At 37.6% G+C, this 72,089-nt stretch overlaps 2 protein-coding genes across 3 annotated transcripts; both read left to right on the top strand.

Moving 5' to 3' along the window:
- The first annotated feature begins 18,486 nt into the window (after positions 1 to 18,486).
- LOC127127334 (uncharacterized) lies at positions 18,487 to 55,570 on the top strand. Of its 2 annotated transcripts, none has more exons than XM_051056492.1 (4): positions 18,487 to 18,699; positions 18,918 to 20,558; positions 20,865 to 21,859; positions 54,986 to 55,570. In XM_051056492.1, exons 2-4 carry the CDS (start codon positions 19,077 to 19,079, stop codon positions 55,101 to 55,103), a joined length of 2,595 nt encoding a protein of 864 aa, XP_050912449.1. In that variant the 5' UTR covers positions 18,487 to 18,699; positions 18,918 to 19,076; the 3' UTR covers positions 55,104 to 55,570. The 2 variants fall into 2 exon arrangements, with proteins under 2 accessions (XP_050912449.1, XP_050912448.1); XM_051056491.1 differs by lacking the exon at positions 54,986 to 55,570 and adding an exon at positions 23,352 to 23,878.
- Positions 49,264 to 51,094, top strand: LOC127127335 (pentatricopeptide repeat-containing protein At5g47360). Its single transcript, XM_051056493.1, has one exon. It carries the CDS (start codon positions 49,547 to 49,549, stop codon positions 50,978 to 50,980), a length of 1,434 nt encoding a protein of 477 aa, XP_050912450.1. The 5' UTR covers positions 49,264 to 49,546; the 3' UTR covers positions 50,981 to 51,094.
- Positions 55,571 to 72,089: the final 16,519 nt, after the last annotated feature.

Genomic DNA, 72,089 nt, shown 5'->3' on the forward strand with positions numbered 1-72,089 from the left:
AAGTTGTACATTTTCTTTTGTTTCCACTGCTAACACTGATGTAATTTGGTTATGCAGATGTGGAGGGTTTGATTGCTTGTATAATACTCATGTTTTTATTTGCGCTTTAACATCGGTACTCATCGGATTTGATCTCTTTTCACATCTGTTGTGTTGACGCGACTGATATGTATCAGTTCTATTGGTATCTATAACATTATCTACTGAAATCCGCATGTTTAACAAGCTCTCTCTCCATACTACATGTTCAAATTTCTGAAAAAGACTCGATCAGAGGTTGGATGTCCTTGGGAGGGATTCTATTGTGCATAACAGGTGTGGATTATGAGATATAATTGTAATCATATTTATTTCACTAATTCATTGGTATTACTACACCTATTGAATATGCTGAAAAGAGCTTAAGACATTTTTCTTTTCCTTTCTTTTTGAGTAAAGTATGAATTGATTTCCTTATATTGAGGGGTGTAATTAGCAGTGTAGTTGACTATATGTGATGTGCTAGGATGAAAAATAATTTTGGTGGGAATCCAAAATTTTCCATTTTGAAGCTTGCACAAGTTTAAAAAAATGAAGGTTTGAAAATTGTGTTACAATGATATTTAAATAACATTAATATATAAATAAGAAAATGCTTATAAAATATGTATTATATGGATATAAAGATTAATGTATCAAATCTAAATCTTAATTAAGTAGATTAGATAATAAATAATTATAAATACTTTTCAATTAAGCAGATTAATTCATCAGATTAATTTATCAAATATTCATCCTAATTAAGCAGGTTATTCAATTTTATTATAACTTAAAATTATTTTCGCTAAAATACTTAATTTTATTTATTTCTATTTAAGTTTCATGTATCAATAAATATCAAAATGTAATTAAATTAATAATTTGATAAAATTCAAATATTTTATTAATTAAATTTAAATATTACAATTTTTTATTTTTTTATTTTTAATTGAATAAACGATTTTAACTAATAATTTTTATTTATAGTAATTTTTTGTTACATTTTATGAATATTTGTACATTTTATGTATATTTCAATTTTTTGTTACATTTTATCTAAATGCTTATACATTTTTCAAGAATTTTTTTATAAAATGAACGAGCTAATAGTTTCATTTATTTATTTTTGTCAAATAAACAATTAATAATGCTATTTTTTCAATAATAATTTATATTATTTTAAAATTCATTTATTTATTTTTGTCAAATAAACAATTAATAATGCTATTTTTTCAATAATAATTTATATTATTTTAAAATGACAACTATATTTATAAAATGTTATTTTTACTACTTTCAAAATCATAATCAATAGTCTTAAATTTTAAAATTATGTTACTGTATATTTTATACCATCGAGTCATTATTACAATATTAATAAATTTTATTACACTTTTTATGGAATTAATTATCAATTTATTTTAATATTGATCACTATTTATAATTTAATTACATTCATTTATCTCTCTTTAACAAAAAAATTATAAATATTATTTATAAAATAATAACTATTGTTGCATTAAATTTTAAAACTAAAAACAATAAAACACAATAAGTGTTCTGGTAAAGCAAACTAAGGAAACATAGGGAAGCAACAAATATTCTCTCTTTTATATATATATATATATATATATATATTAGTTAGTTTAATGGTTCTGATTTTTTAGTATTAATTATATGTAAATCACATGTATTTTATATGTACGACATCTTTTGTAAAATAGTACTTTCAAGTTTTCAATTCATTAATGTCAACCATGTTTAATTCCTACTTATGAACCTGTTTTTTAAAATTAATGTCAATTTAATTCGATTTTAATATGTGTTGATAGAATAACCTATTTCTTAAAATTAGAACCAATTTATTAGCCTATTTCTCAAAACTTAAATTAAATTTAAAATTATTATTGTTGGCTTCCAAACTACCTTACTAAAATTAGTCAACATTCTATACAATATATATATATATATATATATATATATATATATATATATATATATATATATATATATATATATATATATATATATATATATAAATAAAAATTATGTTTTTTTCTATGTACAAATATTACTTTTTATTTTTTGCATCATTTATAAAAAATTTGGTTCAATGGTAAATTGTTTTCCGTTTTTACTATTGAGTCAATTTTTTTTATAAATGATGTCAAAAACAAAAAATAATATTTATACACGAAGAAAAATATAATGTTTTATTTTTATTTTAATATTCTATATTTATCACATAAGTTAGATTTTGAAAAGAAAATATTGTATATTTAAATATTTTTATATACGGGAGTAACTTTACAAGTGATTTAAATATTTTTTAAACAATTTCAAAATAAAAATAATATTTAATTATGAAAATAATATATTATTAATTTAAATATTTTTAATTACGAAAATAATTATTATTTTAGAAACAGGGACAATTTTACTACTTATTTAATATTGAATAATAGAAATTTGTTGACTATTGTTTTCAAATATATTAAGAAATATAGGAAGTTTTAAAAAGATTGAGTATATATTTTTAAAAGAAATCTCTCTTATAAAATAATTGTCTTATTTGTAAAAAAAACAAAAGTTTGATTTATCTAATACAAGCTCCAATAGTTTTTATTTTTAATCATATTATTCTTAGTATTGTGGTTTACATTTCATCTTCTACATGTATTAATATTTTAATTTCTATTTATAATTATTCTTAAGTTTATTCTTTTTTCAATTTCCTTTTTTTATGACAGTCTGTAAACAAACGAGCTAAAAATATTATATGTCATTATTTTCAATTACTCATTTTATTTATTTATTTAAAATATTGATGAAGTTATTATGTTAATTAAATAGTTGTTAATGTAAAATTTATTTTACTAATTAAAATTTCAATATCTTTTTTATAATAACATGATAAAATAGACAAAATATTTGTCACTAATAATAATAATAATAAAAGACATCATACAAAAATTTGTCATTGACACTAATAATATACTTTTTACAATCTATTTTAACTTATTTAACTAATAAATTATTAATAATATTTAATTATACTGTATAATTGATTTTAATTCTATTTAATTCTGGTGTATTTATAAGTATTTTAAATATTTTATAAATTATGTATAATCTAAAAATTTGATAAGTGCATATTTACTTTCTATATAAAATAATCAAAGAAAAATTTAATATGTATAATTGATTTTAATGTATTTAATTTTTTTTAAAAATTGATTAGATCTCCAAAAGAAATAGAATTTTGAACTAAATATTTGATTTTTATTACTTATATCAATATAACTTATAATTACAAATACGGAGGTAAATATATTTATTGTTGATCAAAATATTTTTATAAACAGTATTATTATTATAAACTGGAATAACTTTACTATTGATTTAAATATTTTTATAAATATTGTCAAAACAAAAATAATATTTATATACAAAAATATATATATTGTTGGATCAAATATTTCTATATACGGGAACAATTTTACTAATAATTCAAAAAAATTGATAAATAATATCAAAATAAAAATAAGATTTATATACGAGAAAAAATACATTGTTGATTAAAATATTTTTATATACGAAAAAAAATATTATTGTTATAAACAATAACAACTTTACTATTGATCCAAATATTGAATAATAAGAATTTATCCACAATTTTTTTTAAATATGTGAAAAAAATTAAGGGAACTTATTAAGTAAGATTGAGTAGATATTTTAAAATTATATTCTCTCTTATAAAATAATTCAATCATTTGTAAAAAAAACTAAAACGACTGATTTTTTTAATACTATTTCAATAGTTTTTAGTTTTAATCATATTACTTATAATAATGTTGTTTACATTTTATCTTCTATATTCTATATGTATTATTATTTCAATTTAAAATTACTATTATTCTTACGTTTTTCTTTCTTTCAATTTTATATTTTTATGACAGTATCCCGTACATTGTACTTCACCGTCGTCTTTGATTTCGTCTAGTGATTGGAGTGGAGTTTTTTTCGAATAAATTAATTGTTGTTTGTAAAAAAATTATGTCATTGACTTGCTTGTACACCATGTATTTCTTTTAAAATTTATATGATTCAAAAGCGTTAATCTTCAATATTGTATGTTGTCAAATTTATAAGATGGTCCCAACTAAAGATAAAATAAAAGGAATCAATTTTAAATGGTCGGATGATCCTGAGTATGAAAAGATTTTTTGTGAGCTTTGTTTCAAGTTCATTCGAAAGAATGGGCGTGTATCATTTTGTGAACTTTGACATTTTCTAGCAAGGCTTAAGCCTCTGGTTTTGATTTGAAATTAGTTTCAATCTTTTTTAATGTCGGAATTAGTTTGCTTCTGGTTGAAACAAATATGCAATCTATGTTGAATTTATTGATGTTGGTGCTGAATTATTTGCCTTGAATATGATTATTACTAATTAAATATATCTATTTATTAGTAGGTATATCATGGATATTGTTGAAAGAGAAAAGAAGAGAAGAAATTATGCACTTTATTGGAATATAAGATCAAGTGCAATAAGTGCAATTGCTACATATTACTATAAATATATTTATAAAGAACCATGTATGGCTTCACTTCAAAGAGGAAAAGATTAGATGAATGACATATTGAATGGGCACCCTATTCGATGTATGAATTCCTTTAGAATGGATCCAACTTTATTTACACAGTTGTGTGAAGATTTGCAATCAAAATATGGGTTACAACCAAGTAAAAGAATGACACTTGTATATAAGGTGGGCATAGTTATGTATACACTTGTTATGGGTGCTTCTAATAGGGATGTTAGAGAGCGGTTTCAACACTATGGAGAGACCATTAGTAGAGAATTTCATGAGGTTTTAGAAGCAACTAGAGGTACAAGTAGGGGCTACCAAGGCCTAGCACACGATATTTTATCATGAAATTTGGTAAACATAAATAAGTTTGATTTTAATTAAGGGATTAAACTCAAAAATATCACATGACGGATTTGTGCAGAAATTGTATGTTTTGAGAGATTTTAACAATGAACATCAAGAACATCAAATGTAAAAGTAATGCAGTAAAGTCAATAAGAAAAAAAGGAAAAGTTAAAGGAAAATATTAACTTTATAAATGGAACGTAGATCCATACATTAAAAACTCGTTTCTCACTTTCACAGTTGGATACTTTGAGTGTGTAATGTTTAAAATTACAGACCCCTAAAATTATGAACAAACACTGTCTATATACTAGTCCTAACATAACCGTCTACAACATTTAACTCAACAAAACTTGCCACGTCTTTGACTTCATGCAACCTTAGTCTTTGACAGGTCCCCATGTGTCCTTGAATAATTGTATGATCTTATCCAACTTTCTTCGATAAAAACATGATAGCCATATCAACCAAAAACCTCAAATTTCACTAAGTCTTTTAACTTGATCAAGGTCTTCCATGGACTTCTCGACCAGCTTCCCAACCTCCTTCAACAGGGAGTTATCCCTAAAATGTTAGGTGATCTTCTGGTGGAAAATGACCACTTTGACTCTGGGTGAAACTTTGAATTTCCACTATGGCCAGATTCGACCCTGAATGCTTACGCTTATCACCTGTTTCGAAAATATGAGGTAACAAATTGTCCCCCAAAATGTCATTTTTCGACCATACAAATGTCGAAAGGTTGAAATGTGGAATTTTTGAACAATTTTTCGACACTGTTCAGATCACTTCGTCGACGTCATCGTCATCATTGCGCCTTTTCACAAACATCTGCCCAACATGGTTTTTTTGCAGCAAAAACCATCATTGCTCATACTTCATAGGATAGTGGGGAGTTACTTTCATAGCCCACTAACTCTTCCACTTCCTGAAGAGAAACCATCTCCCATTGCCACGCGAATGTCACTTATCGAACGGTTACCCATTTACTCTCCTCTATAAATACTAGCTTCAGCCTTCCATTTCAACTCGTCAAACTTTAAGCATTCACAATCATTATTGTTCTTAGAAACCTTCTTTTCCAAAAACCTTCAAGAAAACAAAATAGCTACTTCCACCACCTCTCCACCAGTCACCGACAATAGCCCACTGACATTCGTGATTCCGGCATTAGAGGAAGAAATGGGGAGAAATTTTGTACCTGAACCACCACTTGCTAAGGAGAAACTATCCATCTAGGCTAAATAGGTACTCATTCCATTCTCCCTTTCTGATAGACTCCTAGCATTTCTAGGTCTGTTTCCCACTGCTAAATCACACCCTGGTGTCATACGGTGAACTGGACTTTTGTGTTTTTGCTTTGGAAAGCAAATGTCGCGGTTAGCAAGAGTCGCCACCGACTTTTCTTTTATCCCATAAGGAAAGGTGGAAAAGAACAGGAAAGACCTTAATTTAGATTTTTAGGTTCGGGAGGTACATTATACAAAGGGAAGGTGTTAGCACCCTTTGTATCCATGGTTATCCATGGGCTCTTAATTGCTTAATCATTTATGTTTTTCTAGTTTGAAAAAGTGTTTGAGAAATGTTTAGAAAATGTTTGGAAAAGGAGAATTTAACTTTGTAATGATTCTTGAATGAATGTATACAAAGTGGTTATCTCGTTTAGTTTTGAAAGTCGTTTAGAAAAATGTAACCCGGCAATGATTCTAGTACGAATGTATACCAAGTGGTGATTTTCTAAAAGATGTTTTGAAAGGTGTGAGGTGTGAAAAGTATTTTAAGTTGTGAATAAGCAATTAAGAGTTATACCTACCCGAGGTCTTTATGGGCATTTCCTATCCTTATGAGGGTAAAACTGTCCTTACTATTGAGAAGTAAGTAGTTTTATCCTTTGGATGTAAAAGGGTCATCGTAGGGTCATCGATTGGTCATTGAAGGCAACAGTTGTGAGGATACCTTAGCATTCGAAGGGACGATCATCATTTAACCGTAGGCTACACCGAAGGGTCATCGAGGGACAAAGGCAACATTCGAGGGACTATGATGATTTAACCGAAGGGTCTTTGCTAAGTGTATCCCCACATTCGCGGGACATGACCATAACACCGTAATCGTAGGGTAACAAAAGAGAGGTCCAAGATCACTTATTAAAAGGCAAAGTTTTACAATTAATTAGATAGCCGTAATCAATTAGGTAATTAGGTCCACATTAAAATCGATTAAATAATTAGGATGAATCTCCACATTAAAATCAATTAGGTAATTTAGGATGAATCTCCACAAGGGTATCCCACAAATAAAGTGGAATACCTAGCCAGCTACTTGTTCCTGGGAATATGTGAACCTTTACAACATTCAGCACACAGGTCAGGATACCAAATCAGGGTGTAATCGAAGATTACACCGCAAAAAGAAACACAGCAGTAAGAATGCCAGGCAAAATAGCGCAAGATTAACATAGAATAGATCAGATAAGCATAAAACAGAACAACCAAAATATTAGCGACTGTCACGTTCGCTTCTGCCTCGCCTAGCGAAGGCCTAGCGAATACTCGCTACACGCTCGCTTAGCGATGTGCTAGCGAGCGGCTGCGGGTTTTGAATTTCAGAACAGTACGACCTCAACCTGCTGCACGCCTTATGGCATCCAATACATAATTACATGGTTCAGCATTCACAATATTCAGGCACACTTAAATTCACAGGCAAAACCTCAAATATGTTTATGAATTCAATTATAATATCACATGCAAATTAAGAACATAAAGCGGTAATAGTAACGCAAACCTGTTTGCAATCGGGTTGCAACCTTGAATTGGCAAGTCGGATTGAGTTGGGCGGAGGTGGCTTTGATGCAAATGAGTTTCCTTCAGGGTTTCCTTTAGGGTTGCTTTGAATCCTCTGAGTTAGCCTTCAGGGTTTTCTGCGTCTTCTCTCTATCTCCCGTCTTTGTTTCGTTTTCGTTCCCCCTTCTGACTGAAGTTGTGGTATTTATAATGCTCTTTTTATGACCTAATGGGCTCAGAATGAAGCCCAGAATTTTCTGATATCCGCAAGCTTCGCTAGGCGAGCGGTAGAGCGAGGGCTTCGCTAGGCGAAGGATTTGCTCGCCTAGCGAGCATGCCAGTTGGAGCCATTTCCTCGGTTTGGCCACCTGTGAGCTGGTCCTTTGTTCTTTTAGGGTCAATGCCTTGAAAAATAAGTTGGGGTGCCTTAAGAGTGTCTTGAAAGATTAACGGGCAAATTTTGGGGTATGACACCTGGGAAGGTGAAAAATTCATTTCCATGTTATCATGTTACCATGCCTTCTGCATTCGAAGAACACTTTCTCGACCTGAGTTTCTTGGAGACTCCTACGCGTGTTTTCCTATCAGCACCCCATCCCAAAATAAGGAATATCTTGCCTAGATCGACAAAGTCCAAAACAAAAGCAAATAACAATGGGAAAACCTAGGCATTTTCGACGTAATTCAACTGTCTAGAACCGGCCCTAGGTATAACTCTGCCATGTTGCTTGCTTCGATCTTCTTTTGGGAAGGTTCGACAAACATGTTTCATCTCCCCCGTGGGATGCTTACGCCGACTTTGTTTGACATAGAAGCTATCACTGGGCTTTGACCCACGGGTGAAACCTTTACCCCTACAATGGAAACCATTAATGAGTTCGTCTTTGACTGATTCAGCTTCAAAAACTACATCATTGACCATCATAACAAAACTATAGAAGAAGTCCCCAACCAAAAAATAACACATTGCTTTTCTAACCCTTTGGCCCCCTACTACTTCTTTGCAAATAGCCAAAAAAATATGTTACCTTAGCAATTCAGCTCCATGAGGGTCAGAAAAGATCTCTTGGCAAGTTACTTCTAGCCACCCTATATCAATCAATAGGTAGTGCTTCTTATAAACTAAAACACATGTCTGAGACCAACAAAAAGTACCTCCTTTCTGGCCCCTTGTGACTCTTACAAATTTTGTTAAATGCTACATTTGAATTGAAGTTAGAGATAGCCATGTCGAAGGATATGATGGAAGAAAATGATGTTAGGAGCATCGAAGGCACTCAACTTGCCTTAGTTACACCACACGACACTATTTCACAAATAATGTTCATGAAGTACGTCAATTTATTTCTCGACTCAAAAGCTTTCGTTTCAACCATGGCACCCTTCGTAGATCGATGTGTCGGCCCTACCTGGTTTCGAAAAAGGTTATCTGGCGTAACCCCTTCCGTTGCTACAATTTTGAATGTTATTTAGGCAGCATTTAAAACCCCTCCACTCCTATCCAGTCACGTTGAGACAAGGTCAGATGGTTTTGGGTTTATTGGTTACCAACCTAACTTAGTGGCAAGGCAATTTGCTTTTAGCCAAATGATGCCAAAATCTCTCTACACCTAGGAGAATGACATATGCTAGTCGGAGATAAAGTTTTCTGCTCAAGATTACAGAGATTGCATGGCATTCAAACATCAACAATTCCTTGAACTTCCTGTATTCCAATGTTAACCTTCCTTCTACTCCACAGCGGAGTTCGATAATTGGTGGTCGAAATATTTCCAAGGCAACTTTTCCGAAGAACATTTTCGCAAGAGACTCACGATTGACTTCTCCAACTTGCAGGAAAACCCTGAGAAAAAATAGGTACACATCAACGAATTTTTTATTCCTTTCTATTTATCTCTTCGACCTCTTATACGTTTGTTGCAGATGAAACAGAAACACAAGGCGAATCCAATGTCGAAGGCCTATCCAATGCTCGTGAGGTCCAAAAAGAAGAAGACACCCAAAAGAAAAAGGTAAGTATTTTATCCAGTTTGTGCATTGGTTAATCTTAATATGGTTTTAACATGTCTTCTTTTCAGAGTCAAAAGTGTGAGCAAAGTTCCTCAACAACCACAAAACCCAAGAAGAAGAAGAAGAAAACCACAAAGGTCGCACCGAGCCAGGTATGCTCTCATGATTCCCTTAAGCTTCTAGTTTCGACGATTTGGAGAAACTAACCACTCGACTCTTTCAGACTGCGCCAAAACCAACAGATACCTTAGCTAAGGTCGAGAGTTCAAATGACAACGAAAAGACCAAAATCTTTTCGAACCCTAAACCTAAACATTCTCCTAAGCCAGGTGTCAGCAAGATGAAAGGCACAATTCAAAAGACAAATCCTCCCTAGGAACAACAAACTTTGATTGTTATCCCTATTGATAAGGAGGGTCAAGACTTGGCCAGCTCTAATAAGGAAAAATTAGGCAACCAACAAGAAGACCTCCATATCAAAGAGAAAGAGACGAAGGAACCTGAGGTTTACTTGCATTTCTCACTTGTCATTTTTTAACCATCATAACTATTCATTCCTCTTCTTTTAGGTATAACTATAATTGAAAGAGAACGTGGAAGACAAGCCAAAATGTATTGAAAGTTTTACTCCCACTTTCTCTCTCATTCATTGGTCAACGCTCATTGACTCTAGTCTCACATTTGTTCATCCAGAGATCAAGCAAACTAGTGAAGATGCAAGCACTTCTAAAGAGCCAATTTCTGGCGTGGAAGTCGATGTCACCAACTTATCTCCCCAACAAATTGAAAAATCTGATGACGCACTAGCCTTTGTCCATAACAATTTGTCCCAGAGCAATCCACAGACTAAAAAAGGCTTTGAGAAAGTGGATGAAAAGTAAGTCAGACCCGGTGTCGAAAATATTCAGCCGGATGAGGGAAGTCGGCCTACTGCTATCAGAGGGATTCCAACTCAGTCCATCATCCAATATTCTTCCTCCAACACTTCACTTAGTCAAGAAGAAATTTTGATCATCAAAAGGAAAAACCCTGCAGAGGCCTTAAGGAGGCTTCAAAAACTGCATAGGCTTTTGACTAACACATGATCTTCGAATTCTTCTAATTCTTCTTTGGTTGACGCAAGTGGAGGCTCTGTGAACCTCCTGATTCAACAACTCAAAGCTAACATTTTTGAAGTCAACCTCCTCAATGCTATCAAAGGAGACACTCAACTTGGCACCGACATTCAGAAGTTGTTGGCTGAACTCAACAAACAAAGGGTCTTGGTTTCCATGGTTCAGTTTTTGTTTGAGTTCGAAGCCTATTTCGATCAAGTATACCAAGATATCAACCTTAAAAAGACCTATAACACTCAACTCCAGCAAAAGAAAGGAGAAATGAATGCAACATGGGGCTTAAGTAGAGCTTTTGAAAAAGAGGTTGTAATTCTGGAAACGCAAAAAGGCCTCCTTCGACGATCAAATTTCAAGTCGTCGTGCTCGAATTGCTAAGTTGAACAAAGAGATTGTAAATCTAGAAACGCAAAAATTCGAGCTTGAATTAGACGAAACATTACCCACCAGGGAGACTATTGACTAGGATGCTACCAAAGGCGTCGAACACAGTGAAGTTGCTCTCCGACTAGGGAATGAGGTTGATACTTTGGAAGAAGCTAGTGACCAACTAAACACCTGACTTGCATTCTCCAAGGCCAAAATCGAAGAGTTTAAATATATATTTCCTATTTATGAGTATTATGAATTTTCAACTTATTGGATTATAGTTTCTTTGTTGTAATGAATGTCATTTTGGTGTCTTTTGAACACCATTTTGGTTTATTTTAAATATTTGATTACTATTCTATCAAAATTTGAGTTTCCTGAAGCATAGGTTTATATCTTTTCAAATATTTACATTTACTCTCAGGATTCGATGATCAACTGATAGCTTCTCAATTTCGTAAGCGCTATTCGAAAACACCCGTAGGATACGAAATGAGCCCTCCCTATTGGGTGACCATTTGCTCAAGATTTTGTCTTTTTTATCCTTGGGTAAAATTACTTTCCATACTCGATCACCTGGTGAGACAGTATTTGTTTTAACCTCCTTATTATAGGCCTTAGCTACTCATTCCTTTTGCCTTATTAATACATCTACAACATATAACTTTTCTTCATCTAAATCGACTAGTTCATCAAACATCATACTCCAATAATGTTCGGATGGTATCTCACCTTGTCTCTGAGTTCTAGTCGAATGTAAATATTCGACAAGAAGGATAGCGTCATATCCTTATGTTAGTCGAAATGAGGTGGAATTTGTTGCCTCTTTAGGGGATGTTCGACATGCTCATAACACTTGTTCCCGTGTCTTATGCTAACTCTTTGGATTTTTACCAACATGATTTTTTATTAGACCAATTATGACATTAATGGTCGCCTTGTCATGACCATTTTCTTGAGCATAGTATGGCGTAGAAGTTAACAACTTAAACCCAACTTCACCAGCAAAACTCCCGCATCTTTTTACCAGTAAATACCGACCCCTGGTCATTCATTATGGTCTTGGGAATTCCAAATCCATATGTAATGTGGCTTTGAATAAAATCTATCACGGTCTCTTGGTATACAACAACTAGAGGTATCGCTTATATCCACTTAGTAAAATAATTTATGCCAACTAGGATATACCTTTGTTTTTAGATGACGTTGGTCGAATTTCACCAACCAAATCTAAATCCCATCCCCTGAATGGCCAGAGTTTTATAATTGAATGTAATTCGCTTGCAGGGACATGTTAAATGCCTGCATGTTTATGGAACTATTGGCATCCTTTGGCAAATTTGATACAATCTTTTTGAAATATGGGCCAATAAACTCCTTGTTGGAACAACAACCACTTCATTTTGTGGCTCGCTTGGTAAGGGCCGCACAAACCACTATGAACACCATATATTGCTAATAATTCCTCGTTTTTTATAAGGCATTCCAGCAAGACGTCCTCAGGAGTATTTTTAAACAATTCATTCTCGATGATGACATAATTTAGAGCCATATACTTGATCTTTCGATCAGTTGATCCTGTTGGATTTTCTAAATATTCTTTTATCAGTTTTCGCCAATCAAAATTGGACATATTGTCAATGACAAGAATTTCATAATTTTTAGAATCTATTCATAGTCCTTTTGTCCCCCTCCCCCCAAATTTTTTCGTTAACAAATTCAAAGAGGACAGTTTGGTCAAAATTATGTTATCATGAACTTTGATAAGTTCTTCCAATTTTTCCTTTGATACTTTATACCATAAGACAATCTATGCCAGATCATGGCCTCTCGGTTTTCGATTCTAGGCACATGTTGGATGTCAACAAAGTAAAACTGCTTAGTTAGTCGATTCATGGTGATAAAGTACATTAGTAAGCTTTCTTTAATGCACTTATACTCTTCTGTTATTTGCTTTATGACTAGCTCAAAGTCTCCTTTGATTTCGACTCTTTTTGCCCCCAAATCTGATAAGATTTTAAGGCCAACTATTAAAGCCTCGTATTCTGCCTCATTATTAGAGCATGAACCTTCAATCTTAAACTTAAACTTTGTTGGGAAGCCTTTTGGAGAGATTATCAAGACTCCAATACTAGTCTCATTTATGTGACTAGAACCGTCGAAGTATAACTTCTAAGGTTTAAACTCTAGATAATTATGAGACACCTCGACTATCGCATGATCAATAATAAAATCGGCGATAATTTTTCCCTTCATGGCCTTTAAAGTCACATAAATTAGGGAATATTCTTTTAAAGTAAGAGCCCACTTACTAATTCGACTATGCAAAATTGGTTTGGATAACATATGTTTAATGACATTGAAATGCGGAGAGATGTAAACATCAACTAACTTTATATAATGTTTTAATTTTTTAGAAGATAAATACAAACATAGGCATAACCTTTCTATAAGGTTATATCTAGTCTCGCATCATTCATCATTTGACTAAGGTAATAAATGACTCGTTCGACACCATTATCATCCTCTTGGGCCAACATGCTCCCCATGGTCGAGTCTGATATAGATATATACAGTCTCATGCACCTATATATAAAATAAGGAGACAATATCGATGAATGCATCATATATTCTTTAATCTCATCAAAAATATTTTGATGTTCTTGTTGCCATTCGAACCCTTATTTCCTCAATCGAAGTAACAACGCAAATGCTTCCGTTTTTCCACTTAGGTTCAAAATGAACCTTCTCAAGAAGTTGATCTTCCCTAGTAGGCAACTCTTTTTTGGTCAAAGGAGGTCGTGTTTCCATAATGACCTTGGTTTTATTCTGGTTGATTTCAATCCCTCTTTTTATGCATAACAAAATTGAGGAAGTCTCCAGCCTGCACACAGAAAGCACACTTGAGAGGATTCATTTTAAGTAGGTACCTTCTCATCCTTTCAAATGATTGTCGAAGATGGAATTTTTGACATAATCATACAAAATTTAATTCATTACCCTCCGGTACGTTGCAGTGGCATTTTTCAAGTCGAAAGGCATCACTATCCATTCATAAGTGCCCAAGGCTCCCGGACATCAAAAAGCCGTCTTTAACATATCTTCATCTATAATGAAAATTTGGTTATAACCAGAATAACCATTAAGTATACTAAGATATTTGAAACCTGCTGCTGAATCGACCAACATCTCTGCCCCTAGCATTGGGTATTCTTCTTTTGGAGTCGTAGTGTTCAAACCTCTGAAATCTATGCAAACCCTTAGCGTTTCATTCTTTTTAATCACAGGAAGAATATTTGCAATCCATTTGACATATTTGGTCGTCCTGATGAACTTACATCTCAAGAGTCTTTCGATCTCCTCTTTAAATTTTTATAGAATTTCTGGCGCGAACCGTCTTGGCATTTGCTCTATCGGCTTTTTACCTGCTTTATTGGCAGCTTCAACTCCACCAATCTCTGCTTAACCCGGAAATTTTGTCATAGTCCTAAGAAAAATAGTCTTTTTACTCCTAAAGTAGTTTGATTACTTTGATTCTTAGTTTTTGGTCGAGATTGGCGCTGATATATGTTGGCCTGTTACTCGTCCCATCGCCCATTTTGATTTCTTCTAAAGGATCTTGCGCCTGAATATTTTTATTTGCGGGGATACAGTCTTTTTCGAAACCTAAAGGCTTATCATCATAGACGCAGTCAAGCCTCTAAGCACTTAAGCTGACGTTTTCCCCGTTCATGGGTTGCGACTTATCTGGTGGCCCAGGTTCAAATTCGATTCCTAGTCCCAGATCATGAATCTCTATTCTATTGGCTTCAAAATCCATGTCTCGGACTTTGGCCTCTAAGACCGCTTTTAGTCTATTTCGGCTACATTGGCTTCAAATTCGTCATGATTTATCTCTGCCAAATAATAGCTCTGATTGGCCTCTACATTTTTTACAATCCCATCATTTTTCAATATCGAGACTCTTTGGTGAAGTGATGATGGTACCACCCCGATCCATTCTCTCCCCAGGAGCAGGTTATAATTGGCCCTAGAGGATATAACCATGAAAACAATGGGTCTAGTTATCGAACCAATTGTTAAGTCAACTTGAATTACCCCTAAAGCGTGTCAAGTTTTTCCCTTGTAATTTGACAAAACCATGTTGTGGGTCTTAAATCAGTATCATGCTTTCTGATATTTTTCAAAAGAAAATGAGGCGTGCCAATTTGTTTAGCGTGAAATTTGGTAAACAAATACAAGTTTGATTTTACTTAAGGGATTAAACTCGAAAATACCCCAGGACGGATTTGTGCAAATATTATATGTTTTGAGAGATTTTAATAATGAACATCAAGGACATCGAATGTAAAAGTAATGCAGTAATGTCAATAAGAAAAAAGTAAAAGTTAAAGGAAAAGATTAACTTTATAAATGGAACACAAGTACATACATTGAAAACTCGTTTATCACTTTCACGGTTGAATACTTTGAGTGTGTAATGTGTAAAATTCCCCCTAAAATTATGAACGAGCACTGCTTATATACTAGTCCTAACATACCTGTCTACAATGTTCGACTCAATAAAACTTGCCACATCTCTAACTTCATGCAACTTTAGTCTTTGACAGGTCCCCGCGTGTCCTCGAATAACTATATGATCTTATCCAACTCTCTTCGATAAAAACATGATAGCCACGACAACCAAAAACCTAAAATTCCACTAAGTTTTTTAACTCGACCAGAGTCTTCCCTGGACTTCTCAACCAACTTCCCAACCTCATTCGACATGTAATTATCCCTAAAAGGTTAAGTGGTTTTCTAGTAAAGAATGACCACTTCGACTCTGGGTGAAACCTTGAATTTCCACTATGGTCAGATTCGACCATGAATGCTCACGCTTATCACCTGTGAAAAAAATATGAGGTAACAGGATCATAAGACCAAAGGATCCAACTTTTTAATATGTACCACCTCATATTGCTAATGACGAGCGATACATGCCTTATTTCAAGGTGTGTGTATGCATGTGTGTATGTGATATCTTGTTCCTTATCATGATGGGCACACCTTTATCTAATTTTTTTTAACATGATTGTATAGGGCACATTGATAGTACCCATATAGCTGTGTGTATTCCCGAGACAGAGAAAATGCGTTATAGGGGTAGAAAAAGAATCCAAACCTTCAAAGTTATGGCTAGTTGTGATTTTGATATGTGTTTCACATTTATATCAGCTGGATGAGAGGGATCAGTGCGTGAGACACATGTTTTTCTCATTCAATCAACACACCGACATTAAACTTTCCAAAGCCACCAAAAGGTATTATTATATATATTACTACAAGTTTTTTTTTCTTTTTCTTTTTGGATAATGTTTGTTCTATAAAAAAAATACATCTTTACTCTTTTTTACATGTAGATATTATTTAGTTGACAAAGGATATCCCGATAAAAAAAATATTTGGTGCCTTATTCTAAGATAAGGTATTATCGGTCACAATTTGAATATGAACCCCCAACTAATGCTTAAGAAGCCTTTAACCATGCACATTCATCTCTTAGAAGTTATATTGAAAGGTCATTTGCAGCGTTGAAGAAAAGATGAAAAATACTTAATAAAATACCGCAATTTAGTGTTAAGACTCAAATTAATGTTATAATAGCAACATTTGCATTGTATAACTATATTCGCATCAACTCACATGATGATCCAATGTTTACCGTCCTTGACCAACATCCAAATTATGTATCTCATGATAATCTTTTAGATATTATTGTTGGTCTTCAAGGTGGAGACATATTAGAGGGGGAGCAAGCAATCAACCAAGACGAAAGAAATTTATAATAATATTGTAGCTTTAATTTATAATATTAGGCGATAGATTTATTTTGATTAATATAAATATAGTTGAGATTATTTTAATTTTTATTATATGTTTATTTAAACATTTACATAAGCGTGTTGAATATATTTTATTATTATTGTTATTACTATTATTTAATTTTATATATTTTAAATATTAATTTGATATACATTTAATTATAAATTAAAAATGTTTTTTATATTAGTATATACTTGTAATTTCGCTAGAGTTGATTTCCAAGTCTTATAAGTTTACTATTATTCGTGTACACTTTGATATGAAAGATTAATTTTTTTATTATAAAATTGAAATAATTATATTTTAAAAAAATTTAGCATATAAAAATTAATATAATAATAGTATATAAAAGATTTAATAAATTTAAATTATTAAATTTTAAAGTATTTTAAGAATTTTTGAAATGTTATTTTATATTTATTAGCTAGTTCAACCGTGAATTTTACCAAACATTTCAATTAATTTATCAACTATCACTTATTAACCATCAATTATAAATTATAAACTATCGATCATCAACTATTAATAATCAATTATTAATTATAAATTATCAAATATCTACTATCAATTAATTTATCAGAAAATCAAACACAACCAAGTTATAGAGCATAATACAAACAACACATCTCCAATTTGAAAATAATTTGGGTAAAGGTGGTGAATATAAATTGCATTAGTGTTACATTCTAAATCTAGCATAATGGATATATTATAGGTTACAACTAAATTCAATTCATATATTTTTTTATTTACTTAACATGTGAAAACATCCAACCATTGACTAATGCAGTATGTTTTAAGAAAACAATTAACTAATATGACATTAAATTAAACGTGTTACTAATATGTTCCTATTTACAAATAATGTATTTTTATTTTCTTACACATATTAAAATAACTAACAAATTTTATCTTTTTATTTATTTCTTTTTCTAAAATAAATAATATTATTAGTGACATATATTAATTAAACTTAGAAAATACAAGTAAATAAAAAGAAGAAAAAAATCAAGACAATAGACAAATAAGATTTATTAGAAGAAATAATAACTAAAATATCTTTAGAGAAAATTCAGTTGATCCCTATTAAGACATTAATAGACCTAGGATTAATTTGGAAATCTCCACACTTATGGCATATAAATTAAACTATTTAACCAAAACAAAAATAAACTTTGTCCCTAATTTAATCAATTATGTTATCATTAAAATAAAGTAGTTTATACTACTTAATTTTTTTTTAAAAATTATATTTGAATTTAATATATTGTTTGAGAAATGAAAATAAAGAAAAAATGCTTTAACACAAAGACCAAAAATCAAAATCCTATATTTTTTAGCAAGAAAAATATATTTATCCTTTAAAAGAATAATTTCCTTTTTTCCTATTTCTCTCTCTTCTTATCTTGTTTCTCTCTCTTCTCTCGCGCATAGTTTCTTTCTTTCTCTCTCTTCAATTGCGGAACCCAAACACCACGACGGAGCCTCCGACCCGAATCGGACGAGTTGAGTCCAGCTCCGAACACGTTCACGTGCTTCTCCTTCAATCGCATTTCGCTCCCATTTTCTTCTTCTCATTTTCGTTCTGGACACCGAATCTGTAAGCGCTCGATTCCTATTATGTTTTCTTTTCGATTGATGCTACAATCTCCATTGCTGAAGCTCAAATTCGTTCTCTTTTTTCATGGGCACAGTTCTTGAATTTGTGTTTTCTTGTTAAACTTTTGAGGCATTAGCTTGTGGAATAGGCTAATTTTGTTTCTATTTGTGGTAACAGATTCTAATTTTGTTTATTTCTATTTCTTTTTGGTTTTTTAGGTTTGGGATTTTAGGGTTCTGAAGTTTCTGGTTCTAAAACTCTGTTGGATATTGATTTGGAGGAGGAAAGGTAAAGAGGGTTAGGGTTTTCTTGAAAGGTTTGATTTTTATTGGGAGGTTATACTTCAAGAAAAGGAAGAAGGTTAGGGTTAGAGGATAATGTGTATACTGTGTGTGATTCAGAAGTTGTCTCGCCGGGTTGCTACAGTGCTACCATGGTTGGTTATTCCATTAATAGGCCTATGGGCACTTTCTCAGCTTCTTCCGCCGGCGTTTCGGTTTGAGATTACTTCACCTCGTTTGGCATGTGTATTTGTGTTGTTGGTTACTCTCTTTTGGTATGAGATTTTGATGCCTCAACTCTCGGCTTGGCGGGTCAGGAGGAATGCTAGGCTTAGGGAGAGAAAGAGGTTTGAGGCTTTAGAGATGCAGAAGCTGCGGAAAACAGCTACGAGGCGGTGTCGCAACTGTTATAATCCCTATAGGGATCAAAACCCTGGTGGGGGTCGGTTCATGTGTTCCTATTGTGGGCATGTTTCAAAGAGACCGGCGTTAGACTTGCCTCCAGGGTTGGGGATATCAAATTCTGGCATTGTTAAGGAGTTGGTTGGTAAAAGTGGCAAGATATTAAATGGCAAGGCTTGGTCTGAAAATGGATGGATGTGTAGTCAAGAATGGTTGGAGAATGGAAATTGGGTAGGTGGGCCTATTCCAGGTAATCCTAGCAACTGGAAGAGCAATGAGAATGCTGGTCTTTTTGGAGGAGATGAGCATTGTGTAACAGAGAGGTCGTATTCTGGTATTTTGTATTTCATCTGTAAACTTTTAACATCTTTTTTCTTAAGCATTAGATGGCTCTGGAGAAAGATTTTTAGAATTAGTTCAAGGGAAGAATGTTCATCGGATGCTGAACATAGGGCACTAGCAAAACGGGGTGAGAATGGAGAAAGTCTCAATGAAAGTAGAGGGGAAAAAGCACGCAGGAAAGCCGAGGAAAAAAGGCAGGCAAGGCTAGAGAAAGAACTCTTGGAGGAGGAAGAAAGAAAACAGAGGGAGGAGGTTGCTAGGTTAGTGGAGGAGCGTAGGAGACTGAGAGATGAGAAAGCAGAAGCTGAAAAAGATAGAATGAGATCATTAAATCCGAGTAAGGAGACAAACAGCAGGAAGGAAACTGAAAAGAAGCGGCAGGAAAAAAGAAGAGATAAAGATAAAGGTTCTAGTAAGAGCAACTCTGATGTGGAAGAATTGGAAAGAAGAGCTGGAAAGGAAAATGAACGGAAGCGTGATGTCGAGAAAAAAAGTGAAACAGATCGTAGAGAGCATCAGAAATCTGGGTTAGAGACTGGCAAGGGACAGAGTACAGACAATGGACATAGTAAAAATATGACTGCAAACAATTATAATCGAGGAAATACTGGATCCAGGTACCTTGATCGCGTGCGGGGTACATTTCTGTCCTCTTCGAAAGCATTTGGTTTTGGAAGGGGAACTAGCAGTCCTGCCACTGTGGTGAAAGAAACCAAGTTTAACAGTTCTGCAGATCATGTTTATAATTCCGCCGGCAAGAGAGATATTTGTCCTCCTGAACGTCCAACTGCCAAAACCAATTTGAATGGAGATGATAGGAATATCAATCACTCTGTAAGTTACCTTGCTGTCTGTTTTATTTTCTGTGCCTTTTCATAATACTGTTATTGTTGAAGGCCAATTATTTTTGAACATTAAGAGCTTATGTTATGCAGATTTTACAAATTAGCGCTACAATCAAATGTCTCTTTTTACTAACTTTCAATGACTGTTAACATTTTAAACTTTTGGTCTTTGAGATTCATGAACAGAATTATATGATGCTTTAATTAATATTAATTGTTTGTATATATAATTGTGATAGTTGTATTAAAAAAAGTTCTTTAAGATAAACAATATTACCATGTTTGTTCTCTGCAGGTACTCCCAGAACCAAAGCCATGGACGGCGCCTAAAATGTCATGGCATCAGTTATTTACTCGATCTTCATCTGTTCCACAACCCTCAAATTTAAATGTAATATGTAGACCAAATTCCAAAACTCAAGCAGAAGCCAAAAGCCCTCAGTCATCTGGCCAGTCACCAGTTACTCGATCTTTTAATAATCCAATTCATTTTGGTCTTCCGTCGCCATTTAATATTTCCACCCACCCAAATGGTGGATCAACCAGTAGTAGTTTAGGTTTTTCTCCTGCAATTGAACAGTTGTTCTCTCCAGTTAGAAATGCATCACATGATTTTAGACCCGATGAGCAAGAGCTTTTTGAAGACCCGTGTTATGATCCAATTCCAGCTTCCTTGCTTGGGCCTGTTTCAGAGTCCCTTGAAAATTTTCAGTTGGACTTGGGAACTGGCTTTGGGACAGACATGGAAGTAGCAAAGCCTCACTCTTTAAAAAACATATCTGCTGGTTCCGATTTCAATAAGCTATCTCCGATTGAGTCCCCATTGTCTCGGGAAAAGCATGCTTCTCCTGCAGATGATGCCGCTGCAAGTGATAAGGGAACATGGCAGATGTGGAGTACTTCACCACTTGGCCAGGAAGGTTTAGGCTTGGTAGGTGGCCCAGGAAGTTGGCTTTTATCTTCACAGAGAAATGTGCCAAACAAGGATGATTTTATGCTTCCATCTCAGAAGACTATGGCTTCCCTTTTCAACAAAGATGATAACATGATTTCCAATACACATTCCCCTCAGAATGTTTTTCTACCTAATGGTCAGAGTGGCGGGAACATTAGCCCTGTTACAAGTTCAAGTAGTTATGATCCATGGTCTCAAAATACTTTCTTCCCACCATTTTCAAGTGGCTTTACCAGCCAGGAGGTAGCTCCACAGAATGAAATTATATATGGAAGTCCCAATGGAACTGCTACTAGCCATTTACTTGAGGGTTCTCCGGCTGACAGTTGGTCCAAGTGAGTAATAAGTATTTGGTTTCTTTTTTCTGTTTATCATATACGAAATGTAGAACCCTGCTGTATATGAATCTGTATTGCTGACCATTTAAAATGTATGAAACTTCTTTTGGCAAATAAATAAGAAAAACAGTTCCCTTGTTTTGTTTTCCCAAATGAATTGTAGAGCTCTAAAAATTGATAGGTGGGAATATTTTATATTCTTCTATTTCTAGTGAGATTTATCATGCTTTGTTGACGAGTGATACTTGCTTTCTATCTATATATGCAATGACAGTATTTCGCCGCACTTGACACAACCAAATATATTTCAACGTGAATGCATATATCTAAGTATTTATGTGGCGTTTATTTTAAGTTTGGCCTGTAAAGTTGATTCTGGAACTAAGGGTTACATTTTGAAACTCTGACTCAAGTCCATCAACTCTTGCTAATTCAGAGTGCCTGTTGCGTAGGATATTTTTGAGCAGATAGATTCAATCAAATTTTAAATTTAATTCTTATAGAAAACAGGCTTCTTAATTAGAATTACCTTCATGCCATAAATGATAATGGACTTCTCTTGACGCTTGTTGATAATAGCTTGACTGTTAGACTACTGTACTCACTAAAAAAGAAGTATATGCTTATAAACTGCTGTCGTGTCCAGCCTATACTTCTTTAAGAATCAAGAATTGTAAATTGATAGGGATATGGGATTAAGTAAACTGAAATAGATAGCCTCAATGTGCCATAAATGATAATGGACTTCTCTTGACGCATGTTGATAATAGCTTGACTGTTAGACCAATGTACTCACTAAAAAAGAAGTATATGCTTATAAACTGCTGTCATGTCCAGCCTGTACTTCTTTAAGAATCAAGAATTGTAAATTGATAGGGATATGCGAATAAGTAAACTGAAATAGATAGCCTCAATGTGATCTTATAGAACTGCAGCTTTTTAAATATTTCCCTAACAAATAATGCGATCTGTATGCTCTTTTATATGCATGCTATGCTGTTTTACTCATGAAATTATAAGTTTTGTATTGGTATGGGTTAAAAAAGGATTTAGTTGGTAGTGTTGGACTGCATGCTTGTTTTGCATCTATTCTGCTATTTACTATACAACCATGCTCATTGATAAGTCCTTGTTGTAATCAATTTGATCGACCTTTCTAGACGACTGCAGATAGACTTGCAGCTAAACTCTGGTGTAAAGTGTAAAATAATGACTTGTTAAACTGAAGAATAAAGAAACGATCAATCACAATAAAAATGAAAAGGGAATATTTTATTACATCCGAAAAACTGGCACTGGTGCAGTCTACATGTCTTTTCCCTGATTCTGTAATTTGTGAGGCATTTTGCAACCCTTTTGATGTTTGTACTGAAATAGTATTGGACATGTTCTTTCTTTTTGATTTTGTAACATTTGTTTGTTCTTTTTAACAAAGCTAGCTTATTTTAACTGGTGAATTTTGACGGACCGATCTTTGTTTACTTTGCAGAAAGGAATGGCCTATACATGGTTCCGCGGAAAGCGTAGGGAAGTCATCTAATACGCGTCTGCTTAATGGGGGTCTACAACCAACCTCAGATGTACAGTCGTTTTGGTCATTTGATTAAATAGGATGATAGTGACAGGGTAAGAGGGGCATGATAGACACAAATGTTGTTGAGGCAATACTATAGTATAGCCTCATTCATTTGGGGGGGGAAGAGTTTACAATTTGTATCTTCCTTCTTTTATGAGGGAAGATTAATGTTTACATGACATTAGCAATGATGATAGGAATACATGTTGGATGCATGGCAACAAAGAGAGGTTCCCCCCCCATTTTGAAGTAAAATTTCTGTCCTTTGGAGAATGGTGCCTTTGCATTCCCTCTTGTCATGTGATATGATCTTCAAATATGCATGCAGCAACTGAAGCATTGTATGGAAAATTAACTAACATGACCCACTGCCTCTGAAAATTGTTATGTTTCTGTATGTCTCGCAATTTTAAAAATCGAGCTGCATCCTTCCTTGTTCACATGGTGCACAAAGTTGGGTGTGATCCTACCCTGTTTTAAAACTCAGCCAGTGGACATTTTTTCTTCATTTTTGTTAAGAGTTTAATGAATATGGAGTTTTACAAGTCATATATAATCATATCATACATTGCAGATATTTGTGGAAAATGTTGGTAATGCACCAAACACATTTTTCACAAAATACACCTTTAACACAATTTTCTTACCATTCTCTCATTTTGTTTGAAATATTATTAAAAAACATATTCCTATTCTGAAGATGCGCTATATTAAGCGAGCCTCATAAATTTTGATATAAGAGTGTGTTGGCATTTATATTAGTTGGGATATTTTAGGAAATGATATGATCATTGGATAACATAACGGCTAGTAATTAAAACCAAACATCCCATTGATTGTCTTGGGCTTAAAACTGAATTATTTTTGTATGATGTATGAGTTGTTTTTATTCTTTTTGAAACCATACTTGTAAGTATTTGCCAAAAACTCCAAAGTAACGCTTTGGTTATATTGCTTTACGATGGAGTTTAGACAATCCTGTCCCCTTCTTTTCAACTCGGTAATTTATAGGCCTTCAAAAGGTTCAAAATATAAGGTTTTGTGCTTGTTAAATTCCATAGGAGAAATTTGTATGTGGCAGTTTTGATGGTTTTCATATCTAAATTTGAAGGTGTCATAAGTGTTAGATGAGGATGAGGAGGGTAGTGATGATGGTGATGAAGCTCTACTAGAGGAGCCTCTATGGGTAATACAACCTCTTTTGGAGCTAAGGACATGAAGTGAAGACAAATTATGAATTTGGTAAGATTTTTTTGTTGTAGGGATGGTGGTTTCTAAGTGCTACAATGGTGAGTAAAAGAGAGATGAAAATATGGCATTCTATCATTAATGATGACCCAATATGAGTATTTATCAACCAACTTGTTCATAATACGGTGAAATCTAATTATCAACCAATTGTTTCACTCAAACAATGATATTCATACAGGAAACACAATCATGTTCTATAAACTAAATGATATTCATACAGGAAACACAATCATGTTCTATAAACTAAGCAAAGAAAAATAGATAAGACTAACAGAATCACATCATTTAACTGAGATGTAACCGAAGTATGTTCGTTAGACTAACAAACTTCAGAACATTCTAGACTATATCCATGTGTACATTGTAAGATGGTACTATAAAAGTTTACAATCTTTGACATGACAATAAACTAACATACCTACTGTAGCATCTACCATACACCACCGTCATATTTGGTCAGGGTGGACAATTTTTACTAACCGTTAGATTAGCCAGCGTATTGCAAGTTGCAACTCTACTAATGTAATGGTGAGGCACCATAGACCAAAACTTTTCCATCGTCTTCTTCAAACCTTGACCAGCAAGTCACCAAGCGGCCAAAACTATCAAAGTTGATTGGTATAAATTATCAAAATTCCCAACCTCTTTTGTAACAAAATTATCAAAGTTTCTTGTTTATACCAGTCAACTGGTTCACAAGATCTGTTTCTCCGTATTTTCTTAGGATGTCAACGGCAGTGTCTCTGTAGGGAGGCCTTAGAGGAACCGCTTTCTTCAGCATTATTTTCACGAGCTTTGTGGCCTCCGTCCTAACAGTTTAATATTGTTGTTGTTTAAACTACGAATGAATGTTATACGTTGTTGTTTTTGTTGAAATAAGTATGTTGTAGTTTATTGTTGATATTTTTGTAGTTTTGTTGAGAGATTGTTTTTTAGTTGTTGTTTAATGTTGTTGTTGTTTATATTGAGATTGAATCTTAATGTTGTTGTTATTGTTATTATTTATGGTTGTTTTTGAGTTATTGATGTTATTATTGTTGATGTTTAGTTGTTCTACCTCCTATTAATATTTTGAAAGCTACATGTTGTTGTTTACATGTTGTTATTGAGTTTGAGATTGAGATTATATTTTTGAGATTCTCTGTGCATCTCTCATCTTGTTCTGCCGAACATGTGAAAAGGACGTTAGAGTGACAAAAAGTACATATGAGTTTATTATATCTAATATCAATTATTTATTTCACTAACCCTTCTTTGAACATATAACCAATTAAATTAATTTTTAAAATAATAAAATGAAAAATCATGTTTTATTTAAAAAACATCTTACACTAATAAATGTTTTTTGATTCTGCAATTCATCATTCATCTCACGTTCTTTAATGGTTAAAATATCTCTCAATGCTTCTATTTGTTCTTCAATGAACAACTTGACACTTTGAACGAGATTTGAACCATTAAAAAATGAGAGTTGAATGATGAGTTACAAGATGTTAAAAAACTAATGATTAGTGTAAGTTGTTCTTCAAATATAACATAATTGTTCATATAATTATTTTGTAAACCAATTGAAAAAGTTATATGTTCAGTTATGGTTTGGTGAAATAAGCAACACCCATTAGATATAATAAACTCAATTGTGTTTACCTGTTGGTTAAATGTTAAAACCGATGGGAAACGTGTTTTCGCCATAAAAATTCCAAAAAGGTCATCACTAGGGATCAAACCCATGAACATTACACCTTTTCCATCAATTTTATTAAAAATCGAGAGGTAATGTGACACTTTTTATGATGGCCTTCATTAGCTCGCTTATGAAACCGTGGCAGCACCTTGTTTCTAACCGATGTTAAGTGTATTATTTATAGTAGTGTTTGGAGTTTAATTACTCTAAATCTTTACCCGTTGTTTTCTTTGTTTACCACCTACTTGAAAGATACATTTTCATCATTAAAAAAAGAGAATATTGTGGATCTATGTGCTTCCAGGTATAACCGTTAGTTGATTTTGATGTTGATCATTCATGAAACAATTTAGAACAACTCCATAAGTCAAACGACTTTTGAAGTTGAGAGTTATTTGTGACAAAGGGAGTTGATTTCAATTGTCAAGTAAAACTTCTGATGTTGTCATCTGATCAAGAGGATATATCAATCAAACAATTGAAATTCTAATCTTGATGTTGAATCAAGCAGAGTGTCTTGAAGTCTAAAAGAGATAATGTGTGGAAACTCGCTTTGTCCTGCACATATCGTCTTAGAGTGACCAATTAGATTATAAAAGGTCAAGATTAAATCTTGAATTACTAAGACAATCACATACACACACATAAAAGTATTTCATGTTGACTAAGTGACTCAAAACACAAAGGAGATGAGAGAGGGATATTTAATTGTGTTGGTTGAAAAACGTTATCCAATTATAAAGAAAGAAGAAGAAATGAAGAGAATATATATGACGTAAAGAAAATAAAGCTGATGGGTTCTTATATGAATATGTGAGTGACAATGAATTTATGAATAGAATAGTGAAAGAATGCGTAAATTGTATTATTGCGGATGAACAATTACATAGAAATAGCAATGAAGAAAATAACAAACTGATAGAGAATATCTATCAGCCCCTAAGCACACAGTGCTTCCCTCACCAAGATGGTGATCCTTAACCCTAATAGAATAATTAGATACCTACTTCCCTCCATTCCTTTCCTATTTTATAGACACAAACTTAGTTGATTAGTTTTTTTTCCCTATTTTATCGTAACAAACTCTTATAATTATTATAATTAACTCCCATAATTATAGTAACAAACTCCTATAATTATTGTCTCTATTCTTTTACTCCTTGACCCCTTCTTCTAGTATAGACCCTAGGTCCATAGTTAAGGCCCACCTCGTCATCCATATCTCTATTAACACCTCCCTCCTTAAAACCAGCCTTGTCCTCAAGGCTAAATTCAGGAAATTGTCCCCTCAGATAAGCATCATCTTCCCAAGTCACATCATCCAAAGACTTATTCTTCCATTGAATGAGACTCTGTGGAACAGTCACACCTGCCTGTACTGTCAGCCTTGTACCCAACACCTTGTCAGGATAAATGTCATCAGTACCAACAACCTCTAGTTCTTTAGGAAGTTCTCCTTGCTTCTTCCTGTAACTTCTTTCTCCGTCTTCGTCTTCCTCATTCAATTCATTCTCTACATCTTTAGCAATTCCAATTATCTGCATCCATGTCACAGGATTCAGAGTGCGAACACGCCTTCTAATTAGAAGTTTCAATCCACTCATTAAATAACCTAAATATTGCTCCTCTGACAATCTCCCCACTTGTGATGACAGTAACTCAAACGCCTCAACATATTCTTCCACGTTGCCAGTTTGACGCAAGGTGGATAACTCCTCAAATGGATTTTCTAATCGACGACCGTCGTAACGCGCGATCAACAATTTCTTCAATTTCTCCCAGGACAGATCGTCCTCTGTTTCCATGAGTAAGTTGAACTAATGGATTGTTGCACCCTTCATGCTCAGTCGAGCCAATTTCACCCGCATCGCATCCGATGTATTCTGAACATCGAAGTAAATTTAAGCTCGTGTGATCCATGCCACCGGATCACCCCCTTTGAACAAAGGAAGTTTCACCTTCTTCCTAGCAAGACGTGATTCACTCTATGACAAATCACCCACAAATGGCTCTGCTTCTAGTGTTCTTTTACCAGTCTGTTTGCTTAATTCAGTTAATAGCACACTATGTTGTTGCATCTGCAGAGCCAGTCCCTGCAGAGTCGTTGTTACATTCTCCATCTATTTCTCCAAAGCTTCAACCCGGTCTCCCATCTTAGGTTGCCTTGGCATCTACAATCTCTGTTGGTAGGGTTTTTCAATCCGGTAGGTCGGACCAATTGATGGGTTCTTATATGAATATGTGAGTGACAATGAATTTATGAATAGAATAATGAAAGAATGTCGTAATTGTATTATTGCGGATGAACAATTACATAGAAATAGCAATGAAGAAAATAACAAACTGATAGAGAATATCTATCAGCCCCTAAGAACACAGTGCTTCCCTCACCAAGATGGTGATCCTCAACCCTAATAGAATAATTAGATACCTACTTCCCTCCCTTCCTTTCCTATTTTATAGACACAAACTTAGTTGATTAGTTTTTTCCCTATTTTATCGTAACAAACTCTTATAATTATTATAATTAACTCCCATAATTATAGTAACAAACTCCTATAATTATTGTCTCTATTCTTTTACTCCTTGACCCCTTCTTCTAGTATAGACCCTAGGTCCATAGTTAAGGCCCACCTCGTCATCCATATCTCTATTAACACCTCCCTCCTTAAAACCAGCCTTGTCCTCAAGGCTAAATTCAGGAAATTGTCCCCTCAGATAAGCATCATCTTCCCAAGTCACATTATCCAAAGACTTATTCTTCCATTGAATGAGACTCTGTGGAACAGTCACACCTGCCTGTACTGTCAGCCTTGTACCCAACACCTTGTCAGGATAAATGTCATCAGTACCAACAACCTCCAGTTCTTTAGGAAGTTCTCCTTGCTTCTTCCTGTAACTTCTTTCTCCGTCTTCGTCTTCCTCATTCAATTCATTCTCTACATCTTTAGCAATTCCAATTATCTGCATCCAAGTTGAGAAATAATTGGAATTTTGGAATGGGGATTTTTGCAACACCTCACAAATGCAATTTGAAAATTGTTTGAATGGTCATAACATGTTGAGGTTCATTATTTGGTTAAGTCACTTGTGAATTGCACTTGAAAAGTATACAAATTGCCATGGCATAGTGAAAATAAGAAATACACAACCAATGACCATGGGACAAGTTGCAACACATCACACATGGCATTTTGAGAGTGTGTGAGCTGTCAAATGAGCTGTCATTGGCCTGTGGTGAAATGGCATTTTTGCCCTTGGATTGAAAATGACATTTTGCTAATCACTTGCACTTTTGCTAATTGGATGATTAAGGGTGGATTAAGCAAGAGTATATAACATTAATCATAACTAACTTTGGATGAGAATCACATTTCACAAGAAATTCAACAAACTTTTCCCTCCAAATTCTCCAAAAGCTCAAGAACATTCAAGAGCAAAATTCCACAAAACTCTTCCAATTCTTCACCAATTCACGAATTTCTTTTTGCTTCATTCTCCATGGATCTTCCTCTTGAACTGTTTTGATGATTCGGAGCCAAAAAGCATTGGAATCGCAACTGTTCATCCTTGGTGCATCTATGGCAATTTGCAATTTCTTCTGCTAGAAGCAACTTCAAGCTAACCTGAACACTCCTTTCAACTTCCCTATCATCAAGCTTGGACTGTTTTGAAGAATCACATCCAAATTCATCACGAATCACAACTGTCTTCATTCAAGGTGCGAGATTCGAACATCATTATTTCTTAAATTGTTACATGTTTTTGAAAGATCGTGGAATGTAGAACAGCATGCAATTCGTAGTTTGTGGATTGGTTGATTGTAGAATGAGATATCACGTTTTTTAGTTTTGAATGTGGAACTTTAATCGCTCGATCCGTGAGCTACAGTTAGGATTAGGAGAAATCGTTAGCATATTAGTGATGTGCGTTAAGAGACGAAGAGAATGATGTATCGCTTGATCATTTTGGTGATGAAATGAGCGAAACCGAATCTGCCGTTGATGAACATGTATGCCGCGCGAAGAAGAAGAAGATTTCTGGGAAAAAGCTCGCGTTGATCCGTTTGGTTGCCTTGCCAATTTCAAAAGTTGTTTCCCTCCCAAAAACCACCAATCAGCGCGTGACAGCACATTAATGTGTTGCGCTGTCGTTTTGGCTTGGATGATGAATATTACGATAATGCCACTGCTGTAATTCAAAATCATTTTAATTAATCAAAATACTTAGATAATTATTTCATTAATTAACAAAACTTAGAAAAATCATAAAAAATTAATTATTAATCCAAAAATAGTGAGGATTTTTTTGATGGATTCCAATTTTTCCCTAGAATTTTATAGGCATGGTTTCAAAGGTTGTGCATGGAGAAATGTTGACCTGGCCTATTGAACTTTGACTTGTGTGTATTTTTTACATGTTTTGCCATTTTCATCATGAAATGCTCATACCTTTAAAGAAATGATTGAAATTTTTTGTTCTCATTCTGGACATGTTGATGATGATTTACATATAAAGTTTGTGATTTTTGGATACCTGGTGATTGAGTTATGATTTTTTGAATCTAGGTGTGACAATTTGTGTCACACCTAGCTAGGTCAACTTCATGAATTTATTTGCATGACCTATGATTGTTAGATTGGATTGAAATTTTGCATGGATGATCATTGATATGTTGAGATGTTATGTGAATTTTTCTGGATTTTTCTATGGCATTTTCAATTTGATTGATATTTTTCTTCTCTGTATGCTCATTTGGCAAGCTTGTGTGACACATGTTTGTATATCTTGTGTGAAATTCTCATATGGTTTTGGATGAATGTGAAATTTGGTATGATGATTATAGACACATGGTAGGACATCACTGTTTTGGTCCCATTCATTTCTTAATTGATTTCATTGATTTATGAATTTTTGAAGTGAATGCTTGTGTTGATGTTATGAATTGGCTTGAATAATCTTGTCTGGATTTCTTGATTTTCATTGGCCTAGTTCCTTTTGTCCAATTGAGCTGAAAATTGACATGCTATACCTTGAATATGTCCTGTTTAAGTGTGAATTATTTGAGGATTTTTGGAATTGTTTTGGTATGCTTTTGATGGGAGTCATTCTGTTTGGACATTGGATGTTGCATTTGACCTAGTTTGTGATGTTTTGGTCATGAAATGAATATGGTGAATGATATAAACATGGGATCAATTGCCTTGGCTTTTGAATTGTTTTAATTTGATTTTGGTTGAGAATTGTTTGCTGTTTAGATTTTTTTCTCCCTTTTGGACCCTAGGCTTGGCCTAGTGGTCTAGTTTCTCACATTTGGTGTGGATTTTCAGGTTGAAATGCAAAAGGCTTAAGGAGAGAAATGGAAATCAATTAAATTGAGATTGTTTGATGTTGTCCACTAACATGACTTTGTTTTGTAGGTTGTGAAGCTTGAGCTTGAGCTTATAGCTTGCACTTGTGTGCATTAACCTGTGTTGCTTAATCTGTATAGTCTGACTGATTAACATTTGCTGTTTATTGTTGTTTGTCTGAGTACTGATGATACTTGATTGATTTCAGGTACATTTAGTCGCTTACAGTTCTTTAAGAACTTGCTTGCTGCTGCTTGGTTTTAAACCACTTGAGGTAGGACTTCTATTCTTCATGTAGTCTGGAAGACCTGGCCTGTTACTTGGCCAGGCAACTGTCTGAAGTCCTCCTTAAGAGGCGATGTTTGTGGTTGTTTACATTTGTGCCCAAGCAGGTAAAGACCTCTATGAGGCAATTGGTGGATCAAAGGGATATGCAATCTATCCCCCACTATTCTGTGAGTCGTCCCTCTGCTCACACGGCCGTGTGTTGATGCATTGGGATACAAACCCAATATCTTGTGCTGTTGCACAATTGAGTCAGAGTCTTTGAGCGTAGAAGGGTCCCTCCATTCTGGACCCACTTGACTGGTTATAGTGTGTGCTTTGTGAATATTTGTTTGCTTGTATGCTTGTATGCTTGCTTTCTTCCTGGATAGGACTAGCTTGCAGTTGTGCAAGTAGGTAGAAACCTCAACGTAGGGTAATGATGCATGACAACACTAGGCTCGAGTACAGCTCCCTGGTAGTGTGTCTTCCCTTGGTTTCTGGCTAGATTTTCTCCCCCTTTGAGGGGAACTACATCGCCCTGATCCTCGTTCCAGACGAGGTATGTAGGCAGGAGACCGTGCGAGGTCTCTCCGGGCACCTTTTTTTCTTTTTGTGTGTGTTTGCTTGTTATCTTCTGGCGTGTGTTTGGTTCGGATGCCGACGTAAGTCCAGTGATTGGCGGTCGGGCTCCACGTTTGCTGTTTTGTGCGTGTTTTGGTTCGGATGCTGATGTAAGTCCAGTGATTGGCATTCAGGCTCCATGTTTGCCGGTGTGTTTATTTGCTTGTTTGGCGTGCGTAAACCGAACTACGGCAGCTCTGATTCTCGTTCCAGACGAGATACGTAGGCATAGGATGCGACGTCCTATCGAGCTCCCTTCTCTTAACCCCACCTGCGTTCCCTGTGTGTGTGTGTGATGTTTTAGCAACCTTTTCTTTCTTAGAACGTGGATCCCGTCGAGTACGACAGACGTGAGGGGTGCTAATACCTTCCCCTTGCGTAACCGACTCCCTTACCCTTTCTCTTTGGTCGCAAGACCATGCTTTTTCCAGGTTTCTCTGAGCGTTTCCTTTCCCTATTTTGGGATAAATAACGCGCAATGGCGGCTCTGTGTTGTTTTTGTTTTAGCCCGCCGGTTGTTTTTTCGCGGATGCGACAGCTGGCGACTCTGCTGGGGACGTCACATAGATGTTGACCTGTGCTGGTCCATCTTCCCTAAGCGAGTCTCTCCTAGCGTTCTAGGATAGGTTAGGTTGTTTGTTTTGCTTTATTTATTGCATCTATTATTCTGTTGTGTATATATTTGCATAAATACTTGCATGCATCATACTATCATTCTGCCGTCCTCTGTGCAGGTGGTTCATCTGATTTGGGGTGGGTGTTCTGAGTGAGGCCCAATACCCAGGCCTGAGTACACACCTAGGATTAGCGTGGTCTCATGTCTCTTCACATGTTGTACGACATGATGCGGAGATATGTCACTACAGCCGGACGAGGTTCATTTGAGAGAGTCTTGCCGGGTGGAGTTATTCCGCTTAGGTTGGATTATCTCTTTTGGGCTATTGACTTCGGTGACCGATCATTTCCCGGATCTTTGGTTTAGACGATCTCAGGAGAGCTACAATGGCACACCCGAAAGGGCAAACCCATTGAGTATCTCTGCCCGATTGTCGAGACTATTATCCGCCTTAGGGTGACCTGATTAGAATTTACCTGTGAGGGGAGGGTGATTCTTTCAGATGCATGTTCGGGTGTATGATCAGATGGTGAATAATTGTTCCGTGGATCAGAGTCCTATTTATGAGTCAGATTTATGGTCATTTATTGCTGAGACGCCGGAGTGCTGTCCGTGACTTATCAGTGGGGATCCGTTTATTTCAGGATTCCCCGGGCCGATTCAGGTGATGATGGGTATCTGTTCAGAGACGATTTGATGATGATGGTGTATCTTTCAGTTCCGTTTATTTCGGAACCCTTAAGGTGGATTTGTGGTTACATGTTCCCTCAGATGGTTGTGATCGGTTCAGAGATCAGGGTTGTGATTCAGAGCAACAGATGATCAGATGACTTGGAGGACGGCAATGCATTGCATTCATTCATCTGCATCATTCTCATTTTGCATTCATCTGCATCGGACCTACATCTAGCCATATGGGGAGTATTATGGATTGCGAATCTGGTTGAGAGACATCCGGATGTCAGAATGTTATTGGTGAAATATTATCCGTCTCGATGAAACCAGAATCAAAGGACGGAATCTTCCTCACATGGATAGACGTTGCATTCATGCATATTAACCCATTTGCTGTTTTGTAGGTGTCAACCGGTGCGCATAGCTCGTTTGCTCAGATATCTTGCTGGGGGCAACAAATCCAAACTGATGGATTCTCCCAACGCCGACATCCTCGAACTGAAAGAGATGGTGAGGGATTTGTTCAGTGTTGTGCAAGGGCTTGCCTTGGGGCAGAAAGCCATGGCCGGGAGATTAGAAAGGATTGAGGGTTGGATGATCAAGGAGAAAGTTCAGGGGAAAGCTCCGTCATTCGTAGTGAAGAAATCCCTTGACAGTGGTCAGCCCAAGAAGAAAGTCGAATCAGGTGGTGTGCAGGCCAAAAGAGAACGCGGTAAGGATCGTTATCACCCATATGCTGATACGGTAACAATCCCTACTAGTAATCAATTTGCACAACAGCGGCAACCACTACCTCAACAGAGGACACAAAAAGCAGTGGGCCAAGTGAGAAGGAGGACGACAGATCGTCATTTCAATAAGCCGCCTGTGACTTACGCCTCTCTGTTTAAAAAGTTGAAGGATCTTGGGTTGGTGCAGTCGAGGATGTTGACTCTGTTGAAACCTGATCAGAGGCCTGCCAGTTATGATGAGAATGTCAGGTGTGAGTTCCATGCTGGGGCATCCGGACATCATGTTGAGGATTGCAAAGCTTTTAAGCATGTGGTCCAGGACTTGGTGGATTCTAAGACAATCAGCTTTGCACCGATGGCAGATGATAGTGCTAACCCCGTGACGAGGCATGGTCCTGTAAAAGTGGAAATGATGTCGAAGGACAGGAAAGGGATAGAGGTGACTGAGAAGGATCAGTTAAGAATGCCCATGTCTGTGGTCCCAAAACGCCCGACGAAAAATGGAGCTTTCCCTCGTGTTGATGATTGTTGTGCGGCCATCGCTACAAAGGGGTGTGTAGTAATTGGGGAATCGGTCCAGAGAAAGATGAAAGTAGAAATGGACGATGTAAGGTGTAAAGCACCCAGTCTGACAGTTGAAACCATCAAGGTGAAAAATGCTGTTGGTGTTGAGAAAGAGAAAAAGCCGTCCATTTCTTCTTACAAGCAGGCAGTGGAAGTGGTGAGAAATGGAGGGATCCCAGGCTGGGGACAGATCATAGGCATTGTGGTAAAGGCGGATATGTTTGGGATTGGTTATCATCCGGGTCAAGACTCGTCTGAGCAGAACAGAGGACGTCGTCCGTCGTTCACCTTTGTCAGTGCTGGAATGCTAGATTCAGATCACGCCTATACAGTGGGTGAAGAGAGTGACAGCGACCGCGAGCTGGAATCGTGGATAAAATCGTGCGTACCAGGGATGGAAGTCCATAACTGGAAGGCCTAAAAGATCAGCACTGTCACTCATCCGGAAGAGTAATGTTTCTTGTTTTTCAATTTTATTTGCATGAAAGCCATATGTGTTGCCCGACACGTACTGGTTCATTGTAAGGGCCACCTCATGTTCATAATTTGCAACATTTTGCATCATAAATAAATGGATGTTTTTCAGTCAAAAAAGCGGTGTTCCCTGTTTTTCATTCATTTTTGCAGTTTAAAAACAAATAAAAATGGCAATGTTTGTTTTCTGTTTTTTCCTTTTTGATCTGTATCGTTCCGAATTCAAAAATAATTCTCCGGATCTCGTCGATAACAATTTGGTTACCCCTCATATGACTTCGACAATCCGAGCAATCAGGCTGAAGAAAAAGGCGAAGAAGATTGTGATCTGCTGGAATTAGCCAGGTTGTCAAAACAAGAGGAGAAGGTGATTCAGCCGCATGAAGAGCGGGTTGAGGTTGTTATTCCAAGCACCGCCGAGGTCAGGAAGGAAGAAATTGGGGCCATTTCAGAGGCAAGTTGAGAGCAGAATGGTAGCCCGGTTGAAAGAGCAGGTGGATACCTTCGCCCGGTCATGTCAGGATATGCCAGGATCGGGTACCGATGTCATTGCGCATAAGCTACCATGGAGAGGAGACTGTCCTTTAGAGAAGCAGAACGTCGGTGCTATGTATCAGAGAGCCATGGTGACTTTGTTTCATGATATGATTCATCATGAAATTGAATGCCATGTTGATGACATGACAACAAAGTCCCAAGCGGAAGAGGGGCATCTGGCAGACTGGGGCAAGTCGTTTGACCAGTTAAGATAATTCAGGCTGAGGTTGAATTCAAGTAAGTGCACTATCAGAGTGCGATCCGGTAAGATGCTGGGGTTCATTGTGAGTAAGAGAGGAATCGAGGTCGATCCTGCAAAAAAAAAAAAAAAAAAAAAAAAACAACAAAAAAAAAATGCCTGAACCGAGAACAGAAGAAAGAGGTCCGTGGTCTCTTAGGCAGATGGAACTACATGTCATGGTTCACATCTTATCTAGCAGCCACGTGTGAACCCATGTTCAAGATGTTGAAAGAAAAGATCAAACAGTCAGGTGAAATAATGATTGCCAAGGGGCATTGAAAATAAAAGAATAAGTTGCAGGAACCTCTGATTCTGATACCTCCTGTGGAAGGAGCGATTGTTAATCTGGTACTTGACAGCCTTCGAGGGGTCTACGAGGTGTATTGGGTCAGCATGACGAGTCTTGTCGAAAAGAGCATGCAATTTACCTTAGCAAAAAGTTTACCGACTGTGAAACAATACATTCGCTGTTCGAGAAAACTTGCTGTACTTTGGCATAGGCTGCTCGCAGACTGAGATAGTATATGCTGGTTCATACCACTTTGTGGATTTCGAGATGGATCTGATCAGGTAGATTTTTGAAGAGCCAGCAATAACCGGAAGGGTTGCGAAAGGGCCAATGATTTTGACTGATGTGATATCCAGTATATCCCTCAGAAAGCAATCGAGGGGAGTGAATTGTCTGATTACCTCGCCCAGCAACCTATTGATGATTATCAACCGATGAAGTTTGAATTCCCTGATGAGGACATCATGTTTCTCAAATCGAAAGATTGCGAGGAACCAATACCGGAGGAGGGGCCTGACCCTGAATCCGAATGGATTCTGATGTTTGATGGGGCCGTTAACGTGAACGGAAGCGGTGTTGGTGCTGTTTTGGTTACGCCGAAAGGATCCCACATTCCTTTTGCTGCCCGGCTAACATTTGAGTGTACCAACAACGTAGCTGAATATGAAGCTTGCATATTGGGGATTGAAGAGGCGATTGATTTGAGGATCAAGAACCTTGTCATATATGGAGATTCAGCTCTGGTGATAAATCAGGTTAACGGGAAATGGTATACGCATCAATCTCATTTGGTTCCGTATCGAGATTATACGAGGAGATTGTTGACGTTTTTCACCAAGGTGAAGTTGCATCATGTGCCCAGAGAGGAGAATCCTTTGGCAGATGCTTTGGCTACTCTGGCTGCCTTGATTAAGGTGCAGTGGTGGAATCAGTTCCCCAGTGTTGAAGTAGGTCGTCTGGATAGACCGGCTTATGTGTTAGCTGTTGATACAGCGCCTGATGATGAGAAACCGTGGTATTATGATATCAAGCGCTATCTTGAGACGCGGGAATATCCTGAGGGAGCATCGAAAAAGGACCGAAAGACTCTGCGGAGGTTAGCCATGGTATTCTACCTGAATAAGGATGGGGTTTTGTACAAGCGGAATTTTGATTGGGTCTTGCTCAGATGTGTTGATGACAGAGAAGCAAGCCAGTTGATGAAAGAGGTTCATGAGGGATCGTTCGGTACCCATGCCAGTGGGAATGCAATGGTAAAGAAGCTTTTGAGAGCAGGTTATTATTGGATGACAATGGAGGCCCAATGTTTCAATTTCGTGCGGAAGTGTCATAAATGCCAGATTTATGCTGATAAGGTGCACGTGCCTCCAAATCCGTTGAGCTTAATGTCGTCTCCATGGCCGTTTGCTATGTGGGGCATTGATATGATCGGGAAGATTGAGCCTACGGCTTCGAATGGGCACAGGTTCATATTAGTGGCTATTGACTACTTCACCAAGTGGGTGGAAGCAGCCTCTTATACGAACGTGACGAAGCAGGTCGTTGCCAGATTTCTCAAGAGAGACATCATTTGCAGATATGGGGTTCCCGAGAGAATCATTACTGATAATGGTTCTAATTTGAATAATAAGATGATGGCAGAGTTGTGCCGCGAATTCAAGATTGAGCATCACAATTATTCTCCCTATCGTCCGAAGATGAATGGGGCGGTTGAGGCAGCCAACAAGAATATAAAGAAAATTGTGCAGAAAATGGTGGTAACCTATAAGGACTGGCATGAGATGTTGCCGTTTGCATTGCATGGGTATCGAACGTCGGTGCGTACATCTACTGGGGCGACTCCTTTCTCATTGGTATATGGAATGGAGGCTGTATTACCTGTTGAGGTTCAGATTCCCTCTTTGAGAGTCTTGATGGATGTCAAGTTGCAAGAGGCTGAATGGGTAAGGACCCGGTACGAAGAGTTAAGCCTGATAGAGGAAAAGAGGCTGGCAGCCATTTGTCATGGGCAGTTGTACCAGCAAAGGATGAAGCGTGCTTTTGACAAGAAAGTACGACCTCGGGTATATCACGTAGGTGATATGGTGCTGAAAAGGATCCTTCCTCCTCAAAACGATCGAAGGGGCAAATGGACACCCAATTATGAAGGTCCATTCGTGGTCAAGAAGGTTTTCTCTGGCGGAGCCTTGTTGTTAACGACCATGGATGGCGAGGATTTTCCATCCCCTGTGAATGCGGACGCAGTTAAAAAATACTTCGTATAAAGAGACCCGCTGGACGAAAAGAATAAAATAGTCCAGGCAAAAATGGGCATCCCGGCGAACCGAAAAACAGAAAGAAATGGTTCGGGCAAAAATTAGGGATAAGAATGAAAAACTGTACACCCGGCAAGTCGAAAACCCCACAAGGGCGGCTTGGGCAAAAAAGGGTATCCCGGTGGATTGAAAACCCGAGAGGGCGGTCCAGGCAAAAGAGGGATTGAAACGAACAATTGCGTCTGGCATGATCGTTTGCGCTTTGGTTAAAGCATCATGGATAATACCCGGTAGGGATCAATTAGAAACGTCTTGTTCAGAAGGCAGAAAGCAGGGAGAGTCTGAGGACATATGGGGTGTAACCGAGTTGGAACTCGATGAGATTGCGGGTTTCACATTGCCATTAGGATAGATTTTTCCTTTTGTGCGCAATTACCTCTTTTCAGGAATTGCTTCCTTTGTATTGCTCAATTTGAGCCACACTTTTTCAATCAATAAAATGCATATTCAGTCAAATAATTTTTGTTTTTGTTTTTCATTACCGCTTTGATTGCAAAAACATCCAAATATTTTTGATAAAGAATCTGGCATTTTAAGACATACAGGTCCCTTCCAATGCATGTTTATAAGATTGAAAGCTTGAAATCTTATTCGGAAGGATGAGTGACTCAAGTGTTGAAATCTTGGCACGCCTGGGGCACGGTTTTATCTAACGATCTGTTTTGCAGGTGCTGTTAGTTATTTTCACTCACGTGCAGGTTGTGACGAGGAAGTTGTTGCCGAAGCAAATCCCCAGGGAGTCCAATCAGGGACGAATGAATATGAAGGGATGATGAAGAGACGTTGAGACGTACGACGATCCTTGAATGATAATCAAGAAGACTCTTCAAAATCGGAAGATTGGAAAGTATGTAGAAATTCCCCGTGGAGTCCAATCAGGGACAAGCAAGTTGGAGAACAGTGCATAGACGACGAGAGACGTACGACGCCCCTTGGAATTAATCAAGAAGACTCTTCAAAGTCGGAAAATTGAAAAATTTCTGTATAAATCCCAGGAGTTCGATCTCCGTCGAACGCGGAACGATTGGGAATACAAGATGATGGAGCAGAAAAGGTTCAGACGGGTCTGGGAGTTCTCAAAAGTGGAAAGTCGGTACGAGTTTGGGAGGTGGATACCATGGTTCGACGAGTCGGCGGGTGTTCTGTACCAACTTTTCTCATTTCCCCAGCTAGGTCCCCAAGCAGAAGTAGAGGACCAACTCCCTGCAGATCCAAGGTCTGTGACTTCCCCAGCCGAGTCAGGATGGTTATCCCTGGTAGGTTTACAACGGTGTTTCCTCAGCAGCCAGGCCAGAAGGTTGCTATCCCCGAGTGGAGCGGGTTTCAATGAAATATATCTCCAGCAGTGTTCATCCTACCCGTTGATTGGATGAGTTTCCGTAGCAGACTGATATCTGCATCCCCAGCTGAGTTGATTCTAGCTATGGATTGCATGGGTTGTCCCCAGCGGCGTAGCATTCGCTTCCCTAGCAGGGTCAGGATGGTTATCCAGCAGGTGTCAGATCGGTGTTTCCCCAGTCGCCAGGCCTGGAGGTTGCTGTTTCCCCAGCAGAGCTATCTGTGAGCATTTCCCTAGTGAAGTCGTCAGGTATCTGTGAGGGTTCCAAGCAGAGTTGGGATTGATATCCCCAGCAAGTCAAAAACTGTTGTATCCCCACAGAGTGTTGGTGGTGCTTATCCCCAGCAGTTTCTCGAGCGGATTGGGTGCAAAGGAGGTTCTTCCTCAGCAAGGGTTACCTTTTCCCAGCGGCAGTGGTATTCCCCAGCAGGGTGGAGATCGGAGTATTGCCGAGTTCCTCAGCAGAGTGTCTCGTGCTCCTCAGCAGAATCCCTTGAGGGGGATGCCTTTTATACATTCATCATGTAAAAAATAGCATAGCATGTTGCATAGAAAAAATAATAAATCGCGTAGCATTTCCATAATTATGGAGCATTACGCAAAAAAAATCAATCATGCATCATATTGCAAGCACAAGCTAGTCTCGAGCCGTGGTTACCGTTTGAGAGGTGGTTTTACCAGAAGTAGAGGTGTTACTCCGAGGAGTTTGGCCTCATGATTTGATCAAGGGTATTTCCCCAGTAGTGCGATACTGGAGGAGTTTTTCCGTCGGGCAGAGACGGAAAGGTTACGCGATCAGCGCGATTCAAGCCGTGGTTACCGCTTGAGGATTGGTTTTGCCGGATAGTGAAGGCGATACTCCGAGGAGTTCAGCATTGTGAGCAACAGTATTTCCCAGTCATCAGTAAGTGTCTGGTCGAGCTTTCTTTGGTGTCAAGTAAACATCATCATTCGATGTCCAGTAAACGTCGAGTAATTTCCCAGTCATTGTTTGATGCCTGTCAACATCATTGTTTGATGCCTGTAAACATCATTGTTTGATGCCTGTAAACATCATTGTTTGATGCCTGTCAACATCCTTGTTTGATGTCCTGTCAACATCCTTGTTTGATGTCCTGTCAACATCCTTGTTTGATGTCCTGTCAACATCCCTGTTTGATGTCCTGTCAACATCCTTGTTCGATGTCCTGTCAACATCATTGTTTGATGTCCTGTCAACATCATTGTTCGATGTCTGGTAAACATCATTGTTCGATGTCCTGTCAACATCCTTGTTTGATGTCATGTCAACATCCTTGTTTGATGTCTGTCAACATCATTGTTCGATGTCCAGTAAACGTCGAGTTTTCTCCCAGTCATCAGTCAGTGTCTGGTTGAAAGTGTTACTCTGAGGAGTTCAGCATCATGACGTCAGATCAGCAATGTTCCCCAGTGGTGCGATATTGGAGGAAATGTTTCCGTCGGACAGAGATGGAAATAATATCAGAAGACGTTACGCGATCAACGCGATTTTCGGGGTTCAAATGGAGAAAAGGAGATGTTGCGACATTTTCTGGAGATCGGGGTTCAATCAGAGAAGAGTATATGCTGAGGCATTTTCGGGGTTCAAATGGAGAAAAGGAAGTGTTGAGGCATTTTCTGGGGTTCAAATGGAGATTGGAGTTGGAGATTATATCCAGGATGAGGTCCGCAGGATTATCTTCTGTTCATGTGTCACCTAAGACTTTGGCGGATGCTAGTGGAGGTCGTTATAGGTGTCTTCGGATGAAGAGATGCACATGTTACCTTCCTTTTGTGAAGGTGTACCCTCTGATATGTCGCCCTCAGAGTGGTGTTTGGTGTTATTTCCGACATTGCCAGCGGAATTATCAGAAGAAGTTGGAGAACGGGGTTCAATCGGAGAAAGGGAAATGTTGAGGCATTTTCTGGAGATGGGGTTCAAATGGAGAAAGGGAAATGTTGAGGCATTTTCTGGAGAACGGGGTTCACAATGGCGATCGTGAGTTATCGTCAGGCGACTGGGGTTCAAACTGGAGAACGGGGTTCATTATTTTGGCAAACAGGAGAGCGGGGTTCAAATGCGGTGATCTGAGGATCATTTGCGCAGAAGAAAATTTCGGGGTTCAAGAAAATGAAAAAGAGCAAAGCAGAAAAATTTCGGGGTTCAAGAAGAAAGAAAGAGAATAATAATCCCCAGCGGATGTGGCGTTCGGGCCATGGTTATCCCTGTGTTACCATTTATTTTGGTATCCAGGTCGACGTTTTTGTTTCGGTGATCAGGCCGACTTTATCCGTACCAGACGGATTTTTCTTCAAGATTGTTTCTTCGCCGATGATGACGGGCGTTGTTAATTATTATCCCATCAAGAGTGCAAATTGTTTGTCTGTTCTTGGTATTCAATCACTCTTCATCCTGATCATCTGAAAGCCGAGGCTATTCATATCGACAGGTTCACAGTGGATTGAATAGGGGCAGCTGTAACACCTCAAAATTTGCCCTCCTCTCTTGGGACTAGCATATCATATTGCATATCATTTTTAGGTCATTAGGCATTGCATATTGCATATCATGTGGTTACATTGTGCAAGCCATTCTCCCAAGCCTTGATCAGAAGATGAGGAAGTCAAAGTGCAAGCTAGGGTTTTATTGGACTGGTCATTAATCATCTGAGGATGTGGAGGTCCAAATTAGGGTTTCATGATTCTCAAAGGATATTGGTCTTCATCTTGTTTGAAGTGATACATCATCATCATCATGGTTTGTCATCATCAAGTGTTTGATCAGGATACCTTGAGATTAGGGTTTTGACCACTGGTCAACCTTAATCAGGTGCATTAGGCCAAGCAGGGCATGATCAGGAGATGGGGTCTATGATGGCTATGGGGATCATCACATGATTTTATTGTGCATATTGAGGCTAGGGTTTCACCCTTGGGCCATTTCATCAGAAGATTGGAGCTCAGATTGATCAATGCATTGCCAAATTCATCTGTTAGTGAAAAAGTCAACTGTGGTCAACTGTGCATGATTTAATGGATTTGGAGGTGGAAATGAGTTGGATATACTTCATTCATGTTGGAACAAGTGTTATTTGACATGTCAAAGCTCAAGAATGAAGAAAATAAAGTCAGGACAAAAATTGCCAAAAATAGAAAGTGACTTGTAATGGAAGTTTCCAAAAATGGAAAGATTTTGACCACAAAATTACATGTCCAAGGAAGCTTCAAATGAAAATTTGTTCAACATGAAAGTTATAGATCTTGGTCTCACCTTTCCAAAAAGTCCAAGAACTTGAAAATCCCATGTATGGTTGGCAAGTTATGGTCCATTCAATTTCAAAAATGACCCATAATCAGAGGGACATAACTTCCACATGGAGTGTCCAAATTGAGTGATATTTTTATGTGCAAACTCCATTTGACATGTACTTTCATGGTGCATAATTGGAATTCATCAAAACTGGTCAATGCAAAAAGTCAATTTTCAAGTGTACAGTTAAAAATCCAAGGGCAAAATGGTCCAAGTTGAGAAATAATTGGAATTTTGGAATGGGGATTTTTGCAACACCTCACAAATGCAATTTGAAAATTGTTTGAATGGTCATAACATGTTGAGGTTCATTATTTGGTTAAGTCACTTGTGAATTGCACTTGAAAAGTATACAAATTGCCATGGCATAGTGAAAATAAGAAATACACAACCAATGACCATGGGACAAGTTGCAACACATCACACATGACATTTTGAGAGTGTGTGAGCTGTCAAATGAGCTGTCATTGACCTGTGGTGAAATGGAATTTTTGCCCTTGGATTGAAAATGACATTTTGCTAATCACTTGCACTTTTGCTAATTGGATGATTAAGGGTGGATTAAGCAAGAGTATATAACATTAATCATAACTAACTTTGGATGAGAATCACATTTCACAAGAAATTCAACAAACTTTTCCCTCCAAATTCTCCAAAAGCTCAAGAACATTCAAGAGCAAAATTCCACAAAACTCTTCCAATTCTTCACCAATTCACGAATTTCTTTTTGCTTCATTCTCCATGGATCTTCCTCTTGAACTGTTTTGATGATTTGGAGCCAAAAAGCATTAGAATCGCAACTGTTCATCCTTGGTGCATCTATGGCAATTTGCAATTTCTTCTGCTAGAAGCAACTTCAAGCTAACCTGAACACTCCTTTCAACTTCCCTATCATCAAGCTTGGACTGTTTTGAAGAATCACATCCAAATTCATCACGAATCACAACTGTCTTCATTCAAGGTGCGAGATTCGAACATCATTATTTCTTAAATTGTTACATGTTTTTGAAAGATCGTGGAATGTAGAACAGCATGCAATTCGTAGTTTGTGGATTGGTTGATTGTAGAATGAGATATCGCGTTTTTTAGTTTTGAATGTGGAACTTTAATCGCTCGATCCGTGAGCTACAGTTAGGATTAGGAGAAATCGTTAGCATATTAGTGATGTGCGTTAAGAGACGAAGAGAATGATGTATCGCTTGATCATTTTGGTGATGAAATGAGCGAAACCGAATCTGCCGTTGATGAACACGTATGCCGCGCGAAGAAGAAGAAGATTTCTGGGAAAAAGCTCGCGTTGATCCGTTTGGTTGCCTTGCCAATTTCAAAAGTTGTTTCCCTCCCAAAAACCACCAATCAGCGCGTGACAACACATTAATGTGCTGCGCTGTCGTTTTGGCTTGGATGATGAATATTACGATAATGCCACTGCTGTAATTCAAAATCATTTTAATTAATCAAAATACTTAGATAATTATTTCATTAATTAACAAAACTTAGAAAAATCATAAAAAATTAATTATTAATCCAAAAATAGTGAGGATTTTTTTGATGGATTCCAATTTTTCCCTAGAATTTTATAGGCATGGTTTCAAAGGTTGTGCATGGAGAAATGTTGACCTGGCCTATTGAACTTTGACTTGTGTGTATTTTTTACATGTTTTGCCATTTTCATCATGAAATGCTCATACCTTTAAAGAAATGTTTGAAATTTTTTGTTCTCATTCTGGACATGTTGATGGTGATTTACATATAAAGTTTGTGATTTTTGGATACCTGGTGATTGAGTTATGATTTTTTGAATCTAGGTGTGACAATTTGTGTCACACCTAGCTAGGTCAACTTCATGAATTTATTTGCATGACCTATGATTGTTAGATTGGATTGAAATTTTGCATGGATGATCATTGATATGTTGAGATGTTATGTGAATTTTTCTGGATTTTTCTATAGCATTTTCAATTTGATTGATATTTTTCTTCTCTGTATGCTCATTTGGCAAGCTTGTGTGACACATGTTTGTATATCTTGTGTGAAATTCTCATATGGTTTTGGATGAATGTGAAATTTGGTATGATGATTATAGACACATGGTAGGACATCACTGTTTTGGTCCCATTCATTTCTTAATTGATTTTATTGATTTATGAATTTTTGAAGTGAATGCTTGTGTTGATGTTATGAATTGGCTTGAATAATCTTGTCTGGATTTCTTGATTTTCATTGGCCTAGTTCCTTTTGTCCAATTGAGCTGAAAATTGACATGCTATACCTTGAATATGTCCTGTTTAGGTGTGAATTATTTGAGGATTTTTGGAATTGTTTTGGTATGCTTTTGATGGGAGTCATTCTGTTTGGACATTGGATGTTGCATTTGACCTAGTTTGTGATGTTTTGGTCATGAAATGAATATGGTGAATGATATAAACATGGGATCAATTGCCTTGGCTTTTGAATTGTTTTAATTTGATTTTGGTTGAGAATTGTTTGCTGTTTAGATTTTTTTCTCCCTTTTGGACCCTAGGCTTGGCCTAGTGGTCTAGTTTCTCACATTTGGTGTGGATTTTCAGGTTGAAATGCAAAAGGCTTAAGGAGAGAAATGGAAATCAATTAAATTGAGATTATTTGATGTTGTCCACTAACATGACTTTGTTTTGTAGGTTGTGAAGCTTGAGCTTGAGCTTATAGCTTGCACTTGTGTGCATTAACCTGTGTTGCTTAATCTGTATAGTCTGACTGATTAACATTTGCTGTTTATTGTTGTTTGTCTGAGTACTGATGATACTTGATTGATTTCAGGTACATTTAGTCGCTTACAGTTCTTTAAGAACTTGCTTGCTGCTGCTTGGTTTTAAACCACTTGAGGTAGGACTTCTATTCTTCATGTAGTCTGAAAGACCTGGCCTGTTACTTGGCCAGGCAACTGTCTGAAGTCCTCCTTAAGAGGCGATGTTTGTGGTTGTTTACATTTGTGCCCAAGCAGGTAAAGACCTCTATGAGGCAATTGGTGGATCAAAGGGATATGCAATCTATCCCCCACTATTCTGTGAGTCGTTCCTCTGCTCACACGGCCGTGTGTTGATGCATTGGGACACAAACCCAAGATCTTGTGTTGTTGCACAATCGAGTCAGAGTCTTTGAGCGTAGAAGGGTCCCTCCATTCTGGACCCACGCTCCTTTGTCAGAAGCTCTCCCTGGTCAGGGATAAGAGCTGTGAAGTCTAATCTTCACTCACCTTTCATCTGCTTCACCTTAGCCTCGCAATGGCAAGGTTAAGAGCGAGCAATACCCATGTACAGATGACTTGCTTCGGCAGTCAAACCCATTGTTTGAGCCCACTTGACTGGTTATAGTGTGTGCTTTGTGAATATTTGTTTGCTTGTATGCTTGTATGCTTGCTTTCTTCCTGGATAGGACTAGCTTGCAGTTGTGCAAGTAGGTAGAAACCTCAACGTAGGGTAATGATGCATGACAACACTAGGCTCGAGTACAGCTCCCTGGTAGTGTGTCTTCCCTTGGTTTATGGCTAGATTTTCTCCCCCTTTGAGGGGAACTACATCGCCCTGATCCTCGTTCCAGACGAGGTATGTAGGCAGGAGACCGTGCGAGGTCTCTCCGGGCACCTTTTTTTCTTTTTGTGTGTGTTTGCTTGTTATCTTCTGGCGTGTGTTTGGTTCGGATGCCGACGTAAGTCCAGTGATTGGCGGTCGGGCTCCACGTTTGCTGTTTTGTGCGTGTTTTGGTTCGGATGCTGATGTAAGTCCAGTGATTGGCATTCAGGCTCCATGTTTGCCGGTGTGTTTATTTGCTTGTTTGGCGTGCGTAAGCCGAACTACGGCAGCTCTGATTCTCGTTCCAGACGAGATACGTAGGCATAGGATGCGACGTCCTATCGAGCTCCCTTCTCTTAACCCCACCTGCGTTCCCTGTGTGTGTGTGTGATGTTTTAGCAACCTTTTCTTTCTTAGAACGTGGATCCCGTCGAGTACGACGGACGTGAGGGGTGCTAATACCTTCCCCTTGCGTAACCGACTCCCTTACCCTTTCTCTTTGGTCGCGAGACCATGCTTTTTCCAGGTTTCTCTGAGCGTTTCCTTTCCCTATTTTGGGATAAATAACGCGCAGTGGCAGCTCTGTGTTGTTTTTGTTTTAGCCCGCCGGTTGTTTTTTCGCGGATGCGACACAATGCTATTTATCAATAAAGTTTACTTTTTATTTCAAATAGAAGATGACATTGGAACAACAAACACAAACGTCTAACATTAGAACAACAAATACTAAAACAAAAATAAATACTGGAACAAGAACAAGTACTAAAACAAGAACAAGTACTAGATCAATAACAAATACAAGAACAACAACACAAACAACCATTAAAATCTAGGAAATTACAACAGTTAACACTATGTCATCTGATCCATGCATCATTTGGATGCAATCAACGTCGCTTTCAACTTCAACCCACCAACGTACCGTTTCTCCAATTTCAAATGAGAACCTTGTTCTAAGCCTCTGAATCCTTCTGATGACTTCACCAGGTTGGTAATCTCCCTTTAACCAAGACATCAAGGACCTTTTTAGTTGGTCCAACGAACGAATGTTCCAAAATTTCATCTCCATTGGGGGTTTGACAGGCGAGAAAATAACATGCCCATCCCTTTTTAAGATTACTGGTTCAGGATCCGGCCGCCTTGATGATGTTCGTTGCCATGATGCCGGTCTGGGGGATGCCATGAACTTAACTTGATAGAGAAAGTGATAGGAAAATGTGGTGAAGAAAATGCAAGGAAATAACACTTTATTTATAGGAAAAATTCTAGGTTGTACACCAATGTACTTAACCCTAATTAGTGTCGCACTTAATTAATTAGTCTTAGAGAGAATTAGGATTTGAATTAGGTCATAACTACCAAACTTTAATTATAACCGATCAATAAACCCTAATTATAATTGATTAATTAACCCTAACATGATTAATCCTAATTTTCCCAAAAATTTATAAATAATATTATTTAGTTATAAATTAAATTAATATATATAAATTAATATATATATATATATATATATATATATATATATATATATATATATATATATATTATAAATAATATTATTTATATATATGTATTAATATAAATTAATATAATTTATAATAAATATAAATTAATAAATTTAAAATAAGTTAAAAAAGATTTAAAAAAATTAAAAAAATAATTAAAAACATATTAAAATTTTTTTAAAAAAAAAGCAAAAAAAAAAAAATAGGTGTAGGCGCCACTCCTAGTGGCGATTTGCCCTACTTTTAAGGGTAGGCGTCATCTAGGGTGGCGCCAATGTACAAATTAGGGCAAAAATTGCCCATTTATGTAGTTTATTTGAATTTATGGATTTTTTTTAATTTTTTAAAAAAAATTTAATCATTTTTTTTAACAAATTTTATTGTGGGAGTCTCTTTAAAAAAACAATTTGTATCAAAAATTGTAGCAACGATAGATAAAAGATTCCGATTTTTGTAGGTATATATTCTTTCTCATGTAATTAAAAATATTTTAAAAAAACTAAACCCTTTGCAACATCGTCTCTACCACTCATCGTCTATACCACTCATCGTACCTCACCGCATCGCACCAGCCACGGCGGAGGCGGAAACAGAGAAATCACCATTAATCCCACCACCTCTGAACCACCGCTGAAACATATTACATGCTCGTCGGAGAACTCTGAACTGTGCACTGTCGGAGGGTGGAAGGTGCGATTTGGTGTGAAGAGATCATAGTAAGGTTTGGTAAGACTACTTAATCTAATGCTAAGTAATTACCATCCCTAAATTTCATCATCACCCAATGCACCATTTTGTAAAAAATCGATCTTTTTCATGCTTTCAAACTCTCAAAATCTTTCCTTTCTCAACCCAACAAATGGGTATGGCTTCAATTGCTGATACACTTTATACCAATCTCAATAAAAACAATGGCATTAATATTGAGAATTCATTGTCCAAGACTAAACCCAAATTGGACTCTCAATGTGTTATCCAAGTTCTTAGTAAGTGCTGTCCTAAACAATCTGAGTTGGGTGTTAGGTTTTTTATTTGGGCTGGATTTCAACCTGGGTATAGGCATAGTGGTTATATGTATAGGAAAGCTTGCAACTTGCTTGGGATTGATAAGAATTCTCATGTTATTTGTAATTTGATTAAGTCTTATGAGTCAGAAGGGTGTGTTGTTAATGTTAATATGTTTAGGGAGGTTTTGAAGCTGTGTAAAGAGGCTCAGCTTATTGACTTGGCTTTGTGGGTGTTGAGGAAAATGAAGGATTTTGGTTTGCAACCGGATACGGTGATGTATAATGTAGTTATAAGGTTGTTTTGCAAGAAGGGTGATGTTGAAATGGCAGAGAAGTTGATGGGGGAGATGAGTTTGAATGATCTTTGTCCGGATTTGATTACGTATATGACTATGATTGAGGGGTTGTGTAATGCGGGTCGGTTGGAGGAAGCTTATTCCATGCTCAAGGTTATGAGAGTTCATGGTTGTTCACCTAATTCGGTTGTTTTTTCGGCTATTTTGGATGGGTTATGTAGGTGTGGATCAATGGAAAGGGCATTGGAATTGTTGGATGAAATGGAGAAGGGTGTGGATTGTTGTCCTAACGTTGTTACTTATACATCTTTGATTCAAAGTTTTTGTAAGAGACGCCAGTGGACAGAAGCGTTAAATATTCTTGATAGAATGAGAGCTTTTGGTTGCCTTGCTAATCATGTTACTGTTTTTACATTGATTGAGAGTCTTTGTACTGAAAGCCGTGTAGACGAAGCATACAAGTTGGTTGATAAATTTGTGGTTGAACATTGTGTCTCGCGCGGTGATTGCTACAGTTCACTAGTGATTTCTTTGATAAGGATAAAGAAACTTGAGGAAGCCGAGAAGCTCTTCAAGGAAATGCTTGCTGGTGAGACCAAACCTGATACTTTGGCATCTAGCCTTTTGCTAAAGGAGTTTTGTTTGAAGGATAGAGTACTAGATGGATTCTACTTGCTTGATACAATTGAGAATATGGGATTCTTGTCTTCCATCGACTCTGATATTTATTCTATTCTTTTAATTGGCCTTTGTCGAAAAAACCACTTGACGGAGGCCACAAAGCTCGTGAAAATAATGCTGAAGAAAGCGGTTCCTCTAAGGCCTCCCTACAGAGACACTGCAGTTGACATCCTAAGAAAATACGGAGAAACAGATCTTGTGAACCAGTTGACTGGTATAAACAAGAAACTTTGATAATTTTGTTACAAAAGAGGTTGGGAATTTTGATAATTTCTACCAGTCAACTTTGATAGTTTTGGCCGCTTGGTGACTTGCTGGTCAAGGTTTGAAGAAGACGATGGAAAAGTTTTGGTCTATGGTGCCTCACCATTACATTAGTAGAGTTGCAACTTGCAATACGCTGGCTAATCTAACGGTTAGTAATAATTGTCCACCCGGACCAAATATGACGGTGGTGTATGGTAGATGCTACAGTAGGTATGTAAAAGTGGCAAGATATCAAATTCTGGCATTGTTAAGGAGTTGGTTGGTAAAAGTGGCAAGATATTAAATGGCAAGGCTTGGTCTGAAAATGGATGGATGTGTAGTCAAGAATGGTTGGAGAATGGAAATTGGGTGGGTGGGCCTATTCCAGGTAATCCTAGCAACTGGAAGAGCAATGAGAATGCTGGTCTTTTTGGAGGAGATGAGCATTGTGTAACAGAGAGGTCGTATTCTGGTATTTTGTATTTCATCTGTAAACTTTTAACATCTTTTTTCTTAAGCATTAGATGGCTCTGGAGAAAGATTTTTAGAATTAGTTCAAGGGAAGAATGTTCATCGGATGCTGAACATAGGGCACTAGCAAAACGGGGTGAGAATGGAGAAAGTCTCAATGAAAGTAGAGGGGAAAAAGCACGCAGGAAAGCCGAGGAAAAAAGGCAGGCAAGGCTAGAGAAAGAACTCTTGGAGGAGGAAGAAAGAAAACAGAGGGAGGAGGTTGCTAGGTTAGTGGAGGAGCGTAGGAGACTGAGAGATGAGAAAGCAGAAGCTGAAAAAGATAGAATGAGATCATTAAATCCGAGTAAGGAGACAAACAGCAGGAAGGAAACTGAAAAGAAGCGGCAGGAAAAAAGAAGAGATAAAGATAAAGGTTCTAGTAAGAGCAACTCTGATGTGGAAGAATTGGAAAGAAGAGCTGGAAAGGAAAATGAACGGAAGCGTGATGTCGAGAAAAAAAGTGAAACAGATCGTAGAGAGCATCAGAAATCTGGGTTAGAGACTGGCAAGGGACAGAGTACAGACAATGGACATAGTAAAAATATGACTGCAAACAATTATAATTGAGGAAATACTGGATCCAGGTACCTTGATCGCGTGCGGGGTACATTTCTGTCCTCTTCGAAAGCATTTGGTTTTGGAAGGGGAACTAGCAGTCCTGCCACTGTGGTGAAAGAAACCAAGTTTAACAGTTCTGCAGATCATGTTTATAATTCCGCCGGCAAGAGAGATATTTGTCCTCCTGAACGTCCAACTGCCAAAACCAATTTGAATGGAGATGATAGGAATATCAATCACTCTGTAAGTTACCTTGCTGTCTGTTTTATTTTCTGTGCCTTTTCATAATACTGTTATTGTTGAAGGCCAATTATTTTTGAACATTAAGAGCTTATGTTATGCAGATTTTACAAATTAGCGCTACAATCAAATGTCTCTTTTTACTAACTTTCAATGTCTGTTCACATTTTAAACTTTTGGTCTTTGAGATTCATGAACAGAATTATATGATGCTGTAATTAATATTAATTGTTTGTATATATAATTGTGATAGTTGTATTAGAAAAAGTTCTTTAAGATAAACAATATTACCATGATTGTTCTCTGCAGGTACTCCCAGAACCAAAGCCATGGACGGCGCCTAAAATGTCATGGCATCAGTTATTTACTCGATCTTCATCTGTTCCACAACCCTCAAATTTAAATGTAATATGTAGACCAAATTCCAAAACTCAAGCAGAAGCCAAAAGCCCTCAGTCATCTGGCCAGTCACCAGTTACTCGATCGTTTAATAATCCAATTCATTTTGGTCTTCCGTCGCCATTTAATATTTCCACCCACCCAAATGGTGGATCAACCAGTAGCAGTTTAGGTTTTTCTCCTGCAATTGAACAGTTGTTCTCTCCAGTTAGAAATGCATCACATGATTTTAGACCCGATGAGCAAGAGCTTTTTGAAGACCCGTGTTATGATCCAATTCCAGCTTCCTTGCTTGGGCCTGTTTCAGAGTCCCTTGAAAATTTTCAGTTGGACTTGGGAACTGGCTTTGGGACAGACATGGAAGTAGCAAAGCCTCACTCTTTAAAAAACATATCTGCTGGTTCCGATTTCAATAAGCTATCTCCGATTGAGTCCCCATTGTCTCGGGAAAAGCATGCTTCTCCTGCAGATGATGCCGCTGCAAGTGATAAGGGAACATGGCAGATGTGGAGTACTTCACCACTTGGCCAGGAAGGTTTAGGCTTGGTAGGTGGCCCAGGAAGTTGGCTTTTATCTTCACAGAGAAATGTGCCAAACAAGGATGATTTTATGCTTCCATCTCAGAAGACTATGGCTTCCCTTTTCAACAAAGATGATAACATGATTTCCAATACACATTCCCCTCAGAATGTTTTTCTACCTAATGGTCAGAGTGGCGGGAACATTAGCCCTGTTACAAGTTCAAGTAGTTATGATCCATGGTCTCAAAATACTTTCTTCCCACCATTTTCAAGTGGCTTTACCAGCCAGGAGGTAGCTCCACAGAATGAAATTATATATGGAAGTCCCAATGGAACTGCTACTAGCCATTTACTTGAGGGTTCTCCGGCTGACAGTTGGTCCAAGTGAGTAATAAGTATTTGGTTTCTTTTTTCTGTTTATCATATACGAAATGTAGAACCCTGCTGTATATGAATCTGTATTGCTGACCATTTAAAATGTATGAAACTTCTTTTGGCAAATAAATAAGAAAAACAGTTCCCTTGTTTTGTTTTCCCAAATGAATTGTAGAGCTCTAAAAATTGATAGGTGGGAATATTTTATATTCTTCTATTTCTAGTGAGATTTATCATGCTTTGTTGACGAGTGATACTTGCTTTCTATCTATATATGCAATGACAGTATTTCGCCGCACTTGACACGACCAAATATATTTCAACGTGAATGCATATATCTAAGTATTTATGTGGCGTTTATTTTAAGTTTGGCCTGTAAAGCTGATTCTGGAACTAAGGGTTACATTTTGAAACTCTGACTCAAGTCCATCAACTCTTGCTAATTCAGAGTGCCTGTTGCGTAGGATATTTTTGAGCAGATAGATTCAATCCAATTTTAAATTTAATTCTTCCTTATAGAAAACAGGCTTCTAAATTAGAATTACCTTCATGCCATAAATGATAATGGACTTCTCTTGACGCTTGTTGATAATAGCTTGACTGTTAGACTAATGTACTCACTAAAAAAGAAGTATATGCTTATAAACTGCTGTCATGTCCAGCCTGTACTTCTTTAAGAATCAAGAATTGTAAATTGATAGGGATATGCGATTAAGTAAACTGAAATAGGTAGCCTCAATGTGATCTTATAGAACTGCAGCTTTTTAAATATTTCCCTAACAAATAATGTGATCTGTATGCTCTTTTCTATGTATGCTATGCTGTTTTACTCATGAAATTATAAGTTTTGTATTGGTATGGGTTAAAAAAGGATTTAGTTGGTAGTGTTGGACTGCGTGCTTGTTTTGCATCTATTCTGCTATTTACTATACAACCATGCTCATTGATAAGTCCTTGTTGTAATCAATTTGATCGACCTTTCTAGACAGAGCTCTGCAGATAGACTTGCAGCTAAACTCTGGTGTAAAGTGTAAAATAATGACTTGTTAAACTGAAGAATAAAGAAACGATCAATCACAATAAAAATGAAAAGGGAATATTTTATTACATCCGAAAAACTGGCACTGGTGCAGTCTACATATCTTGTAAAGTATTTTAGGAATAGGGTGACCCTTGTAACTTCTTGTGCTGACTTTGTCTAGGATGTGTTCTTTTTCCCTGATTCTGTAATTTGTGAGGCATTTTGCGACCCTTTTGATGTTTGTACTGAAAAAGTATTGGACGTGTTCTTTCTTTTTGATTTTGTAAAATTTGTTTGTTCTTTTTAACAAAGCTAGCTTATTTTAACAGGTGAATTTTGAAAGACTGATCTTTGTTTACTTTGCAGAAAGGAATGGCCTATACATGGTTCCGCGGAAAGCGTAGGGAAGTCATCTAATACGCGTCTGCTTAATGGGGGTCTACAACCAGCCTCAGATGTACAGTCATTTTGGTCATTTGATTAAATAGGATGATAGTGACAGGGTAAGAGGGGCATGATAGACACAAATGTTGTTGAGGCAATACTATAGTATAGCCTCATTCGTTTGGGGGGAAGAGTTTACAATTTGTATCTTCCTTCTTTTATGAGGGAAGATTAATGTTTACATGACATTAGCAATGATGATAGGAATCCATGTTGGATGCATGGCAACAGAGAGGTTCCCCCCATTTTGAAGTAAAATTTCTGTCCTTCGGAGAATGGTGCCTTTGTATTAGAATAGAATATTCTACCGTTTGTTTTACAGTGAGCTGTAAGTTTGTTAGTGCACAGCTGTAAGTTTTACAGTGTGAATTAGTTTGTTAGTGCACAACTGTAAGTTTGACAGTGAGCTGTCCTCTCTGTGATAACAAACTATTCCAGCTATATATATAGCTGCTGATTGTTTTCTATTTTAATATGAATGAAATACAAATCAGTTCATTCTCTCTCTTTCTATTATCTTAACATGGTATCTTGAGCCTTTCTTTCCCGTGCTCCCATGGCTTCTCCTTTCAATTCCGAGGGCGGTTTTCTCTCTCCTCACATCAAACTTTCACATCTCATCTCTGTCAAGCTTGATGAGAAAAACTTCAAGCAATGGAAACAGCAGATTGAAGGTGTGATTCGCGGTCACAAACTGCAACGATTTGTGACGATGCCGCTTGTTCCTCCGCGCTTCCTTCCCGGAGCAGATCCGGTCATCGGTGGTGCGAATCCTTCGTATCTTGACTGGGAACAACAAGATGCGCTCATCTGCACCTGGCTCCTCTCTACAATCTCTGATTCCATTCTTCCGAAACTGGTTGATTGCACGTACTCATGGCAAGTGTGGTCTGAAGTTCAACGTTACTTCAACACCTTGCTCACTACCAAGGCGCGTCAACTTCGATTGGAACTTCGCAATCTCACCAAAGGTTCACGCACGATAACTGAATTCATGATTCATGTTCGTGACATCAGTGAATCTCTGGTATCCATTGGTGATCCCGTTCCTCAGCGAAATCTCATCGAAATAGTTCTCGATGCTCTTCCTGAAGAGTATGATCCTATTGTTGCTGCGATGAACAACAAAGAGGATCTCAGTACGATAGAAGAGCTTGAATCGAGTCTCCTTGCTCATGAATCGCGTCTGGAGAAGAATCGTAAAGCTGTGGTTACTGAACCTATTTCGGTGAATCTTGCTCAAACACCACCGTCTTCTCAGTCGTTCTCGACTGCAGCTTCTGGTGTGGATACTGCCTCCAATTTTCCGGTTGGTACTAGTCATGTTAACGCCAACGCTGACAGTAATGGTTATGGATCTCGTGGTGGTCGATCTGGCCGTGGCAGTGGAAGATTTGGACGTGGAGGTGGTAGATCTGGTAAAGTTTCTTGTCAAATCTGCCACAAACCTGGCCATGAAGCATCTATGTGCTATCATAGGTACTCATTTTCAGGCGCTCCGTCCTATCCTTCACCAAGAACTCCCTTCAATCCTTTCATGATGATGCCACGCTCACCATATCCTCCTTCTGCCTTTGGTTATGCTCCTGCACCAAGACCTACACCACCAAGGCAACCTCAACCTCAAGCTTTCTTAGCAGGTTCTGATCCCAGCTTTAACAACCAATGGTGGTATTCGGATTCAGGTGCTTCGCACCATGTCACGCCTGAGATTTCAAATTTGTCTGATGCATCTTCACTGCCTGGAACTGAACAAGTGTTCATGGGAAATGGTCAAGGTTTGTTTATTGATTCTGTCGGTTCCATGAGTTTTCCTTCTTCTAATCACTCTAACTCCTCATTAATCTTGCATAATCTTCTTCTTGTTCCTCACATAACTAAAAATCTTATCAGTGTCAGCAAATTTGCTCAGGATAATCGTGTCTATTTTGAATTCCATCCTCAATTTTGTGTTGTAAAGTCGCAGGATTCTTCTGAAATTCTTCTTCATGGCACTGTTGGAGCTGATGGACTCTACAAATTTACCAAGCCCATTGCCTCTGTGTCCAAGTCTATTAGTTCTAAGCCTCCTAGTTCTAATTTCTGTTCTAAGTTTAGTTCTCATTGTAATCCTGTTGCTTCTAGCAACTGTCTATCCTATTGGAATGATGATTTTCACAGTAATGAAATTGCTTCTACCTCTATTTTTCATTCCTCTCCTGTTGTGCATTTATCTACTGCTCCTAATTCCTACTCTACTTCAGTCATGCATAATTCTGCTCCTATATCTAGTAGCAAATATGCATTATGACATACTAGACTTGGTCACCCTCATCACCATGCACTTCTTGAAGTTCTAAAACTTTGTCAAATTCCTATCCCTCAAAAGCCTCCCACTGATCTGTGTTTTGCCTGCTGTTTAGGCAAGTCTCACAGACTGCCATCCACACTGTCCAATACCACATTCTCTTATCCCTTTGAACTTGTTGTGTGTGACCTTTGGGGCCCTGCACCCATGGTCTCCTCAGGGGGTTACTCTTATTTTCTGACCTGCGTTGATGCCTTCTCAAGATTTGTTTGGGTTTTCCCTTTAAAACTAAATTTCTTGCTCCCTTAGGTATTACTCACAGGTTCTCTTGTCCTTACACTCACCATCAAAATGGCATAGTGGAAAGGAAACATCGTCATATAGTTGAAACAGGACTTGCTCTCCTTGCTCATTCTAAACTTCCTTTCAAGTATTGGGATCATTCATTTGTCACTGCTGCCTACCTTATCAATAGGTTACCTAGTGCTTCACTTCAAAATAAATCTCCTTATTCCATCTTAATGAACAAATCTCCTGACTACTCTTCCCTTAGAGCCTTTGGCTGTGCCTGTTTTCCTTTCCTTAGACCCTATACCTCTCACAAACTTTCCTTTAGATCTCAGGAATGCATTTTCCTAGGGTACTCTTCTGTTCACAAAGGCTATAAATGCCTTTCAACTGATGGACACATCTATATTTCTAAAGATGTTCAGTTCCATGAAGCTAGATTTCCCTATCCTGAGCTCTTTCCTAGTTCCTCTACTCCCGTTACTTCCACCACTTCTGCCTCTTGGTTTCCTTCTGCTTCTCCTCCTATACCTACTTTTAATATTCCTCCACTGCAACATGTTTCACCCACTGCTTCCTCTCAGCCATCTTCTTCTACTGCTGGGTCCCACATTGCTGAAAACCCCCCCTCTTCCATTCCAATTCAGCCTATATCTCCTATTGTTTCTAATGCAGGCTCTCCTTCTCCCATGCATCATCCTGCATTCTCTGATCTGGCTGAGGCCAACACCGTTTCCCCTTCCTCATACTCTCCTGACACTGCTTCTTCCCTTAATTCTGTCCATATTCCTCCCATTCATCCTCTCAACATTCATCCTATGCTAACTCGTGCCAAAAATGGCATTATTCAGCCTAGAGTCAATCCTACCTTGCTCTTAACTCATATGGAACCTACCTCAATTAAGCAGGCTTTGGCTACTCCTCACTGGTTTCAGGCTATGCAAGATGAATATCAGGCCCTTTTGAAAAATCAGACTTGGTCTTTGGTGCCTCCATCTGAATCCAAGAAACCCATAGGCTGCAAATGGGTTTTTCGTGTAAAAGAAAACCCTGATGGTACCATTCTCAAATACAAGGCAATGCTAGTTGCCAAAGGTTTTCACCAACAGGCTGGAAGTGATTTCTCAGAAACCTTTTCTCCAGTAGTGAAACCTGTTACCATCAGACTTGTGCTAACCCTTGTAGTCACAAATAACTGGCAGATGCAGCAAATTGATGTTAATAACGCATTCCTTAATGGGCTTCTTGAAGAAGAGGTGTATATGATACAACCTCCTGGTTTTGAGTCTACTGACAAGTCCTTGGTTTGCAAGCTGAACAAGGCTTTATATGGTCTAAAGCAGGCTCCCAGAGCCTGGTTTGACAGACTTAAGGGTTCCCTTCTGCATTATGGACTGCAACCTAGCAAGTGTGATCCAAGTCTGTTCTATCTTCACACCAGCAGCCTCATCATCATGGTCTTAGTCTATGTTGATGATATTATCATCACAGGGAATTCCACTTCCTATATTGCTCAACTTATTAAGAGTTTCAACTCTAATTTTGCTCTAAAAGATCTTGGTAAGTTGGATTATTTTTTAGGGATTGAAGTCTCCCATCTGCCTAATGGTTCTATCATTTTGTCTCAAACCAAGTATGTGAGTGACTTGCTTGCTAGAGTGAATATGGCTACAACTAATGCTATGCCTACACCTATGGTATCTAGCAGCAAACTGTCTAAGTTTGGGTCAGATACTGTTGCTGATCCCACCTTGTTTAGATCTATTGTTGGAGCATTGCAGTATGCAACCTTGACCAGGTCTGAACTGTCCTTTGCTGTTAACAAGGTGTGCCAATTTTTGTCCAACCCTTTGGAGGATCACTGGAAAGCTGTCAAGAGAATACTGAGGTATCTCAGTGGGACACTTCACTATGGCCTTCTCATTCAACCTGCACCTAAACAACAACCTCTTTCTCTCTTAGGTTTTTGTGATGCAGACTGGGCTGCAGATCCTGATGACAGGAGATCAACCTTAGGAGCTTGTGTGTTTCTTGGGCAAAATTTGATTTCTTGGTGGTCAAAGAAGCAACAACTTGTGGCTAGATCAAGTGCTGAAGCAGAGTACAGGAGCATGGCCCAGCTTGCCTCTGAGATGTTGTGGGTTCAATCTCTGCTCACTGAATTACACTGCACTTTTCAAATTCCTAAGATCCTATGTGATAATCTAAGCACTGTTACTCTAGCTCACAACCCTGTGCTTCATAACAGAACAAAACATATGGAATTAGATATTTTCTTCCTCAGAGAAAAGGTCATCAACAAGAGATTAACTGTGGTTCATGTTCCTGCTCAAGATCAATGGGCAGATGCACTAACCAAACCTCTCTCTGCTGGCAAATTTCTGCCTCTAAGAGACAAGCTAAGAGTTTTTAGTAAAAGGGAGTTACTGAAAACACCCTCTGATTCTAAGGGGGACTATTAGAATAGAATATTCTACAGTTTGTTTTATAGTGAGCTGTAAGTTTGTTAGTGCACAGATGTAAGTTTTACAGTGTGTATTAGTTTGTTAGTGCACAACTGTAAGTTTGACAGTGAGCTGTCCTCTCTGTGATAACAAACTATTCCAGCTATATATATAGCTACTGATTGTTTTCTATTTTAATATGAATGAAATACAAATCAGTTCATTCTCTCTCTTTCTATTATTTTAACACTTTGCATTCCCTTTTGTCATGTGATATGATCTTCAAATATGCATGCAACAATTGAAGCATTGTATGGAAAATTAACTAACATGACCCACTGCCTCTGAAAATTGTTATGTTTCTGTATGTCTCACAATTTTAAAAATCGAGCTGGATCCTTTCCTTGTTCACATGGTGCACAAAGTTGGGTGTGATCCTACCCTGTTTTAAAACAAAGCTGGGGGACATTTTTTCTTCATTTTTGTTCAAGAGTTTAATGAATATGCCCTAATAGTATGGAAGAGTTTTACAACTTACAAGTCATATAATCATATCATACATTGCAGATGTTTGTGGAAAATGTTGGTAATGCACCAAACACATTTTTCACAAAATATACTTTTAACACAATTTTCTTACAATTCTCTCCTTCTGTTTCAAATATTATTAAAAAACATATTCCTATTCCTATTAAGTGAGTCTCATAAATTTTGATATAAAAGTGTGTTGGCATTTATATTTCCTAAGTGACATTTTTTACTTTTTACACATCAAGAAAATTAATTATTATTATTCTTTTCAAATAATAATTTTCTTTTTATCTAGAATATCCTTAAAAAGAAATAATTTCTTTTTAAGAAAGCAACACTTAAAAAGGAACCGAAAGAAAGGGAACCGAAAGAGTAGATTGAATATTTTAGGAAATGATATGATCATTGGATAACATTACTTAGGAAATAGACAAATATACTTAATATAAAATTTAATATAAAATTTAATTGATATAATTGATATCTTTTGTCAGATAGGATGATTACACATCCTCTGTTCCATAATAAGTGATCCAGTTGACAGATAAAAAAAGAGAATAAATAAATGAGAGAATAATATTTTTACTAAAATGCCTTTATCATATATTGAAAATGGTAAAAATAATATTAATTAGAGGATAAAAGGATTTAATTGAAATACACTGACAATGTAAAATGATTTTACACCGTCAGTTAATCTTAGACGTTGGATATTAAAATAAATTTGACTTTTATTTTGAAAATCTATAAAGTAATACAAACGGGGGATGTTGATGAATCGATAGTGTAAATTTTTTTACAATGACAATGCATAATAATTAATCACAGGATAAAATGAAAAAATATACATTAAAAATTAAAATAAATTATTTATTTTAAGATACTCTTTTATTTTAAATGAGTACTCGTTGTGGGACGGAGGGAGTAAACAAATGACGTACTCCAAAAAAAAAAAAGTAAACAAATGACGTGATTATGATTATCATAACTTAGATTTAAATACATGCACAAAACTATTAAGATTTATTTTTACAAATTGAAGAAGATTTGATTTTGTAATTCAAATATTTGGCGGGATCTTGTTATTCAAATATTTGGCGGTGTATGGATTGTATATGATTTGAACAAAAATGAAATATAAAAAAATATAAGCGTGTTTGTGTTTGTGTTTGGTGTTTGTTTTAAGTTATGAAATAATATTCCTTAAAATCGTTGAGGTAGATAATATAATCCAAGTGTGTGTGATCTAAGCTCAAAGTTAATTAGAGTTTAGGGATTATTACTTAGTTTGTTATATTTGTTACTTAGTAGTTAAGTAACTTCTACATATGTATATCAGTTTGTAAAACAATCAATCTTTAATAATATAATCCTTATTTTCATTTTCTCTCTCTTTCTCTCCTCACTAAAAATGCCTCACGCACTAACAAATTGATATCTAGAGCTCTAATTAGATTCTTGATCATATTTTCAAGAATCACATCTCAGTGATTGTGGTTTCGAGATTGTGGATTGTTAATCGCGTTTGTTGCAAAGATGAATGACACCGACGACATTCTGAATTCTCTTTCAATTCTTGACGGTAAGAATTAGATTCAATGGAGAAAACAAATGCAGTCCTTGTTCGACTTTTATGAAACCCAAGAAATGGTTACTAATGGTATCCCTGAGCTTGTTGAGAATGCAACTGATGCTCGGAGAGTCACACACAAGGAGGCAAAGAAGAAAGACTACAAGGCCGCGTATTGCATTCAATCAGCGTTAGATTCAGCAAATTTCGACAAGATCTCTCATGCTGAATCGATGAAGGAGGCATGGGATATTCTTGTCAAGTACTATGAAATAGGTGAGAAAGTCAAAGTCGTCAAATTGCAGAATTTGCGATGAAATTGGGAGAAGATGGAAAGATTGTAGGCTATGTGTCGAAGGTGCATAATCTCGTCTATCTCAAGAAGGGTTGTAGTGAAACCTTAATTGATAAGATGCTAGTTGAGAAGGTAATGTGTACGTTGACCTCTCACTTTGATCACGTTATCGTAGCTATTCAAGAATCCAACAATCTTGAAACCATGAAACTAGAAGATTTGGTTGGTTCGTTGGAGGAGCATGAGATTAGGATTGTCGAAAGGAAATGGGTTCAAGATTCGATACAAGCATTGCAGGCTCAGGATTAGAAGAAGCGTGGTGGTTTTGACAAGTTCAAAGGCAAGGGAGACAAGACTCAAAGCAAGAAGTCTTGGTCGAACCCTCAAAAGCACAAGGTCGATGATAAGACTTCTGAATCCTCGAAAGGAGGAGGAGGAAACTCGTATAAAAAAGACAGAGAAAAAAGATGTGCAATGCTATAACTATGAAAAGTGGGGTCACGTCGCCAAGAATTGTTGGTACAATAAAGACAAGGGATCAAAAAAGGCAAGGAGGAAGAAACGAACACTGCACACCAAGATTCAAATGATTATGAAGATATGGTGGTTATGGCTGCAATTGCAGATGACCATGTCAAATCCAAGATCTGGTTCCTCGACTCAGGCTGCTTGAATCACATGACTGGTCGAAAAGTGTGGTTAGTAGATTTCGACTCGTGAACGAACAACAAGGTCAAACTTGCTGATAATAGCTCATTACAAGCAGAAGGTATTGGCGAAATAGTTATTCAAAGGAGCAATGAAGGACAAGTTATGATCAAAGATGTACTCTACGTACCTGGAATGAAGTGCAATTTGCTAAGTGTTGGACAACTAGTCGAAAAAGATTTCTTAGTGATTATGAAAGATGGAGCCTTGGAACTATTCGACACTCAGAATAATTTGGTCTTGAAATCTCATTTTTCAAAGAATAGGACATTTGTAACACCTTAAAATTTGCCCTCCTCTCTTGGGACTAGCATTAACATATTTGCATATCACTTTAGGTCATTAGGCATTGCATATTGCATATCATGTGGTTACATTGTGCAAGCCATTCTCCCAAGTCTTGATCAGAAGATGAGGAAGTCAAAGTGCAGGCCTAGGGTTTACTGACTGATCATTGGCCATCTGAGGATTGGGCTGTGAATCAGGGTTTTATGGTTCTCAGTGGATGTTGGTCTTCATCTTGATTGTAATGATACATCATCATCATCATGGTTGGTTATCATCAGAAGATGCAAGAGATTGAAGCTGATTCCTTGAGATTAGGGTTTTGACCACTGGTCAACCCTAATCAGTTGCATTGGGCCAGTCTGGGCTGGATCAGGAGATGGGGTTTGTGATGGTTATGGGGTTCATAATGTGATTATATTGTGCTTATTGAGGCTAGGGTGTCACCCTTGAGCCATTTCAGTTGAAGATTGGAGCTCAGATTGATCTATGCATTGCCTGATTCATCTATCAGCAAAAAAGTCAATTGTGGTCAACTGTACATGATCTGATGGATTTGGAGGTGGAAACAAGTTGGATACACTTCATTCATGTTGGAACAAGTGTTAAATGACATTGCAAAGCTTAAAAATGAAGAAAATCAAGTCAGGACAAAAACTGCCAAAAATAGAAAGTGACTTGTAACTGAAGTTTCCAAAAATGGAAAGTTTTGGACCTCAAAGCCACGTGTCCAAGGAAGCTTCAAATGAAAATTTGTTCAACATGAAAGTTGTAGATCTTGTTCTCACCTTTCCAAAAAGTCCAAGAACTTGAAAATCCAATGTATGGTTGGAAAGTTATGGTCCAGCGAATTTCAAAAATGACCCGTAATCAAGAGGCCATAATTTCCACATGGTTTGTCCAAATTGCAAGTTCTTTATATGCACAAACTCCATTTGACATGTACTTTCATGGTGCATAATTGGATTTTCCCAAAAGTGGTCAATGCAAAAAGTCACTTTTCAACTGGACAACTGAATTGGACCAGGGGCAAAATTGTCCAACTGTCAAAATAATTGGAATTTTGAGATGGGACTTTTTGCTACACCTCATAAATGGCATTTTAAACTTGTTGGAATCATCATTTCATGGCTAAAGCATATGGTATGAGATTTGGCTTGAAAAGTGAAAGTGCTAAAAATGGACAAATGGTATCACATAGTGAAATTGAGCATTACACATCCAATGAGCATGAGGAAAGTTTCTACAGCTCACATGTGATAATTGAAAGGTGTATGTGCTGTCAAAACAGGTGGCACTAGCTGGCATAGTGAAATTCCATTTTTACCCCTCATTTGGAAATTACACTTTCATTAACAAATCCATTTTTGCTAATTAACTTGATTAGAGTTGGATTAAGCTATCATATATAAACATAAACACTCTCTAATCATAACAGAAAATCACTTTTACCAAGATTGGATCTAAAACTTTCCAAATTCTCAAGTTTTCTCTCAAAATCTCAAGAACACCATAAACACAAAACTTCATCAAACTTCATCGAATCTCAACCAATTTTCGAATTTCTTTTTGGATTGATCTTGTTTCATCCTCTTCACCAACTGTTTTCGGTTATTGGAGCATAAAGAGCCATGAACACGACTGTCCAAGTGAAGCATCATCAATGGTGAATTGTGATTTGGCGCGGTAGAAGCGATTTCCATCGAATCTAAGCTTTGCATCCTACTTCCACAAGCCTATGCTTCATCTGTTTCATTAAATTGAGCGCAAAGATCACCAAGAACAGCGCTGCACTTCAGGTATTCCAAAAACTCGAATGTCACGGTTTTCCAAATTGTTGTATGCTTTTTGTAGCTTGTTTCGTGTAGATTTCAACGATGCTTCTGGTTTGTGAAACGGATTAGTGTAGAGAAAGTTATGTTAACTCGAAGCTTTGAATGCAAAACTTAAAACGCTCGATCCGGAATATTTAGGAAGAATTAATTGAAATCAAGTTCATATTCATACTCCACGCGGTGAGACGATTCCAACGCATATCCATTTGTTGATTTTGGTTGAGGTTTGATTGAAACCGGTTTTGAGATGGTGGAGTAGGTACCGCGCGAAGAAGACGATATTTTCTGTCATTTTCACTGTTTGATCTTCATTTTGGTTTGAAAATTCGAATTTAGTGTTTCCCTCCCGCGCCATCACTAATTACAAAACTGCCATTGGCAATTTTAATTAATTTGTTTAATTCACAAAAATTCATTAACACATTGAATAATTCATAAAAAATAGTAAAAAATTCAGAAAAATATGGAAATTTTTTCTATGACTTTGTTGTTGACTTTAGGATTTTTTTGACCTATTGGTCAAAGTTGTGCATGGTAGAATTATCATTGGACCTAGGCTTCTCTCACATGTATGATGTTTTGATACCTTTTACCAATTTGTTCATGAAATACTCATAATGTTAAATAAATTCTTGAAAAATTTTGTGATGATTGTGGACTCATTGATGTTCATTTATATGTAAATTTCATGCATTTTTGATACCTGGTCAATGAGCAGCAAATTCTGGAACTTAGGTGTGACAATTTGTGTCACACCTCATTATGTCAACTTGCTGGATTTTTTTGATTGGCTTATACTTGTTGAAATTGATTGAAATTTTGCATGATGCTTAGTTAACATGTTAGGAAGCTATGAGAATTTTTGTGGAATTTTACACTGCATTTTCAAATTGATTGTGAATTTTCCTTTCTGGTGGTTGAATTTGCAAGCTCATGTGACATAGGTTAGTAGAATGATTGGGAAATGCTCATATGGTATTGTATGATCATGAAATTTAATATGCTTGTAGTAGACACATGTTAGGACCTCCCTGTTTTGGTCTCATCCATTTCTTTTTTTGTTTTCATTGAGTTATGAATTTTTGAAGTGGATATATGTGTTGATGTTGTGATTTGGAGCCTATAATTGTGACTGTTTTTGTTGATTTTCATTGACATGGTTCCATTTGCCCAAATGAGCTAAAATTTGACATGGTAGACCTGGATTAGGCCCTGTTTAGGTGTAATTTATTTGAGAATTTTTGGAAGTGTTTTGGTGTGGATTTGAATGCAATAGTTCTGTTTGCATGCTTGATGCTTCATATGAACCAATGTGCCTTGTTTTGTGCATAATATGAACATGATGGATGATATAGACATGAGACCAATGATGTTTGCTCTTGCTTGATGTTAATTTGAGATTGGTTGATGAATACCTTGCTGTTTACTATTTTTTTCTTGCTTTGGACCCTAGGCTTGGCCTAGTGGTCTAGTTGCTAATGTTTGCTTGATTTTTCAGGATCAAAAAGGCAATGCACATGGAGAATGATTCAAATTAACTTTGATTGATGTTGTTGATGTTTGTACACTAACATAATTGTGTTTTGTAGGTTGTGAAGCATAGGCTTGAGCCTTGGCTTGCTTTGTTTGTGCATAGCTTGTATAGTTTGTCTGATTGAACTTGCTGTTTGGTTTTGTCTGTCTGAGTACTAACTGTGTTTGATTGTTTCCAGGTACTTTAGTTGCTCAGTTCCTTGCGAACTTTTGCTTTGCTTTGCTTAAGCAACTTGCATTGAGGTAACTTCCTAAGCTTCATGTAGTCTGGAGACCCGGCTGTTACCGGGCCGGGCAAATGTCTGAAGTCCTCCTTAAGAGGCAATGATTGTGGTTGTTTATTTTTAAGCCAAAGCAGGTGAAAGTCCTTTAAATAAGGCAATTGGTGGAAGGTAGGGGTATGCAGCCTACCCCCCACTATTCAGTTGAGTCTTCTCCTTGCTCCCATTACATGGTTGTAGCATTGAGATCAAAATCCCAAGATCTGTGCAGTGCACATTGTGTCAGAGTCACTGAGTATAGAAGGGTTCCCCTATTCTGGACCCATGCTCATTTGTCAGCTCTCCCTGGTTAGGGATAAGAGCTGTGAGGTCTGATCCTCACTTCATCCTTTCATCTGCTTCACCTTAGCCTCGTAATGGCAAGGTTAAGAGCAAACACAGCCCGTACAGACGACTTGCTGAGGCAGTCAAACCTATTGTGTGAGCCCCCTTGTTTGGCTATAGTGCGTGCTATGTGGATATCTGATTGTTATGCTTGCTTGTTTGAGATGCCTGTTCTCATTTGATATATGATTGTATGCTTGTGTGCTAGCTTCTTTCCTGGTTAGGTTAGTTTGCTTATGCAAGTAGGATAGAAAACCGAACTTAGGGTAAGCGATGCATGACAACATTAGGCTCGAGTCTCAGCTCCCTAGTTGTGTGTCTTTCCCCGGTTTCTGGTTAGCAATTTAGTCCCTTTCAGGGGAACTACATCGCCCTGATCCTCGTTCCAGACGAGGTATGTAGGCAGGTGGTCGTGCGAGACCACTCCGGGCAACCTTTTTCTTTTTTGCGTGTGTTTGCTTGTTATGTGATTGTGTTTTGGCTCGGATGCCGACGTAAGCCCAGGATTGGCTGTCGGGCTCCACGTTTGCCGTTTTGAGTGTGTTTTGGTTCGGATGCCGACGTAATTCCATCCAGTGGTTGTCGGGCTCCATGTTTGCCACCCTTGCTTGTTTGTATGTTTTGTATTGTTTGGCGTGCGTAAGCCGAACTACAGTGGCTCTGATTCTTGTTCCAGACAAGATATGTAGGCCTAAGGTGCGATACCTTATCGAGCTCCCTTCTCTTAACCCCACCTGCGTTCCCTTATGTGTGTGTGTGATGTTTTAGCAACCTTTTCTTTTCTTAGAACGTGGATCCCGTCGAGTACGACGGACGTGAGGGGTGCTAATACCTTCCCCTTGCGTAACCGACTCCCGAACCTTTTCTCTCTGGTCGCGAGACCATGTCTTTCCAGGTTTCTCTGAGCGTTTCCTTTCCCTATCTTGGGATAAATAACGTTTAGTGGCGGCTCTGTGTGTTTTTATTTTTAGGCTCGCCGGTTGATTTTTCGCAGGATGCGACAGCTGGCGACTCTGCTGGGGAATAACGATGTTGACCTGTGCTGGTCCTTCTTCCCTAAGCGAGTCCTTCCTAGCGTTCTAGGATTAGTTTAGGTTGCTTGTTTGTGTTATTTATTGCATTTATTATTCTAACCAGTGTGTATATATTTGCATTAAATGTTTGCATGCATCATACTATCATGTTGTTGCCGTCCTCTGCAGGTGGTTCTGTTGTTTGGGGTGGGTGTTCTGAGTGGGGCTAAAACCCAGGCCCGAGTATACACCTAGGACTAGTGTGGTCTCACGTTGCCTCTTTCATGTTAAGTCAACATGTGCCTGGCGGCGTGATGTACCACAAGCCGGACGAGGCTCACTTGATAGTGCTCATCTCTGTGGATATTCCGCTTTGTTTGAGTCACTCCATTTGAGTTGTTGACTCTGGTGACCGATCATTCCCGGATCTTTGGTTTAGACGATTTTAAGAGAGCTACAATGGCACACCCGAAAGGGCAAACCCATTGAGTATCTCTGCCCGATTGTCGAGACTATTATCCGCCTTAGGATAACCTGATTAGAATTTACCTGTGAGGGGAGGGTGATTCTTACAGATGCATGTTCTGTTGGTGACTCAGATGGTGACTAATGGTTCAGTTGATCAGAGTCCTATTTATAAGTCGGATTTATGGCCGTTTATTTCTGAGACGCCGGAGTGCTGTCCGAATTATTCCTCAGTGGGGATCCGTTTATTTCAGGATTCCCCGGGCCGAGATATTTATCAGTGGGGATCCGTTTATTTCAGGATTCCCCGGGCCGATTCAGATGATGGTGGTGTGTCTGCTCAGAGACCAGTGATGATGATGATGTATCTGTCTTCCGTTTATTTCGGAACCCGTGGGTCAGAGTTGTGTTTGTTTATTCCTCAGATGGTAATGATCAGTCCAGAGGCCAGATTCAGTACAGAGGATCAGATGACTTGGAGGATGGCACAATGCATTGCATACATCTGCATCATTCTCATTTTGCATTCATCTGCACCAAACCCACGTCTAGTCATATGGGGAGTGCTATGGATTGAGAATCTGGTTGAGAGACATCTGGATGTCAAAATGTTATTGGTAAAATATTATCTGTCTCGATGAAACCAGGATCAAAAGACAGAAGCTTCCTCGTATGGATAGACGTCGCATTCATGCATATTAACCTGTTTGCTATTTTGCAGGAATCATTGCTCGTGCTCGCAGAACTGTACCTTTGCACTCAACACGCCCTCACAGATATTACACCAGGCGCAATACTCCCAGACTGATGGATCCTCCCAACGCTGACATCCTCGAACTGAAAGAGAAGATGGGAGAGCTGATCAATGTCATGCAAGAGTTCGTCTTGGGGCAGAAAGTAATTGCCGAAAAGGTGGGGAGGATAGAAGATTGGCTGAAGATGGGGAACGTGCAAGAAAACGCTTCGTTGTCTGGACCGAAGAAATCCTTTGGTAATGACCAGCGCAAGGATGAGGGTGGATCGAGTGCTGTGTACGCCCAGAGAGGATACGGTAGGGGTCGTTACTACCAGCACACCGCTGCGGTAACTATTCCTGCTGACAAACAGCCTGCACAACAGCAACAGCAGCGTCAGCCATTTCAGCGGAGGTCTCAGAGGGTAGGATATCCAGTCAGGAGGAGGATGAGTGATCGGCATTTTGACAGGCCGCCTGTGACATATTCTTTCCTATTGAAAAAGCTGAAAGATATGGGGCTGGTACAGTTGAGGACTTTGGCACCTATGGGACTTGATCAAAGGCCAGCCAATTTTGATGAAAATGTCAAATGTGAATTCCATTCGGGTGCTCCCGGGCACAGTGTAGAGGACTGCAAAGCTTTTAAGCACGTAGTCCAAGACCTGGTGGATTCCAAGGCCCTCAATTTTACATTGTCATTGAATGCTGATGCCAATCCCATGCCAGCGCATGGACAGGCGATGGTGGGTGCAATTGCTGAAAATTCAGATCGCGTCTGTGCGATGGGGGAAGAGACTGACAGTGACTGTGAGCTGGAGTCGTGGATAAAAGCGTGCGTACCAGGAAGCTGGAAGGCCTAAACAAGATCATCACTGACACTCGTCCGGAAGAGTAATGATTTCTGTTTTGATTTTATTTGCATGAAAGCCATATGTGTTGCCCGACACGTAATGGTTCATTGTGAAGGCCACCTCATGTTTAAATTTGCATTTCTGCATCATTAATAAATGAATGTTTTTCAGTCAAAAAACGGTGTTCCCTGTTTTTCATTTATTTTGCAGTTTTAAAAACAAATAAAAATGGCAATGTTTATTTTCATTTTTTATCTTTTTGTTTTGTCTCGTCCCAACTTCAAAAATAATTCTCCGGATCTCGTTGATAACGATTTGGTTACACCTCATATGACTTCGACAAACCGATCTATCATGCCGAAGAAGAAGGCGAAGAAGATTGTGACCTGCTGGAATTAACCAGGTTGTTTAAACAAGAGGAGAAGGTGATTCAGCCGCCCGAGGAGCGGGTTGAGATTGTTATTCCAAGCACCGAGGTCAGAAAGAAAGGAAAAATTGGAGCCGCTTCAGAGGCAAGCTGAGAGCAGAATGGTAGCCTTGTTGAAAGAGCATGTGGATGCCTTCACCTGGTCATGTCAGGATATGCCAGGGTCGGATATCGGTGTCGTTGTACACAAGCTACCATAGAGAGAAGACTGTCCTCTAGAGAAGCGAAACGCCAGTGCTACTTATCAGAGAGTCAGGGTGACTTTGTTTCATGATATGATTCATCATGAAATCAAATGCTATGACATGATAGCAAAGTCCCAAACCAAAAGAGGGGCATCTGGCAGGCCGGGGCCAGTTGGTTGACTGGTTAAGATAATTCAAACTGAGGTTGAATTCGAGTAAGTGCACGTTCAGAGTGCAATCTGGTAAATCGTTGGGGTTCGTTATAAGAGAGGAATCGAGGTTGATCCTGCTAAAAAAAAAAAAAAAAAAAAAAAAAAAAAAAAGTAAAAAGTAAAAAAAAAAAAAACAATAAGAGAAAAGCCTGAACCGAGAAAAAGTAAAGAAAGAGGTTCGTGGTTTCGTAGATAGATCGAACTACCTGTCATGGTTCACATCTCATCTAACAATCACGTGCGAACCTATATTCAAGATGTTGAAAAAAAAGAGATCAAACGGTCAGGTGAAATAATGATTGCCAAGGGGCATTGAGGAATAAAAGAAAAAGTTGCAGGAACCTCTGATTCTGATACCTTCTATGGAATGAGCAATTGTTAATCTGTACTTGACGGCCTTCGAGGGGTCTACGAGGTGAAGTGGGTCAGCATGACGAGTCTTGTCGAAAAGAGCATGCAATTTACCTTAGCAAAAAGTTTATCGACTGTGAAACAGTACATTCACTGTTCGAAAAAACTTGATGTACTTTGGCATAGGCTGCTCGCCGACTGAGACAGTGTATGCTGGTTCATACCACTTTGTGGATTTCCAAGATGGATCCGATCAAGTATGGGTTTGAAAATCCAGTATTGACCGGACGGGTTCTCAGAAAGCAATGAAGGGGTATTGTCTGATTACCTCGCTCTGCAACCCGTTGAGGATTATCAACCGATGAGGTTTGAGTTCCCTGATGAGGACATCTCGAGGTACTCTAA

This window comes from Lathyrus oleraceus, chromosome 3 (genome assembly GCF_024323335.1).
Source record: "Lathyrus oleraceus cultivar Zhongwan6 chromosome 3, CAAS_Psat_ZW6_1.0, whole genome shotgun sequence".
NCBI classification, from domain to species: Eukaryota; Viridiplantae; Streptophyta; class Magnoliopsida; order Fabales; family Fabaceae; genus Lathyrus; species Lathyrus oleraceus.

Coding starts and splice junctions, on each gene's coding strand:
- LOC127127335 (XM_051056493.1), top strand. CDS start 49,547: ATGCACCATTTTGTAAAAAATCGATCTTTTTCATGCTTTCAAACTCTC.
- LOC127127334 (XM_051056492.1), top strand. CDS start 19,077: ATGTGTATACTGTGTGTGATTCAGAAGTTGTCTCGCCGGGTTGCTACA. Junction 20,559..20,864: donor ATAGGAATATCAATCACTCT/GTAAGTTACCTT, acceptor TGTTCTCTGCAG/GTACTCCCAGAACCAAAGCC. Junction 21,860..54,985: donor CCGGCTGACAGTTGGTCCAA/GTGAGTAATAAG, acceptor TTTACTTTGCAG/AAAGGAATGGCCTATACATG.